Source organism: Camelina sativa, chromosome 11, assembly GCF_030686135.1.
Source record: "Camelina sativa cultivar CO46 ecotype springtype chromosome 11, ASM3068613v1".
In the NCBI taxonomy this organism is placed as follows: Eukaryota; Viridiplantae; Streptophyta; class Magnoliopsida; order Brassicales; family Brassicaceae; genus Camelina; species Camelina sativa.
Window position 1 is genome coordinate 11,548,702 of NC_141890.1, and position 72,089 is coordinate 11,620,790.

The 72,089-nt window shown below is 35.0% G+C and overlaps 5 protein-coding genes, 1 long non-coding RNA gene and 1 pseudogene across 8 annotated transcripts; all 7 read left to right on the plus strand.

Moving 5' to 3' along the window:
* The first annotated feature begins 11,642 nt into the window (after window positions 1-11,642).
* Window positions 11,643-13,168, plus strand: LOC147933860 (class V chitinase-like). Its single transcript, XM_087471716.1, has 3 exons — window positions 11,643-12,398; window positions 12,517-12,918; window positions 13,001-13,168. The coding sequence occupies exons 1-3, from the start codon at window positions 11,729-11,731 to the stop codon at window positions 13,021-13,023; spliced, it is 1,095 nt and encodes a 364-aa protein (XP_087327842.1). The 5' UTR covers window positions 11,643-11,728; the 3' UTR covers window positions 13,024-13,168.
* Window positions 13,169-18,536: 5,368 nt separating this feature from the next.
* LOC147933861 (class V chitinase-like) lies at window positions 18,537-20,062 on the plus strand. The gene is made up of 3 exons (XM_087471717.1): window positions 18,537-19,292; window positions 19,411-19,812; window positions 19,895-20,062. The coding sequence occupies exons 1-3, from the start codon at window positions 18,623-18,625 to the stop codon at window positions 19,915-19,917; spliced, it is 1,095 nt and encodes a 364-aa protein (XP_087327843.1). The 5' UTR covers window positions 18,537-18,622; the 3' UTR covers window positions 19,918-20,062.
* Window positions 20,063-27,800: 7,738 nt separating this feature from the next.
* Window positions 27,801-29,323, plus strand: LOC147933862 (uncharacterized). The gene is made up of 5 exons (XR_015571061.1): window positions 27,801-28,082; window positions 28,201-28,306; window positions 28,407-28,453; window positions 28,578-28,669; window positions 29,078-29,323. It is a non-coding gene; the product is annotated as an uncharacterized LOC147933862 (long non-coding RNA).
* Window positions 29,324-30,183: 860 nt separating this feature from the next.
* On the plus strand, window positions 30,184-31,709 carry LOC147933863 (class V chitinase-like). The gene is made up of 3 exons (XM_087471718.1): window positions 30,184-30,939; window positions 31,058-31,459; window positions 31,542-31,709. The coding sequence occupies exons 1-3, from the start codon at window positions 30,270-30,272 to the stop codon at window positions 31,562-31,564; spliced, it is 1,095 nt and encodes a 364-aa protein (XP_087327844.1). The 5' UTR covers window positions 30,184-30,269; the 3' UTR covers window positions 31,565-31,709.
* Window positions 31,710-42,141: 10,432 nt separating this feature from the next.
* LOC147933864 (class V chitinase-like) lies at window positions 42,142-43,667 on the plus strand. The gene is made up of 3 exons (XM_087471287.1): window positions 42,142-42,897; window positions 43,016-43,417; window positions 43,500-43,667. The coding sequence occupies exons 1-3, from the start codon at window positions 42,228-42,230 to the stop codon at window positions 43,520-43,522; spliced, it is 1,095 nt and encodes a 364-aa protein (XP_087327413.1). The 5' UTR covers window positions 42,142-42,227; the 3' UTR covers window positions 43,523-43,667.
* A 16,928-nt stretch (window positions 43,668-60,595) lies between these two features.
* LOC104723061 (class V chitinase-like) lies at window positions 60,596-62,171 on the plus strand (annotated as a pseudogene). The gene is made up of 3 exons (XR_015573014.1): window positions 60,596-61,289; window positions 61,396-61,757; window positions 61,926-62,171. The product of XR_015573014.1 is annotated as a class V chitinase-like (transcript).
* Window positions 62,172-65,017: 2,846 nt separating this feature from the next.
* LOC147933865 (class V chitinase-like) lies at window positions 65,018-66,588 on the plus strand. Of its 2 annotated transcripts, XM_087470847.1 has the most exons (3): window positions 65,018-65,767; window positions 65,868-66,269; window positions 66,392-66,588. In XM_087470847.1, exons 1-3 carry the CDS (start codon window positions 65,101-65,103, stop codon window positions 66,412-66,414), a joined length of 1,092 nt encoding a protein of 363 aa, XP_087326973.1. In that variant the 5' UTR covers window positions 65,018-65,100; the 3' UTR covers window positions 66,415-66,588. The 2 variants fall into 2 exon arrangements, with proteins under 2 accessions (XP_087326973.1, XP_087326972.1); XM_087470846.1 differs by lacking the exon at window positions 66,392-66,588 and having other exon boundaries at window positions 65,036-65,767; window positions 65,868-66,390.
* The last annotated feature ends 5,501 nt before the right edge of the window (window positions 66,589-72,089 follow it).

A 72,089-nucleotide genomic window follows, 5' to 3' on the forward strand; every position in this document is an offset into this window, starting at 1 on the left:
AATTTTGTTTAAATTATAAAATCTAAACCCTAACCACTTTATTTGTAAACCCAAACCGACATATAATTTCATTTTAATTGTAAAATCTAAATCCTAATCATTTTATTTGTAAACCCAAACCGACATATAATTTCATTTTAATTGTAAAATCTAAACCCTAACCACATTATTTGTAAACCCAAACCGACACATTATTTTGTTATAATTGTAAAATCTAAACCAAACCAATATTTAACTTTCCTTAATTAAAAGTATACAGAATTTGTTTCCTTAATTTGTTTTGCTTCCTAATTTAGTTTTGATTTATTTTGAAAATGAAATAATGTATAGAAGATTTTGATTGGTTAAAAAGGAAGAAGTTAACAAAGGGGTTCATCTTTGGAGTGAACCTAAGTATTTGTCATATAAAATAGAGAACTCAAACTTAAAAAAAAAACTCTAATTTAACATATTGTAATTGTATAAAAGAGGGTAAAAAATAAAATGGCCAAAAAAATAGTATTTTTAAAAAGCAATATCTTTAAAAGGCATTTCTAACAAATTATAAAAAATATAATAAATCAGATGAAATATAACTTAGTTTTATAAATAAACAAAAATAATACATATAATTACTAAAATGACCAGTAGTATTTTTATATTTATGAATCATAAAATATCTAGAGTCCAATTTCATCGAAATGCATGTGAACTAAATTGTTCCACAAGTAGACTTGATAAAAATATAGACTATAACTAAGTCTTTCAATTTTAATTTCTTAATTAATAACAGACTTTATTATTTTTCAACTGTACTAATAATAATAAACTTATTTATAGCTGATGACAAGATGATAATAGTTAAGATATATAGACTATAGTCAAGTCTTTTTAATTATTATTTTCATGTACAAGATATATGTCATGCGGTCACCCACATATACAGCATAATATAAGCTTAATTTACAATTAGCATAATCACACACCTTTTACTGTATTTGATACAGTCAATGTTAAATACTACTAGTATAATTTTCTAATTTTCTAATATAATACAATCATATATATTACCGAGAAAAAGAAGATGAATCACTCAGTTGTCAATTTACACAATTAAGATTACATAAAAACTATACAGTCTTTTTTATTTTTTTTTTTGTTTGGAAACATTTTTTGCAGCTGTGCAATAATAATAATTAAGATATATAGACTATAATCAAGTCTTCTATTATTGTTATTTTTATGTACAAGATGTATGTCATGCCGCCACCCACCTATATTAGAGCATATTATAAACTTAATTTATTGTATTTGACACAGTAAATGATAATAGTATAATTTTTTGGAGAATTATACTACCTAAATAGTGTGAATGTAATCACGCTAAATCTCAAAATAAATTTAACACATTCGATATAGTCATGATACGAATACTATATTAAAACCGGGTTGAAATTTATTTTATTTACATTGTAATTTTTTCTAAAATATAATTTATGTGATTATTTTTAAAAGTTTTTTGGATAAAATATTATACAATAAAATCATATGCTAAATATGGTGACTTAAAAAAGACACTTATTTTGTAAGTTTTATATTGTTAATGATTCTAGATAATTAACCGTGTTATAACACTGGTTAAATTTTATTTTATACAAATTTTTGATATTTTTTATTTTTAAAATAAAATTTTAATACAGTATGTTGTATTAGTTTATGTACGTAAAATTATTTCAACAATGTATATTCTATCTCATGACTTGAATGTCATTATAAGACATAATTTTGTGAATTTGGTTTTTAAAAGCGAGTTATTATATTATGAGTAATTTAATCTATTGTTATATTTTTTGTTTTAATATACTCGGTTTTTTAAAATTCTTTCATATTATAGTGACATATTATTGACATTGCTATAACAAACCAATTTAGAGTGTTTATAGTTTCTAACTTTAATATCGAGTTTCAATATTTTTAATATATTTCAAAATAAATTATTTAAATTTTATAATATTATATAAAATTATAAAATTAAACAAAAAAGTATGAAATTGAATTTAAATATTCAAATTTTGACCCTTTACTCAGTAAAATTTTTAATTCAATCGATATTATTTTTAAAGAACAATATTAGTAAAAATTTAATATTTTATATATTGAATCATTTATATTTGTTTTTAAAAATTCAACTTATTGTATATCTGGAAATAAAATAAATTTTTTATTATAATAAATAATATGATAATTTATTTGTTATCATTCGGGCTACAACCCACCGAATCCCTGCCATTGCATTGCTTCTGCTAGTGCTCCTCACTCCGGTGAGACCTTTGGCTTTGATTCCTTTACTAAAGTCACAATGTCTTATGACCGTGGTCACCTTGACTTCTGTCGAATTTTTCGATGTTGATCAGTCTAGCAACCGTGACCTCATATGTCTCAAGCCGCTTCTTAGCGTTTGTTTCATAGCTCTCTCGGACTTTTGCTTGATTTTATCTGTTTCTTTGCTTATGGCTTTAGGAAAACCTTTGTTTGTAACATTTTAAACCTTTGGGATTTGCTTCCCTCTTTATGTAATGTTTCTATTTGATTGAATGGAAGCTTCAGTTTGTCCAAAAACAAAAATGTATGTCATGCCGCCACCCACCTATATTAGAGCATATTATAAACTTAATTCACATTAAGCTTAATCGCACACTTTTTATTGTATTTGACTCGAAAATGCATGCATGCATGTTTCCATTTTGTATTATAAAGAATTTCAGAATGGATCAACAAAACTTGTTATATGAAATGATCTAAATAATATATAAAAGGTTAGGTGTTTCCACTTATTTGCAATTGGTTTTGAATTGCAACCCAATAGCAAAGCCCAAAATTAATATGGTATTAGAGTAGGTTGATTGTTGGGTCATCTGATGTATGTTGTTCCCACATATGCCCACGATTCAGATGGTCATGTCTAAGCATGATAATAATAATATATAAAGAGTTAGCGTCTCTCCACTCATTGCTAATTGGTTTTGAGTTGGAATTCTACGGTAAAACCCAAATTTAATAAAATTCACGGCAAACACGTGATTAATTATATGAAAATAGGGTCACAAGCAAAAGCAAAATAAAGTGATTAATTAACCATTATTTAATCCAACATAAGCCAATTAATAAATCATCATCCAATGATGTCATGAAGCATTAAACCCCTAACACCATTCTAATGACCCGACTCTAGCAATCTAACAGAAGCCAGACATCAATCAAACGAGCTACTAGAACATCCTGCTCTTCACTGCATTGATTTCACAGTCACACTTACGTTTTACCTGCACCACAACAACAATGGGATGCATGAGTATTACCAGAAATATTCATTGATGCGATCCTCCCATCTACTGGGCTATAAACAGAAGCAAAAAGACAAAAACAAACAATGCACAAAAAGAAGCAAACCAGACAGCTCTGAACATATGTGTCGACCCACACCCCTCGTCGTCATGGTCGACGCTGAACCCTTGAGTCGATCGATGCAAGTAGTGGATCGATCGATGCTCCCTCGCATCTCATCCAAAACCGTTGTTGCGCTAATTGATCCACTATTTGCATCGATCGATGCAGACGCGCGAAACACCATTGAACACGATCTCTCTCGACTTGGCTCCAACCATCGCCATAATGTTTGTGATGCCCAGACCGCCCTCAACATGCTACAACAACCACCACAATCACTCACAAACAAGCGCACAAGCAATAAATCACACAAAACATACCTCTAATCACTTAGATAAGCCATGATCTTGTACTCACTTCATAAACAAGAAGATTCTGAACAAAAATGACAAGAATCACACCACACCAAGCTCCCCACCACGTCCTTATCAACAGATCTCCACTCCAAAAACATATCACCTCAAAACGACTTAAACTCCTCATGAACGCTCACATGAACTTTTCAAAGAGAAAACTCATCTATTCAAGTGTTTATAATGACAAAACGGCTAACCAAAGTCTAGGGCGTCGTGCTTCCTCTTTATAAGCGAGCCCTAGGTTTTCTCCATCAAAACACATCGAAACAGAGACATTGGAAACAACCTGAGCACAAACCACATAGTGGTGTCGATCGATTCTCTGACCTTGGCGTTGATAGATGCTCTAACCGGAAATCTGGTAAAACGACCCCAGCCGGATTCTCAATCCTCACACAAGATCCACATGAAACAATCTCAGCGGAACCCCATAATTCCGACAAGACAACCGACATAGAAATTGCTCCTTACAAAACTCCCACAATTACACCAAACCCCACCTCATCTTGTTACTGAGTCGCATAACCAACCATCCCTAGTGACCGAGTAACAAGAGAAGTGGGCTGGAATATTTGATTCCATCAAGCCACAGACAACAATTTCCCAACACAATACTCCAATTCATCATCAACTCCTCCAGTGTCAACCGACACCTCCACGTGGTATCAATCATCACCCATCGTACCACTTGTGATCCAACGCACCTGGTGTCAATTGACACTCCCCAAGTTTCGGTCGACACATACGCCCTCGACATCACCTCCGTCAAACTTTCTCATCCAAACCTAACTCTCCTACAATCCAAAAACATAACAAAAATGCTGGTGTCGACCGACACCATCTTGGTGCCAATCGACACCCCAACATCGCCACAACACAACCATGGAAAACGTCTATACTAACTTTTGATTAAAACACAAACTAACCGTTCATTCCACAAATCCACCAATGGATATGAACCCTATATAAATATGAATCTCTCACCAAAATTCACCCAAATCGGACTTTGTTTTGTCCTTCAAACGTTACCCTAAAGTTGCCATCCGGAACCAGTCTGTGCAGTCGTCTGCAGCTGATGGTGTCGACCGACACCACCATGGTGTCGAACGACACCATGCCTGCAACCACGACCTAGCCGTCTCCTTCAGCCCCTCTTGATCCCAAAACTCTAAACCTTCACAACTATTTGTTCCCTAATCGATTAAGCACACAAACTACAAATTCACAGAGACAATAGGAATAGAAAACCACACATGGATTCTCTCAATCCATCTTACACCTCAATCCTCTAGATGAGCACCATAACATCTACTTACCTTGGATGAGGACTGAATCTGAGGAAGGAACAACACCACACCACAAATGGTGCTTCCCTTCCCTCCTCCACGTCTCCACAACACATCTCAGCCTCTTTCCTTCTCCTGTCCAACCCCAAACCATCTCCTTCGTCCCTCCTTTCAAGAGAGATAACCACAACTCTCTCTTCTCCTTCAAGGGCGGGAAACGGCAGGGAGAGGAACCCCCCAACACAAAGAGGACGCTCACCTTTTATATGAGAGGTTTAGGGTTCTTCTAAACCACGCTTAACCGCACAACAATTAGAGAATAAACCGGACAATCCGACCATTTGTGGTGTCAAACGACACCCACACTGGTGTCGGTCGACACTCATACTTTAAATCCCAAAATTTGGTTCATGGGCGTTCATCTGGTTCGCGGGTGTTACAAAACTATACGCTAAATGTAAAATATAGAACTCAAACTTTAAAAAAAAAACTCTAAATGTTAATTTAACATATTGTAATTATATAAAAAAGAGTAAAAAAATAATATTTTTAAAAAGCAATATCTTAAAAAGTCATTTCTAACAAATTCTAAAAAATATAATAAATCGATGAAATATACTTTAGTTTTATAAAAAAAACAAAAATAATACATGTATTACTAAAATGACCAGTAGTATTTTTATATTTATGAACCATCAAATATCTTGAGTCCAATCTAGTCACAATTTCATCCTAATGCATGTGAACTAAATTATTCCACAAGTAGACTTGATAAAAATATAGACTATATATAACTAAGTCTTTCAATTTTAATTTCTTGATTAATAAGAGACTTTATTATTTTTCAACTGTACTAATAATAACAAACTTATTTATAGCTGATGACGAGATGATAATAGTTAAGATATATAGACTATAGTCAAGTCTTTTTAATTATTATTTCCATGTACAAGAGAATATGTCATGCAGTCACCCACATATAGAGCATAATATAAACTTAATTTACAATTAGCATAATCACACACGTTTTACTGTATTTGACACAGTCAATGTTAAATACTAGCTACTAGAATAATTTTCTAATTTTATAATATAATATAATCATATATATTAATGAAAAAAGTAGATGAATCACCCAGTTGTCAATTTACACAATTAAAATTACATAAATACTATACAATTTTTTTTTCTTTTCTTTTAGGAAATATATATCAGTTGTACTATTTTATTAGCACATTTGTAAATATTCACAATACTAATAATGACACTAAATCTCAAAAATTAATTATAATTTAAAAATTAAAATTTCCTACAAAATCTAGTTATGCTTAAGTAATTAAAGGTTTTTCTAAAAAAGACAATATATATGCATGTTTCAAATTTTGTATAATAACTCGAAAATGCATGCATGCATGTTTCCATTTTGTATTATAAAGAATTTCAGAATGGATGAACAAAAGTTGTTCGCGTAAAATATTCCACGTCGGAAAGATATGAAATGATCTAAATAATATATAAAAGGTTAGGTTGTTTCCACTTATTTGCAATTGGTTTTGAATTGCAACCCAATAGCATAGCCCAAAATTAATATGGTATTAGAGTAAGTTGATTGTTGGGTCATCCGATGTATGTTGTTCCCACATATGTCCACGATTCAGATGGTCATGTCTAAGCATGATAATAATAATATATAAAGGGTTAGCGTCTCTCTACTCATTGCTAATTGGTTTTGAGTTGGAATTCTACGGTAAAACCCAAATTTAATAAAATTCACGGCAAACACGTGATTAATTACATGAAAATAGGGTCACAAGCAAAAGCAAAATAAAGTGATTAATTAACCATTATTTAATCCAACATAAGCCAATTAATAAATCATCATCCAATGATATCATGAAGCATTAAACCCCTAACACCATTCTAATGACCCGACTCTAGCAATCTAACAGAAGCCAGACATCAATCAAACGAGCTACTAGAACATCCTGCTCTTCACTGCATTGATTTCACAGTCACACTTACGTCAAACTTTCTCATCCAAACCTAACTCTCCTACAATCCAAAAACATAACAAAAATGCTGGTGTCGACCGACACCATCTTGGTGCCAATCGACACCCCAACATCGCCACAACACAACCAATGGAAAACGTCCATACTAACTTTTGATTAAAACACAAACTAACCGTTCATTCCACAAATCCACCAATGGATATGAACCCTATATAAATATGAATCTCTCACCAAAATTCACCCAAATCGGACTTTGTTTTGTCCTTCAAACGTTACCCTAAAGTTGCCATCCGGAACCAGTCTGTACAGTCGTCTGCAGCTGATGGTGTTGACCGACACCACCATGGTGTCGACCGACACCACCATGGTGTCGACCGACACCACCATGGTGTCGAACGACACCATGCCTGCAACCACGACCTAGCCGTCTCCTTCAGCCCCTCTTGGTCCCAAAACTCTAAACCTTCACAACTATTTGTTCCCTAATCGATTAAGCACACAAACTACAAATTCACAGAGACAATAGGAATAGAAAACCACACATGGATTCTCTCAATCCATCTTACACCTCAATCCTCTAGATGAGCACCATAACATCTACTTACCTTGGATGAGGACTGAATCTGAGGAAGGAACAACACCACACCACAAATGGTGCTTCCCTTCCCTCCTCCACGTCTCCACAACACATCTCAGCCTCTTTCCTTCTCCTGTCCAACCCCAAACCATCTCCTTCGTCCCTCCTTTCAAGAGAGATAACCACAACTCTCTCTTCTCCTTCAAGGGCGGGAAACGGCAGGGAGAGGAACCCCCAACACAAAGAGGACGCTCACCTTTTATATGAGAGGTTTAGGGTTCTTCTAAACCACGCTTAACCGCACAACAATTAGAGAATAAACCGGACAATCCGACCATTTGTGGTGTCAAACGACACCCATACTGGTGTCGGTCGACACCCATACTTTAAATCCCAAAATTTGGTTGTGTTCATCTGGTTCGCGGGTGTTACAAAACTATACGCTAAATGTAAAATATAGAACTCAAACTTAAAAAAAAAACTCTAAATGTTAATTTAACATATTGTAATTATATAAAAAAGAGTAAAAAAAAAAAAATTTTAAAAAGCAATATCTTAAAAAGTCATTTCTAACAAATTCTAAAAAATATAATAAATCGATGAAATATACTTTAGTTTTATAAAAAAAACAAAAATAATACATGTATTACTAAAATGACTAGTAGTATTTTTATATTTATGAACCATAAAATATCTTGAGTCCGATCTAGTCACAATTTCATCCTAATGCATGTGAACTAAATTATTCCACAAGTAGACTTGATAAAAATATAGACTATATATAACTAAGTCTTTCAATTTTAATTTCTTGATTAATAAGAGACTTTATTATTTTTCAACTTTACTAATAATAACAAACTTATTTATAGCTGATGACGAGATGATAATAGTTAAGATATATAGACTATAGTCAAGTCTTTTTAATTATTATTTTCATGTACAAGAGAATATGTCATGCGGTCACCCACATATAGAGCATAATATAAACTTAATTTACAATTAGCATAATCACACACGTTTTACTGTATTTGACACTGTCAATGTTAAATACTAGCTACTAGAATAATTTTCTAATTTTATAATATAATATAATCATATATATTAATGAAAAAAGTAGATGAATCACCCAGTTGTCAATTTACACAATTAAAATTACATAAATACTATACAATTTTTTTTTCTTTTCTTTTAGGAAATATATATCAGTTGTACTATTTTATTAGCACATTTGTAAATATTCACAATACTAATAATGACACTAAATCTCAAAAATTAATTATACTTTAAAAATTAAAATTTCCTACAAAATCTAGTTATGCTTAAGTAATTAAAGGTTTTTCTAAAAAAGATTGAATTTATCAAAAAATTCATCATAATTATTTTTGACATCTTCTATATATAGTGTTGACCCTTTAATTTAAGCTTTTAGATTTTAGATATTTTATAAAATATAGCATATGGTCCGTAGAATTAGTAACTTATATAACATATAACATTTATTTTTTTCTATTAATTAATTAGTCATTAAATATATGTTATTTAATGTAATCGCAAGATTAGTAATATTTGTAATGATGGCTACTAATACATTGTATGGAAAAAAAAAAGACATGTTGGATCTAAAATATATACTGGTACATATTATTGAAAATAAAAGAAAAAGAAAAAGACTTCTCAGTACTCATTATCGATCGGAAAGAAGAGAACATTTTTTGCAGCTGTGCAATAATAATAATTAAGATATATAGACTATAATCAAGTCTTCTATTATTGTTATTTTTATGTACAAGATGTACGTCATGCCATCGAATTTTGGTTTACTTCGCCCTAATTTCTCTTTTAGACACTAAAATCGAGGAGCTGCTATCACCACCTTCCTCCAACGCTAGTAGAGCTCTGGCTCGCCGGCGTCGGGATCTCTCAATCTCTCCACTCCTTTACTACTTCCTTTATTCCATTAGTTTCATCTTTCATGATTTTTTCCCCTTTTGTTGTCTTTTTTTGTTCCCCGACCAAACCTCGACACCCACCCTAGAACTAGACGAAGGCCTGATCTTGTGCCCCTACAAGAGGATCTGGAGTCCGGCGAACCCTATTCTCATCTATTCTCGTCCAGCCTTACCGTCGACGGTACCAAAGTCTTTGTGCTTCTCTTTTCTCCAATCCGGATTGTGCTTCGCCATTGAAATCTCCTCTTCCTCAACGACACCTGTGTCAATGTTTGGCGAGGAATCTTCCGGTGTTGCGATTTTTCTCCGTTTTTGGACTCCCATCTCTAAGATCTACCACACTATGAGCTTGGCAGACCCATGTCAACTCCCCTGGCCATCCCCAAAGTCTATTGGATCTCTGCGGATGAGCTCAAGACTTGAACTTGGATTGCTAGCAGCCCAATTGGTCTTGCCCAACCTCCAAAATCCCAGGTCTACTCTATCTATCCTGATGTTATCTAGTAAACATTTCTTTTGTTCATTGGTTGAACTCGGTGTCCGAAGACTGCATCCGAGAATCCACTTACCTAGAATGGTTTGTAGTAACAAAGTGTATGGTAGATCCCTGGTCCTCGCTCAAGTTGTGACTTTGTTTGTTAACTGGAAGAACCAAACCCCTTTTATTCCTATGCTAACTAGCGTTTCTAGTTCTCAACATCATCCATCAACCGCACCAGTTTGTTGTTAACTACAACCCAACAGACCAAGCCTTATTCACATCTCTCATTGTCAAACCGGTTGCATGCTTTGTGTGGATTTCTTGATCTCTTTGGCAAAGGGCACCATATGAGAGAGAACCCACCTATACTGCTACGGTTTGACATATCCTCATGGCTCAATTTGGTCTTTGCCTCCCTTGCTTGTGCTATTTGGGAAGTTTTGCTGCTCTATGGTCTATTGCCCTGTACCTCAATGTTGACATCCGACAATCTTCAGCAAACCATTCTCAGCACCATCACCATCATTCGGGCTACAACCCACCGAATCTCTGCCATTGCATTGCTTCTGCTAGTGCTCCTCACTCCGGTGAGACCTTTGGCTCTGATTCCTCTACCAAAGTCACAATGTCTTATGACCGTGGTCACCTTGACTTCTGTCGAATTTTTCGATGTTGATCAGTCTAGCAACCGTGACCTCATATGTCTCAAGCCGCTTCTTAGCGTTTGTTTCATAGCTCTCTCGGACTTTTGCTTGATTTTATCTGTTTCTTTGCTTATGGCTTTAGGGAAACCTTTGTTTGTAACATTTTAAACCTTTGGGATTTGCTTCCCTCTTTATGTAATGTTTTTATTTGATTGAATGGAAGCTTCAGTTTGTCCAAAAACAAAAATGTATGTCATGCCGCCACCCACCTATATTAGAGCATATTATAAACTTAATTCACATTAAGCTTAATCGCACACTTTTTATTGTATTTGACACATTCAATGATAAAATACTACTAGTATAATTTTCGGAGAATTATACTACCTAAATAGTGCGAATGTAATCACGCTAAATCTCAAAATAAATTTAACACATTCGATATAGTCATAATACAAATATGAGCATTCTTAGGAATCATGTCTTTGGCTAACATATATGCAGGCTTGTGACAAGCAAATTGGCATTCTCTGAACTTTCCTTGCCATGAAGGAACCACTCTTATCCAATTAAAAACTCCAAAGTTAATCTTGTCACCAGTAATAAGATCCATCACTTCTTTGCATAACTTTTTTAATGTTTATGCAGGATAGCTGTACATATCCTCTATTAATAAAACTAGATGTATAAATATCAGACATATCACTAAGTAACAAAGCATAAGATGGTAAAGTTAATTAGGATCTTTAGAATGAGCTTAGTAATTAATGGTGACACGGTCACAACAATTAAGAAAGACTTTTTGTAATCGAAATCAATTAAATTCGAGGTCTGAATTATTCTTTTGAATAATTCAAAATATGTCTTCCCAAAATCACTATAAAAAGAGAAGGGGAGCACCCAGTTAGTTTGTATCACCACCACTACAAAAGCACAACAAACAAAGAAACACAGCTAGAGAAAGCATTTTGTTTAAAGACCTAATTTGAGACCAAAAATGGCTGATAATGAGGAGATGGGAGCCCCCTCCGTGGTAAAAGCTTCGTACTGGTACCCTGATGGAGAGGACAAGGATCCGGCAACCTCGGCCCAAACGATTCCCTCAAATCTCTTCACTCACCTTTTCTGCGCCTTCGCCGATCTCGACGCTGACACCCACAAAGCTTTTATCTCCGAAGTGCACGCACAGAGATTTGCCACCTTCACTGAAACTGTCAAGATACGAAACGATCAGGTGAAGACCCTCTTGTCGATCGGCGGAAGACTTGGAAACAATTCTGCGTTTGCGTCCATGGCAAGTAAACAGCAGTCACGGAAAAAGTTCATTGATTCTTGGATTTCGATCGCAAGATTAAACGGATTCAATGGTCTCGATTTAGCCTGGGAGTACCCGAACAATGAGACTGAGATGACCAACTTTGGGGCCCTAGTTGGAGAATTGCGATATGCGGTTGACGCCGAGCACAGACGCACCAGCAAACCGACTTTGCTGTTGACGGCTGCCGTTTACTACTCTTCGGTTTACAAGACTTTTACCTACCCGGTTAAAGTGATGAAAGACAACTTGGATTGGGTTAATATTATAGCCTATGAACTTTACACACCGTTGTCGTACCCCCACTTTACCGCTCCACCCGCCGGTCTGCACGCTTTTTCTTTGGACGAAGGTATAAGCATAGTTGTATATATTTCCCTACGATTCAGATAATAAAAGAGGAGATGTTTAGGTGAGTAGTCTTTTTGGCTTAATTGATATAGAATTTGATATTTTGGCTGAATATATAGATCGAAGCGGCGACTCTGGTTTTAGAAAGTGGGTTGAGGACGGACTTCCCAAGAATAAAGCAGTCTTTGGATTTCCATACGTTGGCTATGCCTGGACTCTCCAAAACGATATGGATAACGGCTATCATGCGGCCGCCTCCGGAGTAGCCAAACATGAGGACGTATCTGAAGATGGTTCTATAAACTACGATAAGATAAAGAAGTTCATAACTGATGAGAAAGCAGCACATAAGTATGACCCCGCGGTTGTCGGGCATCATTGTTTCGCCAACAAGATTTGGATTGCGTACGACGATACTCAGAGTGTGACGGCCAAAGTGACATACGCTAAGCAGAACTGTCTGCTTGGTTACTTTGCCTGGAACGTTGGAGCTGACGTTAACACTCTTCTATCCACCGCAGGTTCGTCTCTTTTTTTTCATAAAATATTCTCTTAAACTAAACAGCACGGAGTCTCTTATATCTGTATTTCGAAAATTTACAGCATGGAAAGCATGGTCTGGTTAATTGACAACCATATCGGATCCGAGGAGTTCCCACAACGATAAGTGAATGAAGAAATAAATAAATAAAAGACGACTGAAGAATAAAACATGTTTGCGTAATGTTATTGTAAGATAAAAAAAAAAAAAAAAAAAAAAAAAAAAAAAAAAAAAACTAGTCTGTCTGCTTGTATCTTGGTTTCTATAATTAAAAATAAAAAATGCTTGCTTTTTATATAATCACTGTAAACCCAAATTAAAATTAAAATAAATGGTTTGATTTCTAAGTTAAAAAAATGGCTTACTTCATATCATTCATGTACGTTTCCATATGATATCCATCTATAACGAAACAAACGAAAAGACAATATATATGCATGTTTCAAATTTTGTATAATAACTCGAAAATGCATACATGCATGTTTCCATTTTGTATTATAAAGAATTTCAGAATGGATGAACAAAACTTGTTCGCGTAAAATATTCCACGTCGGAAAGATATGAAATGATCTAAATAATATATAAAAGGTTAGGGTGTTTCCACTTATTTGCAATTGGTTTTGAATTGCAACCCAATAGCAAAGCCCAAAATTAATATGGTATTAGAGTAAGTTGATTGTTGGGTCATCCGATGTATGTTGTTCCCACATATGCCCACGATTCAGATGGTCATGTCTAAGCATGATAATAATAATATATAAAGGGTTAGCGTCTCTCCACTCATTGCTAATTGGTTTTGAGTTGGAATTCTACGGTAAAACCCAAATTTAATAAATTTCACGGCAAACACGTGATTAATTATATGAAAATAGGGTCACAAGCAAAAGCAAAATAAAGTGATTAATTAACCATTATTTAATCCAACATAAGCCAATTAATAAATCATCATCCAATGATGTCATGAAGCATTAAACCCCTAACACCATTCTAATGATCCGACTCTAGCAATCTAACAGAAGCCAGACATCAATCAAACGAGCTACTAGAACATCCTGCTCTTCACTGCATTGATTTCACAGTCACACTTACGTCAAACTTTCTCATCCAAACCTAACTCTCCTACAATCCAAAAACATAACAAAAATGCTGGTGTCGACCGACACCATCTTGGTGCCAATCGACACCCCAACATCGCCACAACACAACCATGGAAAACGTCCATACTAACTTTTGATTAAAACACAAACTAACCGTTCATTCCACAAATCCACCAATGGATATGAACCCTATATAAATATGAATCTCTCACCAAAATTCACCCAAATCGGACTTTGTTTTGTCCTTCAAACGTTACCCTAAAGTTGCCATCCGGAACCAGTCTGTGCAGTCGTCTGCAGCTGATGGTGTCGACCGACACCACCATGGTGTCGAATGACACCATGCCCGCAACCACGACCTAGCCGTCTCCTTCAGCCCCTCTTGGTCCCAAAACTCTAAACCTTCACAACTATTTGTTCCCTAATCGATTAAGCACACAAACTACAAATTCACGGAGACAATAGGAATAGAAAACCACACATGGATTCTCTCAATCCATCTTACACCTTAATCCTCTAGATGAGCACCATAACATCTACTTACCTTGGATGAGGACTGAATCTGAGGAAGGAACAACACCACACCAAAAATGGTGCTTCCCTTCCCTCCTCCACGTCTCCACAACACATCTCAGCCTCTTTCCTTCTCCTGTCCAACCCCAAACCATCTCCTTCGTCCCTCCTTTCAAGAGAGATAACCACAACTCTCTCTTCTCCTTCAAGGGCGGGAAACGGCAGGGAGAGGAACCCCCCAACACAAAGAGGACGCTCACCTTTTATATGAGAGGTTTAGGGTTCTTCTAAACCACGCTTAACCGCACAACAATTAGAGAATAAACCGGACAATCCGACCATTTGTGGTGTCAAACGACACCCACACTGGTGTCGGTCAACACCCATACTTTAAATCCCAAAATTTGGTTGCGTTCATCTGGTTCGCGGGTGTTACAAAACTATACGCTAAATGTAAAATATAGAACTCAAACTTAAAAAAAAAAAACTCTAAATGTTAATTTAAAATATTGTAATTATATAAAAAAGAGTAAAAAAAATATATTTTTAAAAAGCAATATCTTAAAAAGTCATTTTTAACAAATTCTAAAAAATATAATAAATCGATGAAATATACTTTAGTTTTATAAAAAAAACAAAAATAATACATGTATTACTAAAATGACCAGTAGTATTTTTATATTTATGAACCATAAAATATCTTGAGTCCAATCTAGTCACAATTTCATCCTAATGCATGTGAACTAAATTATTCCACAAGTAGACTTGATAAAAATATAGACTATATATAACTAAGTCTTTCAATTTTAATTTCTTGATTAATAAGAGACTTTATTATTTTTCAGCTGTACTAATAATAACAAACTTATTTATAGCTGATGACGAGATGATAATAGTTAAGATATATAGACTATAGTCAAGTCTTTTTAATTATTATTTTCATGTACAAGAGAATATGTCATGCGGTCACCCACATATAGAGCATAATATAAATTTAATTTACAATTAGCATAATCACACACGTTTTACTGTATTTGACACAGTCAATGTTAAATACTAGCTACTAGAATAATTTTCTAATTTTATAATATAATATAATCATATATATTAATGAAAAAAGTAGATGAATCACCCAGTTGTCAATTTACACAATTAAAATTACATAAATACTATACAATTTTTTTTTCTTTTCTTTTAGGAAATATATATCAGTTGTACTATTTTATTAGCACATTTGTAAATATTCACAATACTAATAATGACACTAAATCTCAAAAATTAATTATACTTTAAAAATTAAAATTTCCTACAAAATCTAGTTATGCTTAAGTAATTAAAGGTTTTTCTAAAAAAGATTGAATTTATCAAAATTCATCATAATTATTTTTGACATCTTCTATATATAGTGTTGACCCTTTAATTTAAGCTTTTAGATTTTAGATATTTTATAAAATATAGCATATGGTCCGTAGAATTAGTAACTTATATAACATATAACATTTATTTTTTTCTATTAATTAATTAGTCATTAAATATATGTTATTTAATGTAATCGCAAGATTAGTAATATTTGTAATGATGGCTACTAATACATTGTATGGAAAAAAAAAGACATGTTGGATCTAAAATATATACTGGTACATATTATTGAAAATAAAAGAAAAAGAAAAAGACTTCTCAGTACTCATTATCGATCGGAAAGAAGAGAACATTTTTTGCAGCTGTGCAATAATAATAATTAAGATATATAGACTATAATCAAGTCTTCTATTATTGTTATTTTTATGTACAAGATGTACGTCATGCCATCGAATTTTGGTTTAGTTCGCCCTAATTTCTCTTTTAGATGCTAAAATCGAGGAGCTGCTATCACCACCTTCCTCCAACGCTAGTAGAGCTCTGGCTCGCCGGCGTCGGGATCTCTCAATCTCTCCACTCCTTTACTACTTCCTTTATTCCATTAGTTTCATCTTTCATGATTTTTTCCCCTTTTGTTGTCTTTTTTTGTTCCCCGACCAAACCTCGACACCCACCCTAGAACTAGACGAAGGCCTGATCTTGTGCCCCTACAAGAGGATCTGGAGTCCGGCGAACCCTATTCTCATCTATTCTCGTCCAGCCTTACCGTCGACGGTACCAAAGTCTTTGTGCTTCTCTTTTCCCCAATCCGGATTGTGCTTCACCATTGAAATCTCCTCTTCCTCAACGACACCTGTGTCAATGTTTGGCGAGGAATCTTCCGGTGTTGCGATTTTTCTCCGTTTTTGGACTCCCGTCTCTAAGATCTACCACACTATGAGCTTGGCAGACCCATGTCAACTCCCCTGGCCATCCCCAAAGTCTATTGGATCTCTGCGGATGAGCTCAAGACTTGAACTTGGATTGCTAGCAGCCCAATTGGTCTTGCCCAACCTCCAAAATCCCAGGTCTACTCTATCTATCCTGATGTTATCTAGTAAACATTTCTTTTGTTCATTGGTTGAACTCGGTGTCCGAAGACTGCATCCGAGAATCCACTTACCTAGAATGGTTTGTAGTAACAAAGTGTATGGTAGATCCCTGGTCCTCGCTCAAGTTGTGACTTTGTTTGTTAACTGGAAGAACCAAACCCCTTTTATTCCTATGCTAACTAGCGTTTCTAGTTCTCAACATCATCCATCAACCGCACCAGTTTGGTGTTAACTACAACCCAACAGACCAAGCCTTATTCACATCTCTCATTGTCAAACCGGTTGCATGCTTTGTGTGGATTTCTTGATCTCTTTGGCAAAGGGCACCATATGAGAGAGAACCCACCTATACTGCTACGGTTTGACATATCCTCATGGCTCAATTTGGTCTTTGCCTCCCTTGCTTGTGCTATTTGGGAAGTTTTGCTGCTCTATGGTCTATTGCCCTGTACCTCAATGTTGACATCCGACAATCTTCAGCAAACCATTCTCAGCACCATCACCATCATTCGGGCTACAACCCACCGAATCTCTGCCATTGCATTGCTTCTGCTAGTGCTCCTCACTCCGGTGAGACCTTTGGCTCTGATTCCTCTACCAAAGTCACAATGTCTTATGACCGTGGTCACCTTGACTTCTGTCGAATTTTTCGATGTTGATCAGTCTAGCAACCGTGACCTCATATGTCTCAAGCCGCTTCTTAGCGTTTGTTTCATAGCTCTCTCGGACTTTTGCTTGATTTTATCTGTTTCTTTGCTTATGGCTTTAGGGAAACCTTTGTTTGTAACATTTTAAACCTTTGGGATTTGCTTCCCTCTTTATGTAATGTTTTTATTTGATTGAATGGAAGCTTCAGTTTGTCCAAAAACAAAAATGTATGTCATGCCGCCACCCACCTATATTAGAGCATATTATAAACTTAATTCACATTAAGCTTAATCGCACACTTTTTATTGTATTTGACACATTCAATGATAAAATACTACTAGTATAATTTTCGGAGAATTATACTACCTAAATAGTGCGAATGTAATCACGCTAAATCTCAAAATAAATTTAACACATTCGATATAGTCATAATACAAATATGAGCATTCTTAGGAATCATGTCTTTGGCTAACATATATGCAGGCTTGTGACAAGCAAATTGGCATTCTCTGAACTTTCCTTGCCATGAAGGAACCACTCTTATCCAATTAAAAACTCCAAAGTTAATCTTGTCACCAGTAATAAGATCCATCACTTCTTTGCATAACTTTTTTAATGTTTATGCAGGATAGCTGTACATATCCTCTATTAATAAAACTAGATGTATAAATATCAGACGTATCACTAAGTAACAAAGCATAAGATGGTAAAGTTAATTAGGATCTTTAGAATGAGCTTAGTAATTAATGGTGACACGGTCACAACAATTAAGAAAGACTTTTTGTAATCGAAATCAATTAAATTCGAGGTCTGAATTATTCTTTTGAATAATTCAAAATATGTCTTCCCAAAATCACTATAAAAAGAGAAGGGGAGCACCCAGTTAGTTTGTATCACCACCACTACAAAAGCACAACAAACAAAGAAACACAGCTAGAGAAAGCATTTTGTTTAAAGACCTAATTTGAGACCAAAAATGGCTGATAATGAGGAGATGGGAGCCCCCTCCGTGGTAAAAGCTTCGTACTGGTACCCTGATGGAGAGGACAAGGATCCGGCAACCTCGGCCCAAACGATTCCCTCAAATCTCTTCACTCACCTTTTCTGCGCCTTCGCCGATCTCGACGCTGACACCCACAAAGCTTTTATCTCCGAAGTGCACGCACAGAGATTTGCCACCTTCACTGAAACTGTCAAGATACGAAACGATCAGGTGAAGACCCTCTTGTCGATCGGCGGAAGACTTGGAAACAATTCTGCGTTTGCGTCCATGGCAAGTAAACAGCAGTCACGGAAAAAGTTCATTGATTCTTGGATTTCGATCGCAAGATTAAACGGATTCAATGGTCTCGATTTAGCCTGGGAGTACCCGAACAATGAGACTGAGATGACCAACTTTGGGGCCCTAGTTGGAGAATTGCGATATGCGGTTGACGCCGAGCACAGACGCACCAGCAAACCGACTTTGCTGTTGACGGCTGCCGTTTACTACTCTTCGGTTTACAAGACTTTTACCTACCCGGTTAAAGTGATGAAAGACAACTTGGATTGGGTTAATATTATAGCCTATGAACTTTACACACCGTTGTCGTACCCCCACTTTACCGCTCCACCCGCCGGTCTGCACGCTTTTTCTTTGGACGAAGGTATAAGCATAGTTGTATATATTTCCCTACGATTCAGATAATAAAAGAGGAGATGTTTAGGTGAGTAGTCTTTTTGGCTTAATTGATATAGAATTTGATATTTTGGCTGAATATATAGATCGAAGCGGCGACTCTGGTTTTAGAAAGTGGGTTGAGGACGGACTTCCCAAGAATAAAGCAGTCTTTGGATTTCCATACGTTGGCTATGCCTGGACTCTCCAAAACGATATGGATAACGGCTATCATGCGGCCGCCTCCGGAGTAGCCAAACATGAGGACGTATCTGAAGATGGTTCTATAAACTACGATAAGATAAAGAAGTTCATAACTGATGAGAAAGCAGCACATAAGTATGACCCCGCGGTTGTCGGGCATCATTGTTTCGCCAACAAGATTTGGATTGCGTACGACGATACTCAGAGTGTGACGGCCAAAGTGACATACGCTAAGCAGAACTGTCTGCTTGGTTACTTTGCCTGGAACGTTGGAGCTGACGTTAACACTCTTCTATCCACCGCAGGTTCGTCTCTTTTTTTTCATAAAATATTCTCTTAAACTAAACAGCACGGAGTCTCTTATATCTGTATTTCGAAAATTTACAGCATGGAAAGCATGGTCTGGTTAATTGACAACCATATCGGATCCGAGGAGTTCCCACAACGATAAGTGAATGAAGAAATAAATAAATAAAAGACGACTGAAGAATAAAACATGTTTGCGTAATGTTATTGTAAGATAAAAAAAAAAAAAAAAAAAAAAAAAAAAAAAAAAAAAAAAAAAACTAGTCTGTCTGCTTGTATCTTGGTTTCTATAATTAAAAATAAAAAATGCTTGCTTTTTATATAATCACTGTAAACCCAAATTAAAATTAAAATAAATGGTTTGATTTCTAAGTTAAAAAAATGGCTTACTTCATATCATTCATGTACGTTTCCATATGATATCCATCTATAACGAAATAAACGAAAAGACAATATATATGCATGTTTCAAATTTTGTATAATAACTCGAAAATGCATGCATGCATGTTTCCATTTTGTATTATAAAGAATTTCAGAATGGATCAACAAAACTTGTTATATGAAATGATCTAAATAATATATAAAAGGTTAGGTGTTTCCACTTATTTGCAATTGGTTTTGAATTGCAACCCAATAGCAAAGCCCAAAATTAATATGGTATTAGAGTAGGTTGATTGTTGGGTCATCTGATGTATGTTGTTCCCACATATGCCCACGATTCAGATGGTCATGTCTAAGCATGATAATAATAATATATAAAGAGTTAGCGTCTCTCCACTCATTGCTAATTGGTTTTGAGTTGGAATTCTACGGTAAAACCCAAATTTAATAAAATTCACGGCAAACACGTGATTAATTATATGAAAATAGGGTCACAAGCAAAAGCAAAATAAAGTGATTAATTAACCATTATTTAATCCAACATAAGCCAATTAATAAATCATCATCCAATGATGTCATGAAGCATTAAACCCCTAACACCATTTTAATGACCCGACTCTAGCAATCTAACAGAAGCCAGACATCAATCAAACGAGCTACTAGAACATCCTGCTCTTCACTGCATTGATTTCACAGTCACACTTACGTTTTACCTGCACCACAACAACAATGGGATGCATGAGTATTACCAGAAATATTCATTGATGCGATCCTCCCATCTACTGGGCTATAAACAGAAGCAAAAAGACAAAAACAAACAATGCACAAAAAGAAGCAAACCAGACAGCTCTGAACATATGTGTCGACCCACACCCCTCGTCGTCATGGTCGACGCTGAACCCTTGAGTCGATCGATGCAAGTAGTGGATCGATCGATGCTCCCTCGCATCTCAACCAAAACCGTTGTTGCGCTAATTGATCCACTATTTGCATCGATCGATGCAGACGCGCGAAACACCATTGAACACGATCTCTCTCGACTTGGCTCCAACCGTCGCCATAATGTTTGTGATGCCCAGACCGCCCTCAACATGCTACAACAACCACCACAATCACTCACAAACAAGCACACAAGCAATAAATCACACAAAACATACCTCTAATCACTTAGATAAGCCATGATCTTGTACTCACTTCATAAACAAGAAGATTCTGAACAAAAATGACAAGAATCACACCACACCAAGCTCCCCACCACGTCCTTATCAACAGATCTCCACTCCAAAAACATATCCACCTCAAAACGACTTAAACTCCTCATGAACGCTCACATGAACTTTTCAAAGAGAAAACTCATCTATTCAAGTGTTTATAACGACAAAACGGCTAACCAAAGTCTAGGGCGTCGTGCTTCCTCTTTATAAGCGAGCCCTAGGTTTTCTCCATCAAAACACATCGAAACAGAGACATTGGAAACAACCTGAGCACAAACCACATAGTGGTGTCGATCGATTCTCTGACCTTGGCGTTGATAGATGCTCTAACCGGAAATCTGGTAAAACGACCCCAGCCGGATTCCCAATCCTCACACAAGATCCACAGGAAACAATCTCATCGGAACCCCATAATTCCGACAAGACAACCGACATAGAAATTGCTCCTTACAAAACTCCCACAATTACACCAAACCCCACCTCATCTTGTTACTGAGTCGCATAACCAACCATCCCTAAAGACCGAGTAACAAGAGATGTGGGCTGGAATATTTGATTCCGTCCAGCCACAGACAACAATTTCCCAACACAATACTCCAATTGACCATCAACTCCTCAAGTGTCAACCGACACCTCCACCTGGTATCAATCATCACCCATCGTACCACTTGTGATCCAACGCACCTGGTGTGAATTGACACTCCCCAAGTTTCGGTCGACACCTACGCCCTCGACATCACCTCCGTCAAACTTTCTCATCCAAACCTAACTCTCCTACAATCCAAAAACATAACAAAAATGCTGGTGTCGACCGACACCATCTTGGTGCCAATCGACACCCCAACATCGCCACAACACAACCATGGAAAACGTCCATACTAACTTTTGATTAAAACACAAACTAACCGTTCATTCCACAAATCCACCAATGGATATGAACCCTATATAAATATGAATCTCTCACCAAAATTCACCCAAATCGGACTTTGTTTTGTCCTTCAAACGTTACCCTAAAGTTGCCATCCGAAACCAGTCTGTGCAGTCGTCTGCAGCTGATGGTGTCGACCGACACCACCTTGGTGTCGAATGACACCATGCCTGCAACCACGACCTAGCCGTCTCCTTCAGCCCCTCTTGGTCCCAAAACTCTAAACCTTCACAACTATTTGTTCCCTAATCGATTAAGCACACAAACTACAAATTCACGGAGACAATAGGAATAGAAAACCACACATGGATTCTCTCAATCCATCTTACACCTTAATCCTCTAGATGAGCACCATAACATCTACTTACCTTGGATGAGGACTGAATCTGAGGAAGGAACAACACCACACCAAAAATGGTGCTTCCCTTCCCTCCTCCACGTCTCCACAACACATCTCAGCCTCTTTCCTTCTCCTGTCCAACCCCAAACCATCTCCTTCGTCCCTCCTTTCAAGAGAGATAACCACAACTCTCTCTTCTCCTTCAAGGGCGGGAAACGGCAGGGAGAGAAACCCCCCAACACAAAGAGGACGCTCACCTTTTATATGAGAGGTTTAGGGTTCTTCTAAACCACGCTTAACCGCACAACAATTAGAGAATAAACCGGACAATCCGACCATTTGTGGTGTCAAACGACACCCACACTGGTGTCGGTCAACACCCATACTTTAAATCCCAAAATTTGGTTGCGTTCATCTGGTTCGCGGGTGTTACAAAACTATACGCTAAATGTAAAATATAGAACTCAAACTTAAAAAAAAAAACTCTAAATGTTAATTTAAAATATTGTAATTATATAAAAAAGAGTAAAAAAAATATATTTTTAAAAAGCAATATCTTAAAAAGTCATTTCTAACAAATTCTAAAAAATATAATAAATCGATGAAATATACTTTAGTTTTATAAAAAAAACAAAAATAATACATGTATTACTAAAATGACCAGTAGTATTTTTATATTTATGAACCATAAAATATCTTGAGTCCAATCTAGTCACAATTTCATCCTAATGCATGTGAACTAAATTATTCCACAAGTAGACTTGATAAAAATATAGACTATATATAACTAAGTCTTTCAATTTTAATTTCTTGATTAATAAGAGACTTTATTATTTTTCAGCTGTACTAATAATAACAAACTTATTTATAGCTGATGACGAGATGATAATAGTTAAGATATATAGACTATAGTCAAGTCTTTTTAATTATTATTTTCATGTACAAGAGAATATGTCATGCGGTCACCCACATATAGAGCATAATATAAATTTAATTTACAATTAGCATAATCACACACGTTTTACTGTATTTGACACAGTCAATGTTAAATACTAGCTACTAGAATAATTTTCTAATTTTATAATATAATATAATCATATATATTAATGAAAAAAGTAGATGAATCACCCAGTTGTCAATTTACACAATTAAAATTACATAAATACTATACAATTTTTTTTTCTTTTCTTTTAGGAAATATATATCAGTTGTACTATTTTATTAGCACATTTGTAAATATTCACAATACTAATAATGACACTAAATCTCAAAAATTAATTATACTTTAAAAATTAAAATTTCCTACAAAATCTAGTTATGCTTAAGTAATTAAAGGTTTTTCTAAAAAAGATTGAATTTATCAAAATTCATCATAATTATTTTTGACATCTTCTATATATAGTGTTGACCCTTTAATTTAAGCTTTTAGATTTTAGATATTTTATAAAATATAGCATATGGTCCGTAGAATTAGTAACTTATATAACATATAACATTTATTTTTTTCTATTAATTAATTAGTCATTAAATATATGTTATTTAATGTAATCGCAAGATTAGTAATATTTGTAATGATGGCTACTAATACATTGTATGGAAAAAAAAAGACATGTTGGATCTAAAATATATACTGGTACATATTATTGAAAATAAAAGAAAAAGAAAAAGACTTCTCAGTACTCATTATCGATCGGAAAGAAGAGAACATTTTTTGCAGCTGTGCAATAATAATAATTAAGATATATAGACTATAATCAAGTCTTCTATTATTGTTATTTTTATGTACAAGATGTACGTCATGCCATCGAATTTTGGTTTAGTTCGCCCTAATTTCTCTTTTAGACGCTAAAATCGAGGAGCTGCTATCACCACCTTCCTCCAACGCTAGTAGAGCTCTGGCTCGCCGGCGTCGGGATCTCTCAATCTCTCCACTCCTTTACTACTTCCTTTATTCCATTAGTTTCATCTTTCATGATTTTTTCCCCTTTTGTTGTCTTTTTTTGTTCCCCGACCAAACCTCGACACCGACCCTAGAACTAGACGAAGGCCTGATCTTGTGCCCCTACAAGAGGATCTGGAGTCCGGCGAACCCTATTCTCATCTATTCTCGTCCAGCCTTACCGTCGACGGTACCAAAGTCTTTGTGCTTCTCTTTTCCCCAATCCGGATTGTGCTTCGCCATTGAAATCTCCTCTTCCTCAACGACACCTGTGTCAATGTTTGGCGAGGAATCTTCCGGTGTTGCGATTTTTCTCCGTTTTTGGACTCCCGTCTCTAAGATCTACCACACTATGAGCTTGGCAGACCCATGTCAACTCCCCTGGCCATCCCCAAAGTCTATTGGATCTCTGCGGATGAGCTCAAGACTTGAACTTGGATTGCTAGCAGCCCAATTGGTCTTGCCCAACCTCCAAAATCCCAGGTCTACTCTATCTATCCTGATGTTATCTAGTAAACATTTCTTTTGTTCATTGGTTGAACTCGGTGTCCGAAGACTGCATCCAAGAATCCACTTACCTAGAATGGTTTGTAGTAACAAAGTGTATGGTAGATCCCTGGTCCTCGCTCAAGTTTTGACTTTGTTTGTTAACTGGAAGAACCAAACCCCTTTTATTCCTATGCTAACTAGCGTTTCTAGTTCTCAACATCATCCATCAACCGCACCAGTTTGGTGTTAACTACAACCCAACAGACCAAGCCTTATTCACATCTCTCATTGTCAAACCGGTTGCATGCTTTGTGTGGATTTCTTGATCTCTTTGGCAAAGGGCACCATATGAGAGAGAACCCACCTATACTTCTACGGTTTGACATATCCTCATGGCTCAATTTGGTCTTTGCCTCCCTTGCTTGTGCTATTTGGGAAGTTTTGCTGCTCTATGGTCTATTGCCCTGTACCTCAATGTTGACATCCGACAATCTTCAGCAAACCATTCTCAGCACCATCACCATCATTCGGGCTACAACCCACCGAATCTCTGCCATTGCATTGCTTCTGCTAGTGCTCCTCACTCCGGTGAGACCTTTGGCTCTGATTCCTCTACCAAAGTCACAATGTCTTATGACCGTGGTCACCTTGACTTCTGTCGAATTTTTCGATGTTGATCAGTCTAGCAACCGTGACCTCATATGTCTCAAGCCGCTTCTTAGCATTTGTTTCATAGCTCTCTCGGACTTTTGCTTGATTTTATCTGTTTCTTTGCTTATGGCTTTAGGGAAACCTTTGTTTGTAACATTTTAAACCTTTGGGATTTGCTTCCCTCTTTATGTAATGTTTCTATTTGATTGAATGGAAGCTTCAGTTTGTCCAAAAACAAAAATGTATGTCATGCCGCCACCCACCTATATTAGAGCATATTATAAACTTAATTCACATTAAGCTTAATCGCACACATTTTATTGTATTTGACACATTCAATGATAAAATACTACTAGTATAATTTTCGGAGAATTATACTACCTAAATAGTGCGAATGTAATCACGCTAAATCTCAAAATAAATTTAACACATTCGATATAGTCATAATACAAATATGAGCATTCCACTACAAGAAAACATGGATTTTACGACTACAATTGGCGACTATATATGTAATTGTCATTTTTGGTGACTAAGTAGTGACTATTTAGCGACTATTATACGACTACAAATATTTGGTCGTATATTAGTCGTTTTTTAACGACTGCATATCTTAGTCACTAGTTTAGTCGTATTTTAGCGACTATTTTATGACTATATTGCACACTGAAATATGTAGTTGCTAAATAGTCACCAATTTAGTGACTAATATGCGACTCATAGTAAACAGTCGCTAAGAAGTCGCATATCAATCGCTATTTAAGAAAATCATAATTTTCAAAATTTAACCCCAAACCCCAAAACCTAAATCATAAACTCTAAATCTTAGAAATTAATTCATAAGTCATAAATTCAAAACTTAACCCCAAATCATAAACCTATACCCCAAACTCTGTACTTTAAACCCTATACCTTAAATTTTAAACTTTTATAATGCATAGTATATAGAAATTAAATTATAAACCATTTAACCAAAATATAACCATAATGTGTATAAAATTAAATCTAATCTAAAACTATTTAGTGTATATATATAATTTAATACTTCCCAAAACTATTACTTATAAAATTTATTAAATTAGTTATTTTAAAATCTGAAACTAATTGTTGATTAAAAAAAAAAAAAAAAACTTAAAACTATATCATTTAGTCTGGGCCTTGAGAGGCTTTGATATCACTTTGGATTTTGATATGAATAGAAAATTGGCCAACAAAAAAAAAAAAAAAAATCAACAAACAAAGAAACCTTCACCCTTTGTGCCTCTATTCCTCGACACTACACTTAGAAAAAAAAATCATCATCACTCTCGAAACTCTTTCGGAGAAACTCTCACTCACATTTCTTCGAATCACGATGACTCTGTCCGGCCAAACCTCCGACCGTATCTCCAGATCTAGAAGGGAAACTGGTTTCCGTGGGAGAAGGTCAGTTTTTTCTATCTCTATTTCCCCCTTTAAATCTGATTTTGGGATTAGGGTTTCTGGTCTACGTTTGTAATGACTAGACCTGGGATTTCGGTTATTTCGGTGAATTCGGTTCGGTTATTTCGGTTTTTCGGTTTTTTTGAGTTTTGAAAATTTTACCGAATTGAACCGAAATATATTTCGGTTCGGTTATTTCGGTTTCTCGGTTAATTCAGTTTTAAAATTTCAAAACCGAAATTAACCGAAATTTGATTAAAAACATGAAAAAATAGGATTTTTCGGTTATTTAGAGATAATTTCGGGTTTTTCGGTTTTATTTCAAATATTTCGGTTTTTTCGGTTATTTTAGGATAAATTCGGTTATTTTAGGGTAAATTTCGGTTTTATTAGTTTTTTTCCTAAAAAAATCAAAAAAAAATCAAAAAAAAAATCGATTAACCGAAAACCGAACCGAAATAACCGAAATATTTTGGTTTTTTTGGAAAAAAAAATTTGTACCGATCGATTCAGCCGTTATAACTGAAACCGAACCGAACACCAAAAAATATCGGTTCGGTTCTTTCGGTTCGGATTAAAATCACAGGGCTAGTAATGACCTTAATCTTCGAATTGGTTTGAAGACGACATATAAGAAGAAGAATCTGAGAGGTGAAGCGGAGGAAGATGGCATAGAAGACGAAAAAGCTAAGCGGTGGATTTATCGACGAAATTAGAAGTTGGGATCTCAAAACCGGGAAAGATCTGCTTCGATTCAAGTCGTGTGCTTCTCCGGCGCACAGCCGAAAACTTGGGTCGACTAAAGAATCTGATTTTTTTATCCCCTGTGTGATTGCAGATGAGGGAGGATAAGAAGTAGAAGAATGATGAAGGAGTAGCGCATCAATAGCTTTGTTGCCACCCGGGTATATCTCTTGTCATTTCTTTCAAATGTCTAGCTCCATCTGTTTTGGTCTCCATGGAGGTGGGTTTCTTACTTTCTTTTAAAAATCCTGGAACTGCTTTGTTATTTCATCTTTTCAGAATTCTTGAGTGCTTATGTGAAGGTACTCAAACTAAGCTCTCTAAAAGCATATCACTTCGTTCACAGAGTCACCTCAGTTTTGGTGATTTTATATGATAAAATCTGGTATGTGTGTGTGTTGGTGTTTGTGTTTGTGTCTTAGAAGCTTATGGTTTGAACATGTGATTTTTGTTTACTATATTATTTTGTTGTTTGTGATCAATAGACTGGATTTGGAGAAGCTTGAAGAAGCGGTTGGCTGGAAGGAGATAGGTAAAACCCTTATGTTTATTTTCAATTATTACTCTTGTATTACTCTTCAATTCTTTGAAGTCACATCTATTCATCTCATTGTTGCATGCGTAAACCATCTGATTCAGTGTCCTATTGTTCTTAGGTCGAAGATGATGTTTGGCTTACAGAGAAAGCCACAGCCAAGCACACTCTTAGACAGAGCTCATGATGTACAATTTTATTTCAGAGCGTAAGGTAAACTTTCATTAGTTAAGACATTTTCTTATCCTATTGTATCTTTTGCTATTAAGGTACAATATATATACTTTGCTACTTATTGCTGTGAGACTTTTATTAAATCTGTCAAAGAGTCGTTTGTTTAGAAGCCTCTGTTGTAATTTTTGTGAGGCTTTTTGTTGAATTTGTCAAGAGTTATTTGGTAATACCAATCTCTAGACACCTGTTTTATATGCACTCTTTAACTAGAGTCACCATTGTCGATCTTCTTACTCACACTCACATTTTTAAGCTAGAAGACATGTTAGTTATAGTGAATTGCTTGTCCCCATGGTTTCTCATTTCTAGTCTCGATTTTGAAATTGTGTTATATAGATAATGGGAAATGAGTACCCATGATACATTTTTTGTTTGTTTGTTCTGAAGGTACTTGAAGAAATGATTTGCTCTTGGAACATTAGTGGGAACTACCTAGGCTTCAATGATGGAATACAAAGCAATTGAGAATGTGCTACAAACCATTTATTATGTAGTTTTTCATCTATTCTTTTTCTAGTTATGTTTTTTTAGGAGGATGAAGTTTTCTTATTTTTAGTTATGATTTTTAATTTTATTTTGTAATATAATTTTCTTGTAATCATGGTTTTTAATAATAAATATAGTACTCAAAAATAATGTTTTAAAACATTATTCATAATTTAAATATATTAAAACAATTAATAAAATATATATAATTTGTATAAATACTGTATAAATACAATAATGTATAAATACTTAAATACAACTATAGTCGGTAATTAGTCGTTAATTAGTCACTAAATTTGGTGACTACATTATGACTATTTTGCGTCGTCGTAAAATAGTCGTAACGTAGTCGCTAAATTTAGTGACTATATTACGACTAAATTTACGACTATGCAAACTAGTCGTAATGTAGTCGCTATTTGGCGACTAATTTTACGACTATTTATTTTAGCGACTCTTGATTTACGACTACTGGTTTTAGTCGCTATTTAGTCGTACCACACCGTTTAGCGACTAAATAGTGACTAATAGTGCAGTCGCTATTTGCCTGTTTTCTTGTAGTGTTCTTAGGAATCATGTCTTTGGCTAACATATATGCAGGCTTGTGACAAGCAAATTGGCATTCTCTGAACTTTCCTTGCCATGAAGGAACCACTCTTATCCAATTAAAAACTCCAAAGTTAATCTTGTCACCAGTAATAAGATCCATCACTTCTTTGCATAACTTTTTTAATGTTTATGCAGGATAGCTGTACATATCCTCTATTAATAAAACTAGATGTATAAATATCAGACATATCACTAAGTAACAAAGCATAAGATGGTAAAGTTAATTAGGATCTTTAGAATGAGCTTAGTAATTAATGGTGACACGGTCACAACAATTAAGAAAGACTTTTTGTAATCGAAATCAATTAAAGTCGAGGTCTGAATTATTCTTTTGAATAATTCAAAATATGTCTTCCCAAAATCACTATAAAAAGAGAAGGGGAGCACCCAGTTAGTTTGTATCACCACCACTACAAAAGCACAACAAACAAAGAAACACAGCTAGAGAAAGCATTTTGTTTAAAGACCTAATTTGAGACCAAAAATGGCTGATAATGAGGAGATGGGAGCCCCCTCCGTGGTAAAAGCTTCGTACTGGTACCCTGATGGAGAGGACAAGGATCCGGCAACCTCGGCCCAAACGATTCCCTCAAATCTCTTCACTCACCTTTTCTGCGCCTTCGCCGATCTCGACGCTGACACCCACAAAGCTTTTATCTCCGAAGTGCACGCACAGAGATTTGCCACCTTCACTGAAACTGTCAAGATACGAAACGATCAGGTGAAGACCCTCTTGTCGATCGGCGGAAGACTTGGAAACAATTCTGCGTTTGCGTCCATGGCAAGTAAACAGCAGTCACGGAAAAAGTTCATTGATTCTTGGATTTCGATCGCAAGATTAAACGGATTCAATGGTCTCGATTTAGCCTGGGAGTACCCGAACAATGAGACTGAGATGACCAACTTTGGGGCCCTAGTTGGAGAATTGCGATATGCGGTTGACGCCGAGCACAGACGCACCAGCAAACCGACTTTGCTGTTGACGGCTGCCGTTTACTACTCTTCGGTTTACAAGACTTTTACCTACCCGGTTAAAGTGATGAAAGACAACTTGGATTGGGTTAATATTATAGCCTATGAACTTTACACACCGTTGTCGTACCCCCACTTTACCGCTCCACCCGCCGGTCTGCACGCTTTTTCTTTGGACGAAGGTATAAGCATAGTTGTATATATTTCCCTACGATTCAGATAATAAAAGAGGAGATGTTTAGGTGAGTAGTCTTTTTGGCTTAATTGATATAGAATTTGATATTTTGGCTGAATATATAGATCGAAGCGGCGACTCTGGTTTTAGAAAGTGGGTTGAGGACGGACTTCCCAAGAATAAAGCAGTCTTTGGATTTCCATACGTTGGCTATGCCTGGACTCTCCAAAACGATATGGATAACGGCTATCATGCGGCCGCCTCCGGAGTAGCCAAACATGAGGACGTATCTGAAGATGGTTCTATAAACTACGATAAGATAAAGAAGTTCATAACTGATGAGAAAGCAGCACATAAGTATGACCCCGCGGTTGTCGGGCATCATTGTTTCGCCAACAAGATTTGGATTGCGTACGACGATACTCAGAGTGTGACGGCCAAAGTGACATACGCTAAGCAGAACTGTCTGCTTGGTTACTTTGCCTGGAACGTTGGAGCTGACGTTAACACTCTTCTATCCACCGCAGGTTCGTCTCTTTTTTTTCATAAAATATTCTCTTAAACTAAACAGCACGGAGTCTCTTATATCTGTATTTCGAAAATTTACAGCATGGAAAGCATGGTCTGGTTAATTGACAACCATATCGGATCCGAGGAGTTCCCACAACGATAAGTGAATGAAGAAATAAATAAATAAAAGACGACTGAAGAATAAAACATGTTTGCGTAATGTTATTGTAAGATAAAAAAAAAAAAAAAAAAAAAAAAAAAAAAAAAAAAAACTAGTCTGTCTGCTTGTATCTTGGTTTCTATAATTAAAAATAAAAAATGCTTGCTTTTTATATAATCACTGTAAACCCAAATTAAAATTAAAATAAATGGTTTGATTTCTAAGTTAAAAAAATGGCTTACTTCATATCATTCATGTACGTTTCCATATGATATCCATCTATAACGAAATAAACGAAAAGACAATATATATGCATGTTTCAAATTTTGTATAATAACTCGAAAATGCATGCATGCATGTTTCCATTTTGTATTATAAAGAATTTCAGAATGGATCAACAAAACTTGTTATATGAAATGATCTAAATAATATATAAAAGGTTAGGTGTTTCCACTTATTTGCAATTGGTTTTGAATTGCAACCCAATAGCAAAGCCCAAAATTAATATGGTATTAGAGTAGGTTGATTGTTGGGTCATCTGATGTATGTTGTTCCCACATATGCCCACGATTCAGATGGTCATGTCTAAGCATGATAATAATAATATATAAAGAGTTAGCGTCTCTCCACTCATTGCTAATTGGTTTTGAGTTGGAATTCTACGGTAAAACCCAAATTTAATAAAATTCACGGCAAACACGTGATTAATTATATGAAAATAGGGTCACAAGCAAAAGCAAAATAAAGTGATTAATTAACCATTATTTAATCCAACATAAGCCAATTAATAAATCATCATCCAATGATGTCATGAAGCATTAAACCCCTAACACCATTCTAATGACCCGACTCTAGCAATCTAAGAGAAGCCAGACATCAATCAAACAAGTTACTAGAACATCCTGCTCTTCACTGCATTGATTTCACAGTCACACTTACGTTTTACCTGCACCACAACAACAATGGGATGCATGAGTATTACCAGAAATATTCATTGATGCGATCCTCCCATCTACTGGGCTATAAAAAGAAGCAAAAAGACAAAAACAAACAATGCACAAAAAGAAGCAAACCAGACAGCTCTGAACATATGTGTCGACCCACACCCCTCGTCGTCATGGTCGACGCTGAACCCTTGAGTCGATCGATGCAAGTAGTGGATCAATCAATGCTCCCTCGCATCTCAACCAAAACCCTTGTTGCGCTAATTGATCCACTATTTGCATCGATCGATGCAGACGCGCGAAACACCATTGAACACGATCTCTCTCGACTTGGCTCCAACCGTCGCCATAATGTTTGTGATGCCCAGACCGCCCTCAACATGCTACAACAACCACCACAATCACTCACAAACAAGCACACAAGCAATAAATCACACAAAACATACATCTAATCACTTAGATAAGCCATGATCTTGTACTCACTTCATAAACAAGAAGATTCTGAACAAAAATGACAAGAATCACACCACACCAAGCTCCCCACCACGTCCTTATCAACATATCTCCACTCCAAAAACATATCCACCTCAAAACGACTTAAACTCCTCATGAACGCTCACATGAACTTTTCAAAGAGAAAACTCATCTATTCAAGTGTTTATAACGACAAAACGGCTAACCAAAGTCTAGGGCGTCGTGCTTCCTCTTTATAAGCGAGCCCTAGGTTTTCTCCATCAAAACACATCGAAACAGAGACATTGGAAACAACCTGAGCACAAACCACATAGTGGTGTCGATCGATTCTCTGACCTTGGCGTTGATAGATGCTCTAACCGGAAATCTGGTAAAACGACCCCAGCCGGATTCCCAATCCTCACACAAAATCCACAGGAAACAATCTCAGCGGAACCCCATAATTCCGACAAGACAACCGACATAGAAATTGCTCCTTACAAAACTCCCACAATTACACCAATCCCCACCTCATCTTGTTACTGAGTCGCATAACCAACCATCCCTAGTGACCGAGTAACAAGAGAAGTGGGCTGGAATATTTGATTCCGTCAAGCCACAGACAACAATTTCCCAACACAATACTCCAATTCACCATCAACTCCTCCAGTGTCAACCGACACCTCCACCTGGTATCAATCATCACCCATCGTACCACTTGTGATCCAACGCACCTGGTGTGAATTGACACTCCCCAAGTTTCGGTCGACACCTACGCCCTCGACATCACCTCCGTCAAACTTTCTCATCCAAACCTAACTCTCCTACAATCCAAAAACATAACAAAAATGCTGGTGTCGACCGACACCATCTTGGTGCCAATCGACACCCCAACATCGCCACAACACAACCATGGAAAACGTCCATACTAACTTTTGATTAAAACACAAACTAACCGTTCATTCCACAAATCCACCAATGGATATGAACCCTATATAAATATGAATCTCTCACCAAAATTCACCCAAATCGGACTTTGTTTTGTCCTTCAAACGTTACCCTAAAGTTGCCATCCGGAACCAGTCTGTGCAGTCGTCTGCAGCTGATGGTGTCGACCGACACCACCATGGTGTCGAATGACACCATGCCTGCAACCACGACCTAGCCGTCTCCTTCAGCCCCTCTTGGTCCCAAAACTCTAAACCTTCACAACTATTTGTTCCCTAATCGATTAAGCACACAAACTACAAATTCACGGAGACAATAGGAATAGAAAACCACACATGGATTCTCTCAATCCATCTTACACCTCAATCCTCTAGATGAAAACCATAACATCTACTTACCTTGGATGAGGACTGAATCTGAGGAAGGAACAACACCACACCAAAAATGGTGCTTCCCTTCCCTCCTCCACGTCTCCACAACACATCTCAGCCTCTTTCCTTCTCCTGTCCAACCCCAAACCATCTCCTTCGTCCCTCCTTTCAAGAGAGATAACCACAACTCTCTCTTCTCCTTCAAGGGCGGGAAACGGCAGGGAGAGGAACCTCCCAACACAAAGAGGACGCTCACCTTTTATATGAGAGGTTTAGGGTTCTTCTAAACCACGCTTAACCGCACAACAATTAGAGAATAAACCGGACAATCCGACCATTTGTGGTGTCAAACGACACCCACACTGGTGTCGGTCGATACCCATACTTTAAATCCCAAAATTTGGTTGCGTTCATCTGGTTCGCGGGTGTTACAAAACTATACGCTAAATGTAAAATATAGAACTCAAACTTAAAAAAAAAAACTCTAAATGTTAATTTAACATATTGTAATTATATAAAAAAGAGTAAAAAAAAAATATTTTTAAAAAGCAATATCTTAAAAAGTCATTTCTAACAAATTCTAAAAAATATAATAAATCGATGAAATATACTTTAGTTTTATAAAAAAAACAAAAATAATACATGTATTACTAAAATGACCAGTAGTATTTTTATATTTATGAACCATAAAATATCTTGAGTCCAATCTAGTCACAATTTCATCCTAATGCATGTGAACTAAATTATTCCACAAGTAGACTTGATAAAAATATAGACTATATATAACTAAGTCTTTCAATTTTAATTTCTTGATTAATAAGAGACTTTATTATTTTTCAACTGTACTAATAATAACAAACTTATTTATAGCTGATGACGAGATGATAATAGTTAAGATATATAGACTATAGTCAAGTCTTTTTAATTATTATTTTCATGTACAAGAGAATATGTCATGCGGTCACCCACATATAGAGCATAATATAAACTTAATTTACAATTAGCATAATCACACACGTTTTACTGTATTTGACACAGTCAATGTTAAATACTAGCTACTAGAATAATTTTCTAATTTTATAATATAATATAATCATATATATTACCGAAAAAAGTAGATGAATCACTCAGTTGTCAATTTACACAATTAAGATTACATAAACACTATACAGTTTTTTTTTTTCTTTTCTTTTGGGAAATATATATTTACTACTTTATTAGCACATTTGTAAATATTCACAATACTAATAATGACACTAAATCTCAAAATTAATTATAACTAGATGAATATTCGCGCTATGTGCGGGCGTATGACTTATCGCTTTAAAATTTGTTTTGCTTGTAATTTGTTTTTTATGTAGAGTTTATCATTGTTTTTTCTTAAAATTGTGGAAATCTTGAAAAATACTTTTTGACGTTGATTGTTATGAGACTTCACATTAGTTTTCTCATTTTGTAATTGAATTATTAGATACATGAACAACTTTGTTTTTCAGAGAAAACTTCAAAAAAAAAATATTTTAAATGAAAGTTTGATCTAAGTATGCATATTTTGTAACAAAGAGTTTTTTGGTTGAATGAATTTTAGATTCATTCAAAAAACAACTTAATTATTTAGATATATTCATACTTAAACTTTTCAACTAAATACTATGAAACACTAACATTTTCTTTTATCAAGAATTGCAGCTTGGATAACTCTTTAATAGATATAATTAAGATAGACATCTTTCTTTTATATTAGCTCTTCAATTTCTTGAATATAACTCTAGATGTTGGTTTTTAATAAGAATTTCATTCAGTTTTATTTTTGACAACTTCTAAATATTAGAATATGAAAACGAACAGTCCTGAATTTTTTCAACTATCTTCCTCGTTGTCTCTGTATTTTTCTAAATCAACATTCTATAGTTTTATTCAACTATCTTTCATTTGATAGTGAACAAAACCCCAATCTTCTTTATATATATAAATTTATTTCCCTAGGGATAAACTTTCATTAATTTCTTTACAATATTAACCAATATCTCTATCACTGTTGCAACTCTTCAAACTATTGACAAAATTGTAACGTCTAAACCATATACACATTCATGGTTTACGCCAAGAGGAAGAAGTGGCTCTTTGAGTCACTCCCGACGTCTTTTTGTCTTTTGGTGATGCATCTATTTTTTCGGGACATGTTCTAAGCCTCTCTAAATTTTTTAATGTAAATATTGAAACAGCTTGTGATATTTAAAAAAAACAAAACTAAAGATGTTTCAAATTCCTTTTAAGTTTAGGTATGTTTACTTTTAATGAGAATAGACAGGTGTCACTCTCTTTACTCATGACGTGTCACTCAAATGGAGAGAGTTTACCATCTTTAATAGTATAGATTTAAAAATTAAAATTTCATACAAGATGTAGTGATGCTTAAGTAATTAAATGTTTTTCTAAAAAAGATTGAATTTATATAAATTCCATCATAATTACTTTTGACATCTTCTTTATATAGTGTTGACCCTTTAATTTAAGCTTTTATATTTTAGATATTATATAGAATATAACATCTGGTCAGTAAAATTAGTAACTTATATAACATATAACATTTATTTATTTTTCTATTAATTAATTAGTCATTAAATATATGTTATTTAATGTAATCGCAAGATTAGTAATTTTTGTAATGATGGCTACTAATACATTGTATGGAAAAGAAAACAAAGACTTGTTGGATCTAAAATACTGTTACATATTATTGAAAAATCAAAGAAAAAGAAACAAACTTCTCATTTTCAACTCATTATCGATCAGAAAGAAGAGAACATTTTTGCAGCTGTTCAATCATAACAATAAAGATATATAGACTATAATCAAGTCTTCTATTATTGTTATTTTTATGTACAAGATGAATCTCTAATTTGGTCTTTGCCTCCCTTGCTTGTGCTATTTGGGAAGTTTTGCTGCTCTATGGTCTATTGCCCTGTATCTCAATGTTGACATCCGACAATCTTCAGCAAACCATTCTCAGCACCATCACCATCATTCGGGCTACAACCCACCGAATCCCTGCCATTGCATTGCTTCTGCTAGTGCTCCTCACTCCGGTGAGACCTTTGGCTCTGATTCCTCTACCAAAGTCACAATGTCTTATGACCGTGGTCACCTTGACTTCTGTCGAATTTTTCGATGTTGATCAGTCTATCAACCGTGACCTCATATGTCTCAAGCCGCTTCTTAGCGTTTGTTTCATAGCTCTCTCGGACTTTTGCTTGATTTTATCTGTTTCTTTGCTTATGGCTTTAGGGAAACCTTTGTTTGTAACATTTTAAACCTTTGGGATTTGCTTCCCTCTCTAATTGTTAATTTAACATATTGTAATTGTATAAAAGAGGGTAAAAAAAGTATTTTTAAAAAGCAATATCTTAAAAACTCATTTCTAACAAATTCTAAAAAAATAAGAAATCAATGAAATATACTTTAGTTTTATAAATAAACAAAAATACTACATGTATTACTAAAATGACCAGTAGTATTTTTATATTTATGAATCATAAAATATCTGGAGTCCAATCTAGTCACAATTTCATCCTAATGCATGTGAACTAAATTGTTCCACAAGTAGACTTGATAAAAATATAGACTATATATAACTAAGTCTTTCAATTTTAATTTCTTGATTAATAACAGACTTTATTATTTTTCAACTGTACTAATAATAATAAACTTATTTATAGCTGATGACGAGATGATAATAGTTAAGATATATAGACTATAATCAAGTCTTTTTAATTATTATTTTCATGTACAAGAGTATATGTCATGCGGTCACCCACATATAGAGCATAATATAAACTTAATTTACAATTTGCATAATCACACACGTTTTACTGTATTTGACAGTCAATGTTAATTACTACTAGAATAATTTTCTAATTTAATAATATAATACAATCATATATATTACCGAAAAAAAGAAGAAGAATCACTCAGTTGTTAATTTACACAATTAAGATTATATAAACACTATACAGTTTTTTTTTTGGAAAATATATATCAGTTGTACTATTTTATTAGCACATTTGTAAATATTCACAATACTAATAATGACTCTAAATCTCAAAACTAATTATAATTTAAAAATTAAAATTTCCTTCAAAATGTAGTGATGCTTAAGTAATTAAAGGTTTTTCTAAAAAAGATTGAATTTATCAAAATTCATCATCATTATTTTTGACATCTTCTATATATAGTGTTGACCCTTTAATTTAAGCTTTTAAATTTTAGATATTTTATAAAATATAACATCTGGTCAGTAGAATTAGTAACTTATATAACATATAACATTTTTTTTCTATTAATTAATTAGTCATTAAATATATGTTATTATATGTAATCGCAAGATTAGTAATATTGGTAATGATGGCTACTAATACATTGTATGGAAAAAAAAAAAAAAAGACTTGTTGGATCTAAAATATATACTGGTACATATTATTGAAAATCAAAGAAAAAGAAAAAGACTTCTCAGTACTCATTATCGATCGGAAATAAGAGATCATTTTTTGCAGCTGTGCAATAATAATAATTAAGATATATAGACTATAATCAAGTCTTCTATTATTGTTATTTTTATGTACAAGATGTATGTCATGCCATCGAATTTTGGTTTAGTTCGCCCTAAATTCTCTCTCATATACTATAATCGAGGAGCCGCTATCACCACCTTCCTCCACCGCCGATAGAGCTCCGGCTCCCCAACGTCGGGATCTCTCAATCTCTCCACTCCTTTACTACTTCCTTTATTCCCTTAGTTTCATATTTCAAGATTTTTTTTCCCTTTTGTTGTCTTCTTTTGTTCTCCGACCAAACCTCGACACCCACCCTAGAACTAGACGAAGGCCTGATCTTGTGCCCCTACAAGAGGATATAGAGTCCGGCGAATCCCATCCTCATCTATTCTCGTGCAGCCTTACCATCGACGGTACCAAAGTCTCTGTGCTTCTCTTTTCCCCAATCTGGATTGTGCTTCGCCATTGAAGTCTCCTCTTCCTCAACGGTATTTGTGTCGATGTTTGGCGAGGAATCTTCCAGTGTTGCGATTTTCTCCGTTTTTGGACTCCCGTCTCTAAGATTTAATAATTAAAATTTCATACAAGATGTAGTGATGCTTAAGTAATTAAATGTTTTTCTAAAAAAGATTGAATTTATAAAAATTCCATCATAATTACTTTTGACATCTTCTTTATATAGTGTTGACCCTTTAATTTAAACTTTTATATTTTAGATATTATATAGAATATAACATCTGGTCAGTAAAATTAGTAACTTATATAACATATAACATTTATTTATTTTTCTATTAATTAATTAGTCATTAAATATATGTTATTTAATGTAATCGCAAGATTAGTAATTTTTGTAATGATGGCTACTAATACATTGTATGGAAAAGAAAACAAAGACTTGTTGGATCTAAAATACTGTTACATATTATTGAAAAATCAAAGAAAAAGAAACAGACTTCTCATTTTCAACTCATTATCGATCGGAAAGAAGAGAACATTTTTGCAGCTGTTCAATCATAACAATAAAGATATATAGACTATAATCAAGTCTTCTATTATTGTTATTTTTATGTACAAGATGTACGTCATGCCATCGAATTTTGGTTTACTTCGCCCTAATTTCTCTTTTAGACACTAAAATCGAGGAGCTGCTATCACCACCTTCCTCCAACGCTAGTAGAGCTCTGGCTCGCCGGCGTCGGGATCTCTCAATCTCTCCACTCCTTTACTACTTCCTTTATTCCATTAGTTTCATCTTTCATGATTTTTTCCCCTTTTGTTGTCTTTTTTTGTTCCCCGACCAAACCTCGACACCCACCCTAGAACTAGACGAAGGCCTGATCTTGTGCCCCTACAAGAGGATCTGGAGTCCGGCGAACCCTATTCTCATCTATTCTCGTCCAGCCTTACCGTCGACGGTACCAAAGTCTTTGTGCTTCTCTTTTCCCCAATCCGGATTGTGCTTCGCCATTGAAATCTCCTCTTCCTCAACGGCACCTGTGTCAATGTTTGGCGAGGAATCTTCCGGTGTTGCGATTTTTCTCCGTTTTTGGACTCCCGTCTCTAAGATCTACCACACTATGAGCTTGGCAGACCCATGTCAACTCCCCTGGCCATCCCCAAAGTCTATTGGATCTCTGCGGATGAGCTCAAGACTTGAACTTGGATTGCTAGCAGCCCAATTGGTCTTGCCCAACCTCCAAAATCCCAGGTCTACTCTATCTATCCTGATGTTATCTAGTAAACATTTCTTTTGTTCATTGGTTGAACTCGGTGTCCGAAGACTGCATCCGAGAATCCACTTACCTAGAATGGTTTGTAGTAACAAAGTGTATGGTAGATCCCTGGTCCTCGCTCAAGTTGTGACTTTGTTTGTTAACTGGAAGAACCAAACCCCTTTTATTCCTATGCTAACTAGCGTTTCTAGTTCTCAACATCATCCATCAACCGCACCAGTTTGGTGTTAACTACAACCCAACAGACCAAGCCTTATTCACATCTCTCATTGTCAAACCGGTTGCATGCTTTGTGTGGATTTCTTGATCTCTTTGGCAAAGGGCACCATATGAGAGAGAACCCACCTATACTGCTACGGTTTGACATATCCTCATGGCTCAATTTGGTCTTTGCCTCCCTTGCTTGTGCTATTTGGGAAGTTTTGCTGCTCTATGGTCTATTGCCCTGTACCTCAATGTTGACATCCGACAATCTTCAGCAAACCATTCTCAGCACCATCACCATCATTCGGGCTACAACCCACCGAATCTCTGCCATTGCATTGCTTCTGCTAGTGCTCCTCACTCCGGTGAGACCTTTGGCTCTGATTCCTCTACCAAAGTCACAATGTCTTATGACCGTGGTCACCTTGACTTCTGTCGAATTTTTCGATGTTGATCAGTCTAGCAACCGTGACCTCATATGTCTCAAGCCGCTTCTTAGCGTTTGTTTCATAGCTCTCTCGGACTTTTGCTTGATTTTATCTGTTTCTTTGCTTATGGCTTTAGGGAAACCTTTGTTTGTAACATTTTAAACCTTTGGGATTTGCTTCCCTCTTTATGTAATGTTTTTATTTGATTGAATGGAAGCTTCAGTTTGTCCAAAAACAAAAATGTATGTCATGCCGCCACCCACCTATATTAGAGCATATTATAAACTTAATTCACATTAAGCTTAATCGCACACTTTTTATTGTATTTGACACATTCAATGATAAAATACTACTAGTATAATTTTCGGAGAATTATACTACCTAAATAGTGCGAATGTAATCACGCTAAATCTCAAAATAAATTTAACACATTCGATATAGTCATAATACAAATATGAGCATTCTTAGGAATCATGTCTTTGGCTAACATATATGCAGGCTTGTGACAAGCAAATTGGCATTCTCTGAACTTTCCTTGCCATGAAGGAACCACTCTTATCCAATTAAAAACTCCAAAGTTAATCTTGTCACCAGTAATAAGATCCATCACTTCTTTGCATAACTTTTTTAATGTTTATGCAGGATAGCTGTACATATCCTCTATTAATAAAACTAGATGTATAAATATCAGACGTATCACTAAGTAACAAAGCATAAGATGGTAAAGTTAATTAGGATCTTTAGAATGAGCTTAGTAATTAATGGTGACACGGTCACAACAATTAAGAAAGACTTTTTGTAATCGAAATCAATTAAATTCGAGGTCTGAATTATTCTTTTGAATAATTCAAAATATGTCTTCCCAAAATCACTATAAAAAGAGAAGGGGAGCACCCAGTTAGTTTGTATCACCACCACTACAAAAGCACAACAAACAAAGAAACACAGCTAGAGAAAGCATTTTGTTTAAAGACCTAATTTGAGACCAAAAATGGCTGATAATGAGGAGATGGGAGCCCCCTCCGTGGTAAAAGCTTCGTACTGGTACCCTGATGGAGAGGACAAGGATCCGGCAACCTCGGCCCAAACGATTCCCTCAAATCTCTTCACTCACCTTTTCTGCGCCTTCGCCGATCTCGACGCTGACACCCACAAAGCTTTTATCTCCGAAGTGCACGCACAGAGATTTGCCACCTTCACTGAAACTGTCAAGATACGAAACGATCAGGTGAAGACCCTCTTGTCGATCGGCGGAAGACTTGGAAACAATTCTGCGTTTGCGTCCATGGCAAGTAAACAGCAGTCACGGAAAAAGTTCATTGATTCTTGGATTTCGATCGCAAGATTAAACGGATTCAATGGTCTCGATTTAGCCTGGGAGTACCCGAACAATGAGACTGAGATGACCAACTTTGGGGCCCTAGTTGGAGAATTGCGATATGCGGTTGACGCCGAGCACAGACGCACCAGCAAACCGACTTTGCTGTTGACGGCTGCCGTTTACTACTCTTCGGTTTACAAGACTTTTACCTACCCGGTTAAAGTGATGAAAGACAACTTGGATTGGGTTAATATTATAGCCTATGAACTTTACACACCGTTGTCGTACCCCCACTTTACCGCTCCACCCGCCGGTCTGCACGCTTTTTCTTTGGACGAAGGTATAAGCATAGTTGTATATATTTCCCTACGATTCAGATAATAAAAGAGGAGATGTTTAGGTGAGTAGTCTTTTTGGCTTAATTGATATAGAATTTGATATTTTGGCTGAATATATAGATCGAAGCGGCGACTCTGGTTTTAGAAAGTGGGTTGAGGACGGACTTCCCAAGAATAAAGCAGTCTTTGGATTTCCATACGTTGGCTATGCCTGGACTCTCCAAAACGATATGGATAACGGCTATCATGCGGCCGCCTCCGGAGTAGCCAAACATGAGGACGTATCTGAAGATGGTTCTATAAACTACGATAAGATAAAGAAGTTCATAACTGATGAGAAAGCAGCACATAAGTATGACCCCGCGGTTGTCGGGCATCATTGTTTCGCCAACAAGATTTGGATTGCGTACGACGATACTCAGAGTGTGACGGCCAAAGTGACATACGCTAAGCAGAACTGTCTGCTTGGTTACTTTGCCTGGAACGTTGGAGCTGACGTTAACACTCTTCTATCCACCGCAGGTTCGTCTCTTTTTTTTCATAAAATATTCTCTTAAACTAAACAGCACGGAGTCTCTTATATCTGTATTTCGAAAATTTACAGCATGGAAAGCATGGTCTGGTTAATTGACAACCATATCGGATCCGAGGAGTTCCCACAACGATAAGTGAATGAAGAAATAAATAAATAAAAGACGACTGAAGAATAAAACATGTTTGCGTAATGTTATTGTAAGATAAAAAAAAAAAAAAAAAAAAAAAAAAAAAAAAAAAAAAACTAGTCTGTCTGCTTGTATCTTGGTTTCTATAATTAAAAATAAAAAATGCTTGCTTTTTATATAATCACTGTAAACCCAAATTAAAATTAAAATAAATGGTTTGATTTCTAAGTTAAAAAAATGGCTTACTTCATATCATTCATGTACGTTTCCATATGATATCCATCTATAACGAAATAAACGAAAAGACAATATATATGCATGTTTCAAATTTTGTATAATAACTCGAAAATGCATGCATGCATGTTTCCATTTTGTATTATAAAGAATTTCAGAATGGATCAACAAAACTTGTTATATGAAATGATCTAAATAATATATAAAAGGTTAGGTGTTTCCACTTATTTGCAATTGGTTTTGAATTGCAACCCAATAGCAAAGCCCAAAATTAATATGGTATTAGAGTAGGTTGATTGTTGGGTCATCTGATGTATGTTGTTCCCACATATGCCCACGATTCAGATGGTCATGTCTAAGCATGATAATAATAATATATAAAGAGTTAGCGTCTCTCCACTCATTACTAATTGGTTTTGAGTTGGAATTCTACGGTAAAACCCAAATTTAATAAAATTCACGGCAAACACGTGATTAATTATATGAAAATAGGGTCACAAGCAAAAGCAAAATAAAGTGATTAATTAACCATTATTTAATCCAACATAAGCCAATTAATAAATCATCATCCAATGATGTCATGAAGCATTAAACCCCTAACACCATTCTAATGACCCGACTCTAGCAATCTAAGAGAAGCCAGACATCAATCAAACAAGTTACTAGAACATCCTGCTCTTCACTGCATTGATTTCACAGTCACACTTACGTTTTACCTGCACCACAACAACAATGGGATGCATGAGTATTACCAGAAATATTCATTGATGCGATCCTCCCATCTACTGAGCTATAAAAAGAAGCAAAAAGACAAAAACAAACAATGCACAAAAAGAAGCAAACCAGACAGCTCTGAACATATGTGTCGACCCACACCCCTCGTCGTCATGGTCGACGCTGAACCCTTGAGTCGATCGATGCAAGTAGTGGATCAATCGATGCTCCCTCGCATCTCAACCAAAACCCTTGTTGCGCTAATTGATCCACTATTTGCATCGATCGATGCAGACGCGCGAAACACCATTGAACACGATCTCTCTCGACTTGGCTCCAACCGTCGCCATAATGTTTGTGATGCCCAGACCGCCCTCAACATGCTACAACAACCACCACAATCACTCACAAACAAGCACACAAGCAATAAATCACACAAAACATACATCTAATCACTTAGATAAGCCATGATCTTGTACTCACTTCATAAACAAGAAGATTCTGAACAAAAATGACAAGAATCACACCACACCAAGCTCCCCACCACGTCCTTATCAACAGATCTCCACTCCAAAAACATATCCACCTCAAAACGACTTAAACTCCTCATGAACGCTCACATGAACTTTTCAAAGAGAAAACTCATCTATTCAAGTGTTTATAACGACAAAACGGCTAACCAAAGTCTAGGGCGTCGTGCTTCCTCTTTATAAGCGAGCCCTAGGTTTTCTCCATCAAAACACATCGAAACAGAGACATTGGAAACAACCTGAGCACAAACCACATAGTGGTGTCGATCGATTCTCTGACCTTGGCGTTGATAGATGCTCTAACCGGAAATCTCTTATATCTGTATTTCGAAAATTTACAGCATGGAAAGCATGGTCTGGTTAATTGACAACCATATCGGATCCGAGGAGTTCCCACAACGATAAGTGAATGAAGAAATAAATAAATAAAAGACGACTGAAGAATAAAACATGTTTGCGTAATGTTATTGTAAGATAAAAAAAAAAAAAAAAAAAAAAAAAAAAAAAAAAAAAAAGAACTAGTCTGTCTGCTTGTATCTTGGTTTCTATAATTAAAAATAAAAAATGCTTGCTTTTTATATAATCACTGTAAACCCAAATTAAAATTAAAATAAATGGTTTGATTTCTAAGTTAAAAAAATGGCTTACTTCATATCATTCATGTACGTTTCCATATGATATCCATCTATAACGAAATAAACGAAAAGACAATATATATGCATGTTTCAAAATTTGTATAATAACTCGAAAATGCATGCATGTTTCCAATTTGTATTATAAAGAATTTCATAATGGATGAACAAAACTTGTTAGTGTAAAATATCCCACATCGGAAAGATATGAAATAAACTAAATAATATATAAAGGGTCAGGGTCTTTCCACTTATTTGCAATTGGTTTTGAGTTGTAAGCCAACAGTAAAGCCTAAAATTAATATGGTATTAGAGCAGGTTAATTGTTGGGCCACCCTATGTATGTTGTTCCCACATATGCCCACGATTCAGATGGTCATCTCTACGCGTGATTTAAATAATATATAAAGGGTTAGCGTCTCTCCATTCATTGTTAATTGATTTTGAGTTGGAAGTCCATAGTAAAGCCCAAATTTAATAATATTCATGGCAATTAATTATATGAAAATAGGGTCACAAGCAAAAGCACAATAAAGTGATTAATTAACCATTATTTAATCCAACATAAGCCAATTAATAAATCATCATCCAACGATGTCATGAAGCATTAAACCAGCATCCTAACACCATTCTAATGATCCGACTCTAGCAACCTAACAGAAGTCAGACATCAATCAAATGAGCCACTAGAACATCCTGCTCTTCATTGAATATTAAAATAAATAGACGCAACTGTAAATTCTATATTAAATTTTATTAAATTTCTATATTTCTATAATCATTTCTAAAATTTTAGCTAGATTATAGAATAACGTTGAATATTAGATATTAATGAAACAATCCGGTCCGTTTTTTTTTATAACATAATTAAGAATCCCATAATACTTAATTAAACCATCAAACCATAAACCATCAATAAACCAGTAATAACCATTATGCACAGCGAAAACATACCAATAATACAAAACCAAAAAATCATCAATACAATATGTAACGCCCGCGAACCGTTTTGGGGGTGGGTGTCGATCGACACCCATGGTGGTGTCGGTCGACACCAAGATTTTCTGGTTCGACCAGAATGTTGTAATCGTCGATTTGGTTTGGTTAGGTTTTGGGAAACCATTGAACCGGGTTACTTAAGTGTTTGTCGACGAAAGGAAGGGTTTTTTTTTGTTTGTCTTTGTTGCCGTTTAACGTTTTTGAGAGACAAAGGGAGAAAACTTTGTTCTTGAGCTTTTGAGAGATATTTGTGAGATTCCTTGCTGTTTCTTGAGAGATCCAAGGCTAGGAAGGAGTTAGAGGCTTGCTAGGAGGATGGGATTCGTTGCTGTGGTTCAGAAACTTCCTACAAAGAGGTGAGTGCATGACCATGGCTAATCTAAGCCTTTGATTTCCTTGTTCTTGCTTGTGTGTTGTTGTTTTGTGTGTTTTCTTGCTGGGGATTGGTTGCTACAGGTTTCTAAGGATGTTTCCGGCTTGGGTTTTGAGTATTGGACGAGTTGGTGGAGTTTGGGAGCGAGATTCGACTCTCAACTTCACAGCGGATCGTAGTTGCAGGTGGAGCGTCGATCGACACCAGCAAAATTGCATCGATCGATACTGTGGGGTAGGGTCGGTTGACACCAATGCCAGCGTCGGTCGACACTTGGTTGGTGTCGGTCGACATCTCCCTTCCAGCGAGACGATGTTTGTTTTCCTGGTTTGTATGTTTTGGTTGCTGTTTGTTTAGAGCATTGGAATCACTGTTGCTTGTGTGTAGTAGATGGGAGGATTGCCTCACTGACTGTTTATCAAATACTCATGCATCTCAATATGTGTTTGTGGTGCAGGTAAAGGCAAAGTGTGATCGTGGAATCAAGGCGATGAAGAGGAGGATGTTCTAGGGACTCAATTGGATGTTGTCTGGCATTGCTAGGTTGCTAGAGTTGGGTCATTATAAACATTGCTAGCTTGCTGGTTCCATGTTTTCTGATGATTTGGATATTGGTTTATGGTTATATTTGATTATTGGACATTTTATTATTGGAATATTATTGGTTATTGATATTGGTTATTTTCGCTGTTTGATTGTGGTTGTGGTTAGGTGGCTAGTGGATATGAGACCACTAGTTGTAGTATATTATTATTATTATTATTATTATTTATTTATTAAAAAAAAACGGGTCGAGTCGTTTCAGTTTGGTATCAGAGCCATTATGGTTCTAGGTTTGAGTTCACTAGGTTTCTGTTGTGAAGTTTAGGCTTGCATGTCTTTGATTATGTGAGTTAGTCAATTGTGTGTGGCAAGGAGTCCTAGAACATCTTCATCGAGCCTTCAATGAGATTCCACGGTGAGTAATTATTATGTTTCTTTGTGTGGTTTTGTTTTGTACTATGCTTGTTAGCCTCTGTTCTTGGAAGATCAGTGGTTAATGGTGGTTAAGTTTCTGGTCGTGGACGTGGGCGTTGTCGTGGTCATGGTCGGGCGAGTTCTTGAGTCCAGCGAGTCGTAGTCCTGAGTTCCACGAAGAGGTACGTCAGAGGGTCACAAGCGTATTAGGAGGGACCAAATGGGGTTAGCCGAAGAGGTACTGTCGGAGCAGTTACCGAGAGGGGTATCAGTGCAGGCTCCAGTTGTGCTGCATGTGGCGGGGTGCAGCCGAGGGCTGCGGATATTGAGGACTTTCCATCTTATGTTAGGAGGATGGAGCAGTGGAAGATGACCGGTGTGAGATTTTTCGTGAGAGGTATCGAGCCTAGAGAGGCGGATAGATGGACATAATCTAGTTGGATATTAGAAGTGGTGTGGGAAGGTGTAACATTGTAATGTTATACTCGTACCACGGGAAGTACCTTTTGTCGAAAGATGTTTATAGTCTTCAAGGATTGTTGCTTCTGAAGGGATGGTGGTTTTCCCAGAATACCGATAGCTCGAGGGGTTGTGGGCTCCGAGAGTGGCAGAGGGGATGATGTTCTCCTGAAGAGATGATTAGTTCCTCTGATAACGAGATCTTGAGGATTATGGTCCAAGAGTGAGACGGTATAACTCGAAGACGGTGGTCTGAGAGTGAGATCGGTATGGCTCGAAGGTTGCGACCTAAGAGTGGGAAGTTGGGAGCAAGCAATGCCTAGGACGTGAGTATAAACATAAAGATTGAATGTAGACCTCCAGAGATTGACGGTGGTTTAATCTTATCCAATGGGTCAGGGTTTTATGACCAGAGCGGTTATGAATGTGTGGCTGTTGCGCCAGGATTGTGCGGCCGGTATGAGCCAGGAAAGGCATGTTTGCCATATACATAAGTTCACGAGAAGCCTTCATGGCAGGATAAACTAATCGTTGCGAAGATGTTGGATGAAGTTCATTGGAGGTGGACAAGGTTTCTAGATTCAATTTTTTGGTAAGCTTTATTGGAGGGAATAAGTCAAGTGGTTTGAGTTAGCGACCTGCAAAGCATTCGATGCGGTGAATCAGAATATGCGAACGTATGGTACTTGTTTGTTTTATTACGCTCGTATTGATGATTTGCTGTGGAGAATTGCTAAGCGGGAAGCTAATTTTGTAATAAGCTATCTTGTGGAAGTTTCCTTAAGACACAAGTTACTAGAGGTTCTTGGATGGACAAGAGGTGTTGATATCCGGGTGGTGGTGAGTTGATGTCAGCATACTTAATTATTAGTCTAGTATAACTGAGGAAGTAAATAGAGGATTCTTTCATCTTATCACTTCGCCCTGGGGGGCGTCGGTGGTGTTCGTCAAGTAGAAGGACGAGGTATGGGTTTATGAGTTTGTGGTGTTGCCGTTTGGGTTGACTAACGCACCAGTAGCGTTTATGAGATGGATGAACAGCGTGTTTCAGGAGTTTCTGGACGTGTCTGTCGTCATTTTCATCGACGTCATCCTGGTTTATTCTAAGAGTCCCGAAGAGCATGCAATGCATTTGAGGGCAGTTCTGGAGAAGCTGTGGGAGCAGAAGTTATTTGGTAAGTTGAGCAAGTGCAGTTTTTGGCAGCGTGAGATGGGTTTTCTAGGTCATATTGTGTTGCAGATGGGGTTTCTGTAGATCCGAAGAAGATTCAGGCTATCAGGGATTGGCCTAGACCGCAGAGTGCCACAATGATCAGGAGTTTCCTTGGTCTGGCAGGTTACTACAGGAGGTTTGTGCAGGGGTTTGCGAGCAGAGCACGTCCGTTGACTAAGTTGACAGGGAAGGATATTCCTTTTGTTTGGTCACATGAGTGTGAGGAAGGCTTTGCAAGCCTCAAGGAGATGTTGACTACTACGCCAGTGTTGGCTTTGCCTGAGCAGGGAGAACCCTATGTTGTTTATACAGATGCATCTAGAGTTGGTATGGGGTGTGTGTTGATGGAGCATGGGAAGGTGATTGCCTATGGTTCGCGACAGTTGCAGAAGCATGAGGACAACTATCCTACTCATGACTTGGAGATGGGTGTTGTAGTTTTTGCCCTGAAGTTTTGGATATCTTATATTTTATGATGCGAAGGTACAGGTGTATACAGATCATAAGAGCCTGAAGTATATATTCACTCAGCCTGAGCTGAATTTGAGGCAGAGGCAGTGGATGGAGCTAGTGGCGGATTATGATTTGGAGATAGCCTATCATCCTGGGAAGGCTAACTTGGTTGCGGATGCTCTGAGTCGGAAGAGGCTAGCTTCGGCTCAGGAGCAGAAGATGGAGTCTCTGGTAGGAGAGATCAGTACTTTGAGTTTGTGCACTATTTCTCAGGAGCCATTGGGTTTGGAGGCGGTTGATAGAGCAGATCTTCTGAGTAGGGTGCGGATGGCACAAGAGAAGGATTTGGGGCTGGTGAATGCCTCAAAGGAGGTTGGTTCTGAGTATCATGTTTCGGCTAATAGTACTATTTTGGTGCATGGGCGGGTTTGCGTGCCCTAGGATGAGGAGTTGAGACAGGAGATTCTGAGAGAGGCTCATGAGCGAATAAGATGTACCGTGACCTCAAGAGGTACTATCACTGGGTCGGGATGAAGAAGGATGTGGCTAGTTGAGTCGCGAGGTGCGATGTGTGTCAGCTAGTGAAGGCTGAGCATCAGGTTCCTGGTGGATTGCTGAAGAGTTTTCCCATTCTAGAGTGGAAGTGGGATATGATTACTATGGACTTCGTGGTTGGTTTGCCAGTGTCTAGGACGTTTGATGCTATTTGGGTCATTGTGGACCGGTTGACTAATTCGGCACATTTTCTGGCCATTAAGAAGACTGATGGAGCAGCGATCTTGGCTAAGAAGTATGTGAAGGAGATAGTCAGGTTGCATGGGGTGCCAGCGAGCATTGTGTCTAATAGGGATTCTAAGTTCACCTCGGTGTTCTGGAGAGTGTTTCAGGCAGAGATGGTCACTAAGGTGCATATGAGTACATCTTATCATCCCCAGACAGATGAACAGTCAGAGAGGACGATCCAGACGCTGGAGGATTTGCTGAGGATGTGTGTGTTGGATTGGGGAGGCCATTGGGCAGATCAGTTGAGCTTGGTAGAGTTTGCTTACAACAACAGTTATCAGGCGAGTATTAAGATGGCTCCTTATTAGGCTTTGTATGGGAGGTCGTATCGTACACCGATATGCTGGACTCAGGTGGGGGAGAGGAGCATTTACGGGACAGATTTTGTTCAGGAGACCTTAAAGAAGATTCGGGTGCTCAAGCTGAACATGCAGGAAGCCCCGGATCGGCAGAGGAGTTATGCCGCTCAGAGGAGGAGAGATCTTGAGTTTCAGGTAGGAGACAGAGTGTACCTCAAGATGGCCATGTTGCAGGGTCCGAACAGGTCATTGACTGAGACTAAGTTGAGTCTGAGGTATATGATTGAGCTGGTGGGACCGGCAGCATATAGGCTGGAGTTATCTAAGGTTATGCGTGCGTTCCGTAAAGTCTTCCATGTTGTGAAATTGTCTCCGTGAGGATGATCAGTTGTTGGCTTAGATTCCTGAAGATCTTCAGCCTAACATGACTTTGGAGGCGAGACCAATGAGGGTTCTCGGGAGGAGGATCAAGGAACTTTGGAAGAAAAATATTCCTTTGATAAGAGTCATTTGGGATTGTGATGGTGTTGAGGGAAAAGTTTCCTGAAATAGAAGTTTCTAAAAGAGGAAAGATTCCAAAAGTGGAAAGTTCTAAATATGGAAAGTTATATGGGAGTTAGAATTGTCCATTTGTAGTGGTTGTGAGCCTTGAAGGGGATAGTGTGGCCTTCGTGGCGGACTTTTGAGTCATTATGCCCGTGTGTGGCGGTCTTTTGAGACATTATGTGGCCTTTTTGGCGGGCTCTTTAGCCGTGTGTGACCTTTGTGGCGGGCTGTTTAGCCAATTGTGTGGTCTTTGTAACGTTCCTTCGGGCCAGATGGTATTTGTGACGGTCCTTCGGGACAGATGGTCTTTGTGACGTTCCTTTGGGACAGATGGTCTTTGTGACAGTCCTGTTTAGGATATTTGTTTGGCCTTGGTGGCGGTCCTGTTTAGGACATTTGTTTGGCCTTGGTGGAGGTCCTGTTTTGGACATTTGTTTGGCCTTTGTGGCGGCCCTTGCAGCATGTATATGATCCTTGTGTGGTCATGAGGTATCCCAGTGAGGGTATATGTGGTTGGTAGGACATTGAGATGTCTTACGCGAGCCACGGGAAGGAACCTGAGATAGGGATAGGACTCAGACGTGTTCAGAATTGTTTGCTCGCGACTCTTGGGGGACTTTGGTTCTCCTAGTACCGCCATAATTCCAAGAATTTGTGGCTTGGGAGTGTGGTTGGTATATCGACTTCGGATGACAATCCGGGGGCGCGCTATAGGGTGGCAACTCGAGAGATGAGTATTGGACTTCCTTATATATATTATTGCATGCTGGCTTAGGCCAGATGAGGAGCCAATATTATGGCATGCAGGCTTCGTCAAAAACTCAAGGTTTAGGCCTGTGAGTAAAGGAAAGTCCAAAAGTCGAGAGCAAATAACGCCTGGAACGTGAGTCTATCGCCTAGAGGTGACCTTTCATAGATCGGTCGGAGGAGTGCGGACCGTGGAGACGGTAGCACGGGAGTCCTTGGCTGAGTGTTGTTCGAGATTCGAGGATGAATCTATGTTGGTAGGGGAGAATTGTAACGCCCGCGAACTAAAACTCTGCGTCTGGGGGGTGGGTGTCGATCGACACACATGGTGGTTTGTATGTTTGTTTTCCTGGTTTGTATGTTTTGGTTGCTGTTTGTTTAGAACATTGGAATCACTGTTGTTTGTGTGTATAGCCCAGTAGATGGGAAGATTGCCTCACTGAGTGTTTATCAAATACTCATGCATCTCAATATGTGTTTGTGGTGCAGGTAAAGGCAAAGTGTGATCATGGAATCAAGGCGATGAAGAGAAGGACGTTCTAGGGACTCAATTGGATGTTGTTTGGTATTGCTAGGTTGCTAGAGTTGGGTCATTAGAAACATTGCTAAGTTTCTGGTTCCATGTTTTCTGATGATTTGGATATTGGTTTATGGTTATATTTGATTATTGGATATTTTATTATTGGAATATTATTAGTTATTGATATTGGTAATTTCCGCTGTTTGATTGTGGTTGTGGTTAGGTGGCTAGTGGGTATGAGACCACTAGTTGTAGTATATTATTATTATTATTATTATTATTATTATTTATTATTAAAAAAACGGGTCGGGTCATTTCACAATAACATTCCTAACCATTCTATCCAACAACCTAACATCACTCTAACCAAGGTTCCAACATAACAATATATCCAGCAACACACAAACGAGACCCTAGATCATCCTCCCCCTCATCGCCATGATTCCACGTCACATACCTGCACACCACAAACAACAATTGAGATGCGTAAGTATCATCACAAATACTTAGTGAGGCAATCCTCCCATCTTCTGGGCTATACACACAAGGAACTGAGATACCAATGTTTAACAAATAACAACCAAACACAAACAAACCAGGAAAAACAGACATCAGTTGCTGCTGACAGAAATGGGTGGCCACCGACACTACCACAATGTCGATCGACACTACCTCCATGGTGTCGACCGACACCGACTCTGCAACTCGTTTTGCACAAAGCCGAAAGTCGAAGATCCGCTTCCCAAATCCTCCAAATCGTCCAAAACTCATCCAAAACTCCTGTAAATTCATGAAAACCAACAACCAACTACAAGCACACAAGAAAACACCACTAAACACAACAAATCAAGCAAAACAAAGGATTCTCAGGCTTAGATCAGTCATGGTCATGCACTCACCTCTTTGCAGGAAGATTCTGACCAAAAGATGACGAATCCCACACCTTATGAAGCTTCTCCTTCGTCCTTACCTCTAGATTTCCACTCCACAGGAATAGACCTCTCAAAAACAGCCAAGAACAACCCAAAAATCTCCAAACTCTCTAGCGCTCCCTTTCTCCCGTGTTTCTCCTTCAAACGACGACCAAAACCCCTTCTCCCGAAACCCTAAGGTCGACTTCTCATATATATCCCGGTTTGGAATCCCACTTAAACCAAACCGCTCAAATTTGACGATTTAAATCAATCTGGTCCAACCAAGGCCAATGTCGATCGACACTCATCCCCAAAATCCCCAATTTTGGTTCGCGGATGTTACAATTAATATTCAAATTATTTAGATTCAACATAAAACGGAAAATTTGTTTCAACAAATAATGATTTGTTAGTTATTGATGAAAATACAAATATATAGAAAGTTCAAAAGTCATTACTATTTAAATAAACACACCTATTAGAAAAATATGAATAAAAAATAGTAAAAATACACAACTATACATTAAAGTATTGAACAAATACAACTGTTTGAGTTTAAAAATAAAATAAAAACAATTTTTTTACAAAAAGTACTATTAAAAGTCACAACTGTTGTTCGCATTTATTCAGATTGTTATTATTATTTTTAAATATTAAAATATTTGTTTTAACGAAAAGTTAAAATAAATACAGATGAAACTGTAAATTCTATGTTTAGTTGTATTAAATTTCTCTATTGTATAATCATTTCTAAAATTTTAGTTAGATTATAGAATAACGTTGAATATTAGATATTAATTTTCAATTATTTAGATTCAACATAAAATGGAAATTTTGTTTCAATAAGCTTGTTAGTTAATGATGAAGATACAATAGAAAGAGAGATTAAAAGACATGACTATTTAAATAAACACACCTATGAGAACGAAAAGTTGTGATAAAAAAATATAAATAAAATATAGTGAAAAGTCACAACTTTACAATGAAAAAATACAACCGTTTGAATTTAAAAAAAAACAAAAAATTTACGAAAATGCACTACAAAAAATCGCAATTGTTGTGTCTGCACTTGGTTATACCTAATAACTCATATAGACTACTTTTTAAATAGAAGACATCTTTATTACCGTATTGAAAAGTCAAATCTAAAAACTCATTATATATTCCATGTAACTCTTGCAAAAAAACCTTTAGGTATTTTCACTAAATTTTTATATTTTTAAAAATTAAATAAAAGTTGTAAATTAGATTCATCATTCTAGAAATCTTTTTTTAAATCAAGAATTGGAAAATTTTCTTTACTTTTAAAAGAATGAATGTTAGAAATAATTTAGAAAGCTGTAAAAACCAGTGAGATTGAAATTGTATACTCCCTCCTGATATATCATGGTTCTTAGGTATTTTTAGCCATGATATAAGTCTTATTTATAGAGTCTTTTTGGTACTTTTAGAGTCTTTTGAGTCTTTATTGGAATTAGCATGGATGAGAGCTTAATGGAGCTAAATAGGAAGATTTGGAGCTTAATCAAGCATTGAGGCTGAAGCTGCAAAGTTGGAAGACGAATTCAGAGAAGGCATCAATCGATGCAAGTGATGGTGTCGATTGATGCAGTATCCACAAGACAAATCTGAAGTTTTCCCACAAGTTTTAAAGATTTACAAATCTTGCCCCAAAGTTTCCGTACTTGCATCATTAGTCCACATTCGTGTTTTAGGAATATATATAGGATTTTTATGGTCATTGTCTAGACCTAAGCTTTATTTTTCCTGCCACTTTTTAAGAGAGATCCCTGAGAGATTTAGAGAGTTTTTGGAGAGAAGAATCAAGACTCCTTCTAGAGAAGATTCAAAACTCCTTTCTACTTCTTTTAATCTCTTAATGCTATCTATTTTATTCATGATTTGTGTTCTTGCAATTATGTCTGAGTAGATCTCTTGTTAGGTTCAGGGTTTTTCATAGGGTTTTTCATAGGGTTTTTATGATTTATTAGATCTGTTATTTTTAGGATTCTTTATCTTTCTAGATCATTATCTTAGGTTGTTTTTCATATTAATTCTTGATTGATCACGTAGAATTAATACCTAGGAAAATAAATTGATATGAGAATATAATTGATTTTCCTGATAAAACCCTTTGATGAGCAAAATTACTTTCTGCAAAGAGATTTGATTTAGTGATTTTGTGAACAATCTAAACTTGTTTTTAAAGCTGATTTATTACCTAGAATTTTGCAAAGAGATTTGGATTTTCTGGTTTTAAATTTAGATAATATTTGCAGTGAGAACTGATTTATTTTACAAAAGAGTTTAGAGTTCTAGATCTGATCTTAATTGCTTGAATCCTAATTTATTGATTGATTTAATATTTCATAAATTCCTGAGAAAATTCCTAGGCCTAGCGTATTTAATTTCTGAATTTACAACACTTTTGAATTCTATTTTTGCATTGCTTTTAAATTAATATTTTTGTTCAGCATAATTAAAAGATTATTAAATCTATTGTGTGATCTACAGTCCTAGTGGATATGATTCCTAAATACTACAATTGATCTCTTAATTTGAGAGAGTAGCTCTAGGGTAAATTTGAGCATATCACCTCCGTTTCATAATATAGGATGTTTTAGAGAAGATTTTTTGTTTCATAATATAAGATGTTTTCTAAGTTTTTATGCAACTTTTAGATTAATTTAATATTTTCTATTATGCAGTCTTGTTTGTTATTGGTTAAACTTTATTTAAGTGGTCTTTTCTTAATATGTGTGCTTTCACCCAAAACATCTTATATTTTGAAACGGAAGAAGTATTATTTTGTGTCATGACAAAAAAATGAAAACAGTTCAAACAGAAAAATATATATAGATTTCAAAAGATACGAATACTCGAATAAACACAACTCTACGATGAACAGTTGTAACTTTACAAAACAAACTGTTACAATGAACAAATAAATAAAATATAGTGAAAAGACACAACTTTACAATGAAAAATACAACCGTTTGAATTTTAAAAAATAAATAAATAAAAACAAAAATTTTACGAAAATACACTACAAAAAATCGTAATTGTTGTGTCTGCACTTGGTTATACCTAATAACTCATATAAACTACTTAAATAGAAGACATCTTTATTACCGTATTGAAAAGTCAAATCCAAAAACTCGCTATATATTCTATGTAACTCCTGCAAAAAAACCTTTAGGTATTTTTACTAATTTTTTATATTTTTTAAAATTAACTAAAAGTTGTAAATTAGATTCATCATTCTAGAAATCTTTTGTTAAATCAAGAATTGGAAACATTTCTTTACTTTTAAAAGAATGAATGATAGAGAATAATTTAGAAAGCTGTAAAAACCAGTGAGATTGAAATTGTATATTATTTTGTGTCATGACAAAAAAATGAAAACAGTTCAAACAGACAAATATATATAGATTTCAAAAGATAAGAATATTCGAATAAACACAACTCTACGATGAACAGTTGCAACTTTACAAAAAAAACTGTTACAATGAACAAATAAATAAAATATAGTGAAAAGACACAACATAGTAATGTCAAATCTTAAGAAATCAAACTTAAATGATATTTTCTATTCTTTTATGTTTTATTTGGAGAAACAATAAGTGAATAAGTCATCTAAACGTTTCTGAACCTTATTACCGCCGTCCCCAAAACTGCCACTGTCCTCGCCCTATTAGAAACGTCTCGGAGACTTTTTTCTTGTCGTATCCATGTCGTCCCCATACCCGGGACGTTTCCAATACGGGAGACGTCATCAAACTGTCGTCCCTCTGCATCATAGCTTGCACTACAAACACAATGAGATGCGTTAGTATTACTAGAAATACCCCGTGAGGCGATCTTCCCATCTACGAGCTATACACACAAGTAAATCAAGAGTACAACCACAAATAAAACATAACAAACCAGTCATTAAACATAACACCTAATAACACATTCACCACACCTACACATCATCACACAAAACAAGTCATACAACTCAATTGCTTAGATAAGCTCATGGTCACGCCATCAGCTTAACAAGCTGATTCTAACAACAAATATAACCAGGAGAGACTCTCCTCGCATCTGAAACAGTCCAGAAATGTTCTACAACAAGTCACACAACAAAAAGCAACCATGAATGAAAATGGACAGAAACATCAGATAAGAACAGTGTCAAAGACGAAACCTAAAACAAAAACCAACCGTTAACTATCAAATCCCTCTAGTGAAAAAGCTATCATGAGACGTCACGAAGCTTTCCACCAAATCTCATTTCGATCAAAAACCAGACGAGACCACGATCTCAGTTACAATACCCGATAGTCCCAACTCGCGTCTGAGAAAACGTGTCTCACGAAACTGCCAATAACTCATCGAGTTTAAATCCAAATCCACTTATGTAAAAAGGAGAATGACGATGAAAGACTTCATAATAACTCCCAAATTTTGTTACCTTTGACAACAATTTGATATGTCGAAACAGTTTCCTCCCAAACCCTAACGATTCTGCTCTTTCTTCTTCTCTCTAAGATAAAGCTTTGTTGATCTCTTTCTCTTTCTCCTTCATACCAAATCGACCAAGGCTCTCTCTGTCTCTGAGACTCCAGTGTCGACAATCCACAAAAAGGAGAAGCAAGCGTCACTTTTAGAAAGAATACTAAGGCTTTTGGTTTAATTAGATTAAATCAGAATTTTATTAAACTAAAATTAATTAAAATCCACTACTTTGATTTAAACACAACCCAAAATATAATCATATAATAAAGATGTTACACATATAAAAATTTATATCACTATAAAAGTATTTAGTATGTATCACAATTTTAATGAATATCGTAAGTATATGGATTTTATATTATGTAATATTTTACATCTAAGAAATTGTAAAAATTTAGGGACAATTATTAAGATGGAGTTGGTTTATGCATTCGAATTATGTATTATTGTAGTTTGCTTTTATATATTACTCTAATCATTCTAATTAAGTGATAACATAATTAATACCTACCCAGGCCAACGTTGACTAACTAAAGTCTTTTTTTTTTGTTAGAGCAAAACAACTTTCTTGTGTGGGATAATATTTTTTTTACTATTTCCTAAAAATATAACTCCGGAACCAAAATCTAATATATGATAAAATAAAATAAAATACTCAAAGTGGAAAAAAGCAATGTATTCATATTCTTGCCAACGTTGATTAAAATCACGATGAGAGTATAACTATATTAAAATCCAACCAAAATTTGTATAACTATATTATACGTTAAATCAATCACCTGACTACCATCCCCTATATATAATAAGGAAATTACAAATAAACTATATAATTTTAATAAGTTGGTTACAAATATGTTGTAGATTATTTTATACTATTTGTATAATCTGGATTTATTGTTTTAAAAAATCTTAAAGAGAATATTCTAAAGAATCATTTGATATCATCTAACTTACCATATTAATTTTCTTTATTAAATTCTTTATCACATAAAATCCTTTGATATCTAACTTAACATATTAATTTGTTAATTATTATTAGACTTCACCTCTTATTTTTTATATATGAGTCTATTTTGTGAAACAAATAAATTTTCATATTATTTATTATAATTAAAAATAGTTTTATTTCCAGATATACCATAAGTTGAATTTTTAAAAACAAATATAAATGATTCAGTCTATAAAATATTCAATTTTTATTAATATTATTCTTTAAAAATAATATCTATTGAATTAAAAAATTTACTGAGTAACGGATCAAAATTTGAATATTTAAATTCAATTTCATACTTTTTTGTTGAATTTTATAATTTTATATAATATAATAAACTTTAAATAATTTATTTCGAAATATTTTTCAAATATTAAAACTTGATTTTAAAGTTAGAAAACTATAAACACTCTAAATTGGTATGTTATAGCAATGTCAATAATATGTAAGAATTTAAAAAAACCAAGTATATTAAAACAAAAATTATAACAATATATTAAATTACTCATAATATAATAACTCGCTTTTTAAAAACTAAATTCACAAAATTATGTCTGACATTCAAGTCATGAGGTAGAATATACATTGTTGAAATAACTTCACGTACATAAACTAATATAACATATTAAAATTTTATTTTAAAATAGAAAATATACAAAATTTTGTATAAAATAAAATTTAACTATTGTTATAGCACGAATATTTATCTAGAATCATTAACAATATAAAAAACTCTCTTCACTCACCTTTTTTCAAGTCATCATTTTTAGCATATGATTTTATTACATAATATTTTATCCAAAAAACTTTTAAACATAATCATATAAATTATATTTTATAAAAAAATTACAATTAAATAAAATGAATTTCAGCTCGTGCTCTAGCACGAGTCTTAATCTAGTATGTATTAATTTTCAAACTCATAGGAGACTTTTGAAATTAAATTAAAATACATTAACTATGATATGAATGAGCTTCCTAATGGTGTGGTGTCACAGTCATAACATTTAACAGACTTTGGCGAAGAAAATCAACAAACGTCCACTGACCAATTAATCCACCCAAATTCAAAGTTGAATATGTCTTTTCTTTTAATATTTAAATTATCTTCCCAAATTCCCTATAGATAGAGAATGAAAGCACCCTCTTAGCTTGTATCACTGCAAAACACAACAAACAAAGTAACATTTTCAGAAGAAACAGAAAAATGTTTACGGAAATAGTTAAAGCATCGTACTGGTTCCCAGATGGTGAATCCCCATCCACTGGCAGGGTAGTTCCACGATCCTCAGCCGAACTAATTGATTCAACTCTCTTCACTCACCTCTTCTGCGTCTTTGCTGATCTTGAGTCTCAGACCAACAGCGTCATTGTCTCCGACGTGCACGAACACGAATTCTCCAACTTCACTAAGATCGTCAAGCAGAAAAACCCTCACGTGCAGACCCTCTTGTCGATCGGCGGAAGAAACGCAGACAGATACGCGTTTGCGTCAATGGCAAGTAATCCCACCTCTCGTAAAGCATTCATTTGGTCTTCGATCTCCATCGCTAGATATTACAGATTTCACGGTCTTGATCTGGTCTGGGAGTTCCCAAACAATGAGGTGGAGATGAGCAACTTTGGTAAACTACTTGAAGAATGGCGAGAAGCGGTTGAAGACGATGCTGAACGCACAGAAAATATGCCTTTGCTGTTGACAGCTGCGGTTTATTACTCCCCCAGTCACAACTCAGTTTCCTACCCGATCAAAGAGATTGACGAAAACTTGGACTGGGTCAATCTTATTGCTTATGATTTCTACGGTTCAACCACTATTATCAGTCCACCGGCCGCTCTGTTTGATCCTTCAAACCCACCAAAAGGTACGTATTATAAACATAAGTGACCCCAAAAATAAAATAAAATAAGAGAATAGTAGTCTTTGGTTCGGCAAAGGTTTAACTGGAATAGAACTTGGTTAATATATAGGTCCATGCGGCGATTCCGGTTTGAAAGACTGGATTAAGGCTGGACTTCCAGAGAAGAAAGCAGTATTGGGTTTTCCATACGTTGGATGGGCATGGAGTCTCGAAGGTGGTCATGATGAGGCCACCACCCAAGTAGCGACATCAGCTGATGGTACTATAAACTATGATCAAATAAGTAAGTTTATAGTGGATAACGAAGCAACACGGTGGTGGGAGATTATTGTTCCGCTGGAACTACTTGTATTGGTTACGACGATTATCAGAGTATTGTGACAAAAGTTAGATACGCTAAGCAGAGAGGATTGCTTGGTTACTTCTCATGGCATGTTGGAGCTGACGATAACTTTGGTCTATCTCGTGCAGGTTCGTCTCTTTTGCTTTTTCCTTTTTCTTTTCTTAGTTTGCATTCTCACAACGCAGAATCGCTGTAGATGCTATCTTATGCACTGCAGCAACATTTATACTTAGTGACTTATCGGATAAACAGTACTAAGTCTTTAGTCTTATATATGAATATTTGGAAATTTGCAGCATCGAAAGCATGGGATCGATGCTAAAGCCTAAATAGACAGCCATGGGAGAATAATAATGCAAGAGGACTTCCGACAACGACAAAGGAAAAAGTAATAAATAACGACTAGTAAAGAATAGACCATATATGTTTGGCTTATGTTATTGTAAGAAAAAACTCAAACACGTGCGTGTGTATCTTGTATTTCACGCTTGCTTATATCACTGTAAACAAAAAAATTTAAATAAGTATTTACTTTTATAAAATATGAATTCGAAAATAAAACAAGTTAAACAACATGCTTTACAAGTTAAACAACATGCTAACAATACTAAAAATGAAAGACAGATTGAACCGTATTCCTAAATTTTGTTTAAAGCTAAACATGATTCTAAATTTCTAAAGTGATTTTTGTAGAATAAAACTATTAGTATATTTTGTTTAGAAAGTAAAAATAATCATATTGTTTGCTTTCTTATTTGATTGGTAGATAAAAAGATTTAAACAGTCAACAATTCTTGTCTAAAACTTAAGTATTTAAATATATTTGTATTTAAGCTTTTCAATTAAATCTAATGCAACACTCAAATTTTCTTTTACCAAGAAGATTTACGTGTAACTTCGTTAACTCATGAAAGATATTTTAGATTTCTCTTACGATGTTTTTGATTTTAATTTATTTAGACAGATGACTCTCTCTACTGCTGACATGTTATTTATATGGAAAGATTTTGATCTTTCGTAGAATAGATTATAATCCAGAAAAGTATATTATAAATTATAACGTGCAAATTGATGCACACACGCATATTGGTTCTTATGCTTCAATTGCGCAAGCTGTTTATGACCATCAGTTGGTTGGAGATTTCTCGAAACTCGTCTTCAAGCTTGAATCCTTCAAAACATCAAAAGATCATCTCGCCATTGCAAAACGACCAGTATAGTATTTTTTATTATTATTATTATTGAATTGACAAGATTCCATGAATCAATTTCTGTTATGCGCGGTGACACGGAGTAATGATCAGTATAGTCATCGTTGAACAATGCTTCATACAATATCTAATATCGAGAGTCGATATTATTGTAATGCATGTCAACTAGTACATAGTCGAGAAATATACTCGTCAGAATAATAGAGTATAACTAAGTCTTTTTATTATATTTTCTTGAGTAATAACCCATTCAATTATTTTAAACTAATAATAATAACACTTATTTAATGTTGGGGATGAGTATACACCATAATCAAGTCTTTATTTTTGTTGCTTTTATTTACAAGATATATGTCATGCCGCCACCCACATATATTAGAACATGTTATAAACCTAATTCAGAGTAAGCATAATGACACACGTTTTATTGTATTTGACTCATTCAACGATAAATACTACTAGTATAATTTCTTTTAAAGTACAATGCAATCATATATATTAACAAGAAAAATAAAATGAATCATTCAATTTTCAATTTACACACTTAAGATTATACAAAGACTATGATACAGTCTTTAACTTCTTTTCTTTTTAGCGAAATTACCCGTAGTACCTAATTAGCGCACATTTGTATAAATCAGAGTAACTCTTCGTAAGTTAATACAAGGTTTGAATAAATCAATATAATTTAAAATCAGATTCGTACAATATGATAAACATAGGGGTAAGAAAACTGACCATATGTCACACATCTCTTGTCGGATTATGTTTAATTTTAGCTGAGAAAAATGAACAATTAGATTTTGTCTTCGTCAAAAGAAGACTTAACCTTTCAAAAACCTTGTAAAAAGTTTAAAAGATTTTTATAAAGTTTTTTAAAGGTTTTTAAAAGCGTTTACAAGGTTTTTATAAGGTTTTTTAAAGTATAAATTTTAAAAAATTTGGCAGGAAAATCCAATTTTATGATATTAGCGGGAATTTTTTCATTTTTTAGCGGACTAATTTTTTAATTTTGGCGGAAAAAAAATAATTTTTGGCGGAATTTTTTTTTCCGATTTTGGTAACTGTACATTTTTGTTGTCACTCAAAAAAGATAATTTGGTCATTTTGTACATAAAGAGATGTAGTTTTGAAATAATCAACATAAAATAATATTTTTAAAAAAAGACATGCAAAAAAATGTATATTTTAGAATGTTCCTACTTTCAATAATTTCATAATATAATTTAAAATTTAAAATTTAATTTAGTTTTTGTAAAATAGTTCTGCCGTGATATTTTCTAGTTAAATAAATAGACTTGTTAGACTTTTTTTATTTATTTATTAACGGGAGACTTTTGTTTGTGAGCTATCATTTTTGTATGTTTAATTATGCTGGAGAGCTATACATATCCTATATCAATAACTAGATATATAAATCTCAAATATATATATATATATATCTAATTAAGTAACAAAGCATAAGATGATAAAAGAATGATCTTTGGAATATATTTGAAAATGTAAAGGTTTAGAAATTTGGTAGTTAAGTGATTTTTTCCATCCACAAAAGTAAGATCTGTAGGTAATTTCCAGATATAGAATTTTTATGTAGAATTCAAAACTATACTGTCGAAATCGGTGATAAAAAAAGTTGACACAATGAAAATTATACTTGAAAATATAAAAGTTTGTTCAATATTTACTGAAATAAAAAAGATAATATATATATATATATATATATATAAAAGTTTGTTCAATATTTACTGATATTTTAAATTAATAAATTTGTGCACCAATACATATATTGTGAGATAAATAGAGAAATCCTAAGCTGAAAGCCTAATACCGGATTAGTGATCGGGTATGTATAAAGCATTTACGACATTCATGAATAATTAAAATCACCGTGGAAATAAATAGTCGGACTAGTATAAGATAAACTCTTGACCCACCATAAATTAGGTTTTAGACTTTACAAGAAATGTTAGTTAAATAAGAATACCGCACGTATGATGATAGGGATGAATTTCCTTCTTAATTGGTGTCAGAGTCACATCATTTAGCAAAGAGTTTTGGTTTTCGAAATCAATTAACTTCAAGACTTGAATTTGTCTTAAGTCTTTTGAATATTTCAAAATAAGTCTTCCCAAAATCAATATAAATAGAGAAGGAAGCTCTTAGTTTGTATCACCACCACTTAGCTACAAAGCACAACAAACAAAGAAACACATCTAGAGAAAGCATTTTGTTAAACGTTAAAAGACTTCGAGACCAAAAAATGTCTGCTCAGTATACGGGAGCCCCCACCTCCGAGGTAAAAGCTTCGTACTGGTTCCCAGATGGAGAGAACCCGGAACAGGATCCCAAAACCTCGGCCGAAAAAATTGACTCATCTTTCTTCACTCACCTTTTCTGCGCCTTCGCTGATCTCGACGCTGCCACCAACGCAGTTGTTATCTCCCAAGCGCACCAACTCATATTTTCAACCTTTACTGAAATCGTCAAGATTAGAAACGGACAGGTGAAGACCCTCTTGTCGGTCGGCGGAAGAAGTGCAGACAATACTGCGTTTGCGTCCATGGCAAGTAAACAAGAGTCTCGGAAATTGTTCATTGATTCTTGGATTTTGATCGCTATATCAAACGGATTCCATGGTATCGATTTAGCCTGGGAGTACCCTAACAGTGATGCTGAGATGAAAGACTTTGGGGCCCTAGTTGGAGAATTGCGAGCAGCGGTTGACGCGGAGCACATACGCACCACCAAACCAACTTTGCTGTTGACAGCTGCGGTTTACTACTCCCCGGTTTACAAGACGTTTACCTACCCGGTTGAAGTGATGAATAAAAGCTTGGATTGGGTTAATGTTATTGCCTTTGATTTTTTCGGTTCGTCCACTACCATTGGTCCACCCGCCGGTCTGTATAATTTTTCAAACCCAAAAGGTACAAAGTTTACTATACCATAAACATAACTGGATTTATTTCCCTACATCCCAAATATGAGTATTTTTTTTGTTTAATTTGAATAAAATTCTGTTGACAGGTCCATGCGGCGACTCCGGTTTGAAGCAGTGGACGACTAAGGCCGGACTTCTACAGAACAAAGTAGTATTTGGATTCCCATATGTTGGCTGGACCTGGACTCTTAAAGACGACAAGCATCAAGGTGATGATATTGCAACCACCACCCTAGACGCTGTGTCAGCTGACGGTTCCATCAACTATAATCAGATAAGTAATTTCATAAAGCATAAGGGTGAGCAAACTAAAATGTTTTACGACTCGGAAGTCGTTAGTGATAACTGTATCTCCCGGACGGCTTTCATTGGCTTCGACGACATTCAGAGCATCGTGACGAAAGTGAGATACACTAAGACTAACGGTCTGCTTGGTTACTTTGCTTGGAACGTTGGAGCTGACGATGATTCTTATCTATCTCGTACAGGTTCGTCTTTGTACTTTTACATTTTATTTTATTTTCTTAATAAGAATTAAGATACTTAGCGTCCTTTCGGATAAACACCAGTACTATCAAGTCTCTTATATCTGGATTTTGGAAATATACAGCATCGGTAACATGGGATGTTTAATAGACAGCCGTGGGAGGAGTTCCCACAGTGAAAACGAAGAAATAAATAAATAATGACGCGTGAAGAATAAAACATGTTTGCTTATCTTATTGTAAGAATGAAAATAAAACACGTATGTTTGCTTATATTATTTTCTGTAATAAAAATGAAAACGTTTGCTTATATTATGGTGAACAAGAATTCCCTAAATAAATTTTGATTTCTGTGAAAAATATGCATCGGAGAAAAACAAAAACATACGTACTTACTGTATTTTTTGGTCAGAATGTAAAGTTCATCAAGAATGAGAGGGTTTTTTAATTGATTACAAAAAAAGAATAGCTAAAGCAGCACGGAGGCCTTACCTAGCCGGAAATTAAGATGAGAAAGCTTAGGATCTAGCTAGCCAAATTTGCATAATGCCACTAAGAGCTCTTCGTTACGTCGTCTATGAATTATGATGCGTTTAAAAGTACTAATATATTGTTACAATGTGCAAATGGATGCATGCATCATGCAGATTACCTTCTTTTTTTTTGTTATCGGCATAGCTTGTGGGGTTTTGACTAAATTTTTTTGAAACGCACAAATATAGTGCTTCCACTCACTAGTAAAATTTTCGAAAAAAACTAAAATCATATACACATATATATAACTTGTACATGTACATACAGTACATGTATGTGATGATAAAGAATCTACGATACAATCATACAAAAGTAACATGTTGCTTTCCATTGTTTGTTATACTTCAAAATTCCATAGATTGTCTCACATGTATTTTTATTTATTTATGAATAATACGTTAAACCTCATGATATACCTAAATTATATGAAAGTGTTCACTATTTGCTACTACAACAACATTCCAGACAAATATATAAGGCACACTCATGTATTTTGTACCTCTCACGTAAAAAATAAACCTATATATCAAAATATAATTAAGAAATTATACTTAATTTCTTTAACTTCGACTTACTTATGACTTATGACTTATGAAATATATGTATTACAAAAGTGACCAGTATGGTATTTTATATTTTTGAATCATAAAATATATAATGTCAAATCACAAAATTATTGTAATGCATGTGAACTAATAATTGTTCGACAAATAGACTTGTTAGAAATATTATTTATAACTGAGTCTTTTTGATTTGTTTTCTTAATTAATGAAAGACTGAATTCTGTGAACCAAAAAAAAAAAGAAAATAACAGACTTAATTATTTTAAACTAATAATAACAATGTTAATAAAGTTATTTAATGTTGATGTTGAGAAAGTCATAATTAAGATATATAGACTATAATCAAGTCTTTATTATTTTTATTTTTATTTACAACAAGATGTGCCACGCACATGTGTTAGAGCACATTGTAAACCTAATTGACAATAAAAATAATAACACACCTTTTCCTGCATTTGACACATTTAACAATAAATGACACTCCCTCTATTTTAAAACAGTTGTCATTCTAGGTTTAATTTTTTCTTTCACCTTAGTTGTCGATTCCGTTTTCTAATATCATTTTAATAGAAAATGATAGAAAATTATCTCATTTGCCATTTATTAAGTAAAAAACAAATTCTTTAAAATTTGAATAGTTAAATAAATGTATAATAAAATATTTATCAATTCTTAATTTGTGTGAAAAACTCTAGAATGACAACTAATAAAAAATAGAGAAACTACTAGTATTTATAGTAATAAAATCATCTTATATTACCAAGAAAAAGAAAATGAAACACACAATTTTCAAGTTTCTTTTATTGTCTTTTTACTTCTTCTTCTTTTTTTTAGAAAACTCAGTCGTGCTTGCTACTACTACCTGATTAGCGCATTTATAAACATTCGCAATTAAAAAAAATCACACAAAATCTTAAAATTAATTTCACACATGTAAACATTGATACATTCATACAATTGTATACCATCTACTACAAATATATAAGAAGTTGCTGTACATATATATTTTCATTACATTATATAATTAGATAAGAATTTACTAATTTAATCAGATTAACTCTTAATAAGTTAATATAGGGTTTTGAATAGATCAATTTAAAATCAGATTTGTACAATATGATAGACATAGGGGTTAGAAAATTCACCATAGTTCACACATCTCTGAATTTTCAGTTTCATATCATCATACTCTATCCAATTTTTTTTTTTTTTTTTTTTGTCAACTATCCAATTGTTTCTTTTCTCTTTTTTTTTTTATTAACAGGAGACTTTCTTTTGTGAGCTATTATTATGTTCGAGAGCTATACATATCCTATATTAATAACTATATGTATAAATTTCAGATATCTTATAAAATATGAGAAGGTTTTTATCAACTTTTGCTAAGGAGATGACACTTTGTTTACTATATTTCTGACACCTGTATTTTTTTGGACCTAATTAACAATAGTTTGGATCCAATTAACTACAAGCCAATAAAACCAAAAAAAAAAATCATCAACATTTTTTCCTCTCTTCTTTAATCATAAACAAATGCAGCCCCAATAATCTAGAGCTACCTTTTATCAGCTGTCGTTGGTTTCATCTCGGAATTATACCAACATTAAATTAAATTTATAAGTTTGAATTCTTAAGTCTTATTTCTATGTTTGAATCTAATAATTTCTACTTTAAAAGACTCAGTGTTTTTTTATTAGCCCCAACAATTTCTACTTTAAAAGTATGAAACTATTTTCTATTTTTATTTGGTATCAGTTTATATTTTTCAGTTGGGTTGATCAGTATTTTTTTTTACGTTCTATGGTGTATAATTTCATTATGAAATATATTATATACTAAAACTAAAAAATGGAAGGAATATATTTTTGTAACAATGTTAAAAAAAATTCAAAAAGCAAACTATACAACAATTATCTTATATATATTATAAAATCTTCTATATTTTTAAATTACTCTATCATAAATTAATTTGGTTTCAGTTTTTACTTTAAAAGTATGAAACCATTTTCTATTTTTATTTGGGTTGATCAGTATTTTGTTTTAGGTTCTATGGTGTATGAACATAATTACTTAGGTTTGATTTTAAAGAATACCATCATTTTATGCATGGTCTTATATATACCCACTATTTTCCTCAGTTTTCATTTTTGTTTACAGAACTTCTCATTTTTAACTTATTATTTTGAAACACTTGCGAATTTATGATCATTAATATTTGATTTCAATCTCTTCTCTCTCTAAAAGGCTCAAACATTGTATAAAGTTTAGTTTTCTAAACAACTTATTACTATACAAGCACATCCTCTTTCATACTATTGTGAAAACTAGAACATTTACTTTCTATTCTATCCTCGATTCAATCTCCAACGAACAACAAAACACCGGTAACAATAGTATCATTGTTCGGATCATCCGTTTTTGGGAAGTTCCTAACTTTAAAATTGAATATTTTTTCCACAAATGTAAATTATCTTTACATTGTTCATCTTTTTATGATTTATGCAATCATTTTAAAATACTTATAAAATAAAATATATAATTTCATGTGTATTTGATTTTAAAATAATTTTAATACATAATTATGTTGGGAGTCAGATTCTTAGAGTAAGAGTTGAAATAAACCTTACTATATTATATCATCTAATAATAAGGTAAAGTTTTCTTTTGGAAAGCTACAAAAGATTTTCATATGATGTTCCCTTCTTTCACAAGTGTCATTTTGTTTTTTTTTTAATTTTTAGTGTAACAAATAATTTGATGATCAAATAGTTTAAGGATATAAGATTATAATATTTGGGTTGTATAGGATAATGTCAAGTAATAATTTGCTGTTTTATTTCCACACTTTAATATAAATAATTCACATGATCTTGATATTACATTATTTTATTTTATTTTCAATCCATTTAAAATAAACTAAAGTATATTTTAATATATAATTTCTAAATAACTAAATGATAATTGAATATATATATATATATATATATATGTTTTTAAATAAAGATGTAACTATATATATTTCTATTTAAAGAGAGAAGTGAATATATATTTAAATCCATGATTTGATTAGCTAAGATGCCCGTATATAGATTTATATTTATAATATATAACTCTTGAATATATATTTAAAAAAATAGACAATTTAGTTATTAATTTACAATAATGTATTTCTATAAACCTGACACATTTTTTGTTAACTTTTCTATTCTGAAACGACCCGACCCGTTTTTTTTTTAATTAATAAATAATAAATATAAATATAATAGAAACTACAACTAGTGGTCCCATATCCACTAGCCACCTATCCACAACCACAATCAACAGCGAAAATAATAATACCAATAAATATCCAATAATAAAATAACCAATAATAATCCATAACAACAATCCAATAATCAAACATTAGGAAACATGAAACCGGCAACCTAACAATGTTTCTAAAGACCCAACTCTAGCAACCTACCAACGCCAGACAACATACAATTGAGTCCTTAGAACATCCTCCTCTTCATCGCCTTGATTCCACGATCACACTTTGCCTTTAACTGCACCACAAAAGCATATTGAGATGCATGAGTATTTGATAAACACTCAGTGAGGCAATCCTCCTATCTACTGGGCTATACACACAAGCAAAAGTGATACCAATGTTCCAAACAATCAACAAACAAGACATACAAACCAGAAAATCAAACATCATCTCGCTGGAAGGGAGGTGTCGACCGACACCAGCCAAGTGTCGACCGACACTGGCCTTGGTGTCGACCGACACTACCCCACAGTGTCGATCGAGGCCTAATTTGCTGGTGTCGAACGACACCAAGTGGTGTCGACCGACACTCCCTCTGCAATCACGATCCGCTCGAAGCCGAGAGTCGAATCTCGCTCCCCAACCTCTTCCAAATCGTCCAATACTCAAAACCCAAGCCAAATACGTCCATAGGAACCTGTAGCAACCAATCCAAGCAAGAAAAACACACAAAACAACAACAAACAAGCAAGAACAAGGAAATCAAAGGCTTAGATTAGCCATGGTCATGCACTCACCTCTTTGCAGGAATATTCAGACCAATAGCAACGAATCCAACCCTCCTAGCAAGCCTCTAGATCCTTCCTAGCTCCAAATCTCACAAGAACAGCTAATAAATTCACAAATCTCACCAAAAAATCTCAAGAACTCTCTTTTTTCTCTCAAAAGCGTTAAACGATGACAAGAGAAACTTCCCAAAACCCTTCTGGTCGACAAAACACTTAAATATTGGTGTCGACCAAACCGGTCCAAACCACCAAACCCTCGGTTTAGTGGTTTTTCCTAAACCAAACCGGTCCAAATCGAACTGGTCGAACAAGAAAACATTGGTGTCGATCGACACCCTCTCCCAAAACACACAGTTTTGGTTCACGGGTGTTACATATTCCATCTCATCAGTCCCATATTTTGTACTAACTCTCATTTTTTGTAACTTTCATAATATTTATAGTAATGCAATGAATGATTAATAATAGTATCTAAAAATATTACATATATAACAAAATATATTGATATGTAATGATTGCATATCTATAACTCTCACATTGTTTATGTGACTCCTATAACAATGAAATACTCCATCTGTTTTAATTTAGTTGTCGTTTTAGGTTTTCAATAAAAATGTTTGGTGAATTTTTCAGTTTTATCCCTGTTGTTTTAAAGTTTTGACCAATGAAATATTTATAAAATATAGTA

Coding starts and splice junctions, on each gene's coding strand:
- LOC147933860 (XM_087471716.1), top strand. CDS start 11,729: ATGGCTGATAATGAGGAGATGGGAGCCCCCTCCGTGGTAAAAGCTTCG. Junction 12,399..12,516: donor CGCTTTTTCTTTGGACGAAG/GTATAAGCATAG, acceptor CTGAATATATAG/ATCGAAGCGGCGACTCTGGT. Junction 12,919..13,000: donor CACTCTTCTATCCACCGCAG/GTTCGTCTCTTT, acceptor GAAAATTTACAG/CATGGAAAGCATGGTCTGGT.
- LOC147933863 (XM_087471718.1), top strand. CDS start 30,270: ATGGCTGATAATGAGGAGATGGGAGCCCCCTCCGTGGTAAAAGCTTCG. Junction 30,940..31,057: donor CGCTTTTTCTTTGGACGAAG/GTATAAGCATAG, acceptor CTGAATATATAG/ATCGAAGCGGCGACTCTGGT. Junction 31,460..31,541: donor CACTCTTCTATCCACCGCAG/GTTCGTCTCTTT, acceptor GAAAATTTACAG/CATGGAAAGCATGGTCTGGT.
- LOC147933864 (XM_087471287.1), top strand. CDS start 42,228: ATGGCTGATAATGAGGAGATGGGAGCCCCCTCCGTGGTAAAAGCTTCG. Junction 42,898..43,015: donor CGCTTTTTCTTTGGACGAAG/GTATAAGCATAG, acceptor CTGAATATATAG/ATCGAAGCGGCGACTCTGGT. Junction 43,418..43,499: donor CACTCTTCTATCCACCGCAG/GTTCGTCTCTTT, acceptor GAAAATTTACAG/CATGGAAAGCATGGTCTGGT.
- LOC147933861 (XM_087471717.1), top strand. CDS start 18,623: ATGGCTGATAATGAGGAGATGGGAGCCCCCTCCGTGGTAAAAGCTTCG. Junction 19,293..19,410: donor CGCTTTTTCTTTGGACGAAG/GTATAAGCATAG, acceptor CTGAATATATAG/ATCGAAGCGGCGACTCTGGT. Junction 19,813..19,894: donor CACTCTTCTATCCACCGCAG/GTTCGTCTCTTT, acceptor GAAAATTTACAG/CATGGAAAGCATGGTCTGGT.
- LOC147933865 (XM_087470846.1), top strand. CDS start 65,101: ATGTCTGCTCAGTATACGGGAGCCCCCACCTCCGAGGTAAAAGCTTCG. Junction 65,768..65,867: donor TAATTTTTCAAACCCAAAAG/GTACAAAGTTTA, acceptor TTCTGTTGACAG/GTCCATGCGGCGACTCCGGT.